The sequence below is a fragment of the Papaver somniferum genome, chromosome 2 (assembly GCF_003573695.1).
Source record: "Papaver somniferum cultivar HN1 chromosome 2, ASM357369v1, whole genome shotgun sequence".
NCBI lineage: Eukaryota > Viridiplantae > Streptophyta > Magnoliopsida > Ranunculales > Papaveraceae > Papaver > Papaver somniferum.
Window position 1 is genome coordinate 89,804,077 of NC_039359.1, and position 72,089 is coordinate 89,876,165.

Genomic DNA, 72,089 nt, shown 5'->3' on the forward strand with positions numbered 1-72,089 from the left:
CTACCATAAGCGGTAGACATGGAGTTAACATGTCTCCGATTATGGAGTTGCCCCAAAATTGATAATTGAAAAAATCTCAAGTTTTTAGAATTTAGGAACTACCATAATTGGTAGCTTATGGAGTTAACATGTCTCTCGATTATGAAGTTGCCCCAAAAATGAAATTTAAAAAAATCTTAATTTTTCGAATTTGGGAACTACCTTAATCGGTAGCTTATGAAGTTCACCTAATCTACCAATTTTAAACCCCGCGTTAACCGGTAAACAATGAGAAAATATTGTATCCGATTATAAGGGTATTTAGGTTCAGAAGAACAATAAAAATGAAATCATTATAATCGGTAGAAGTGGTTAATATTTGTACTTTCGATTGTGGACCTGTCTGACTTTTTTTTGAAGAGTCACCAGAATCGGTCACCAGAATGGGTACACATATCTCACAATTTTTTGAAAAGTTACCAGAATCGGTAGATAAGGTTGATATGTACCCTCCGATTATGGTGAAAAATTCAGCAGTTTCAGACAATCAAGTAATATACATAACTCAAAATACATTCATAACCCATAAACTTAAGAACATATAATCCAAAACAAGTATTTAAAACACCATAATCCGAAAGAAACTGTCAAAACAACATAATCCATAACATCAAACAACACATTATCACTTAGTTTTCTTCTTAGTATTGTTAGCTAAAGTTTTAGAACGCTTAACACGATCCGGACGACCCGCATTATCACCAACATCACCTTCATCTCCCTCAATATTTCCTTTAGCATGAGAGCTTGAAGAATCCTGAGATCTTTTGTTCGCCTTTGATGCTTTTTTCCTGGGAGGGTTCTTTGTCACTTTCTCCCAAACTCAGCTGCATACTCTTCATTATCAACATTATCAATCATCTCCATGTGCTTTTTTATCTTCTCAATTGGCACAAGCTGTCCATCCGTTATGTAATCAATGCACCATTTGGACAAAAAATTGAACTTATTCACCTGTTTTTTTAATTGACAAAACATCAAACGGAGTTCACATAAGAAATTGAATCGTAATATTATAGGGAAAAGTCATAAGTATATGCACCAGTTTATCATAGCCTGGGGGTTTTTCTTTGATGATACATCTGTAAATGGAAGCCGCCGAGGTCGACTTTGCTTTAAGTTCATGGATTAAACGAATATGTGAATGCTCCCGGTACCACTCCATATAGAGCATTTTCATCACCTCGGTTGACAGCTCTCCCAGCGTTCACCAAGTGGTACTGCCTCTTATCCCAATGTTCAGTAACAGATGGTGTACCAGAGTAAACTACCTTGATGTTGTCCTGGTTAGACTCGATATGCTCCACGTCCAACTTAAACTTGCCATTTATGTGATGCCATGGTACTGTTTGGAAAGAACCATATTTTCGCATCACCCTGGAGCCATTGTACATCACATAACATGTGGGGTGCCACAACGGTCCAAAATAATATGACAACTCGGAACGACCCGCTATATGTCCACTAGCTCGGTCTTCCTTGTATGGATCAAAGCATACCTCTGAGGCCTTAAGTAAGTCTAATTTCTCCCTCAAGCTAACCAACTGCTGCTCCTTTGCCCTTGAACGGTTCTTTGTGAACTTGTACTTTGTTCCTCTCGGTGTACATCTCTCCCACGTTGTGTTCACATCTTCCAATTTCAGACTGGGGTAGTGGTCATGGATCCATGTCTACATAGATATCAAACCAAGTATTATAAATTGATTCTTAAATTAGAATAAAAAAAACATAACGATGAATGGATTAATAGGGTTGAGAAAATACCTGGAATAGACTCACGTTCCCGGCAATTTGGCTAGTTCTAAGCCTCGACGCTTTTCTCAACTCTGCCATAAAGAATACAATAGTTGTCGTGCCCCAGGAGTAATCCACGACCTTATTGGGAGGATGCAATAGTTGTAAAAGTTTAGCGTCTACTCGGTTGCCACTGGTATTGGGGAATATGACACATCCTAATACAGCCAAGAGATAGGCGGTGGCCGCGACATCCACTTCGGCATCACTTAACGTTCCTTGATGTTCATTCTCGATAGTGCCTTTGAACATCTTGATCAACTGAATCATGTTAAACTGTCTAGTTTTGTAAGAGAAGCACTTATTGAACTCAATGTATGTTGTCTCTTTATCCCAACCAAAACAATTTTTACACAAATCATAAAGGTGTTCCCAACTTAATTTCTTTGTGTACTCATACTTGACAGCTACACCATGGTCATTGAGATTAAGAATCTGCTTCGCATCATCTGGAGTAATGGTCATCTCCCCAAATGGCATATTAAAGGTATCATTCTCGGGATACAAGCTCTCCACAAAAGCCGATATCGTGACCCGATCATGGTCCAACATTGAGTTCTCGGCAGCACTAGATAATCCCGAGTTATCTGTAGTTCTCTTGAACCTCTCACATTCACCGGATAAAGGCCAATCTTTCAATACTTTTGATGGTGCGGCAGTGGGTTTGAGTTGACGAATCGCATCGGAATGATACTATTAAAAACACAACACATTACAAAATTAATAGAGTATTATTACGAATAAAACGACAATACGTTAGTAAAAAAGAATACGATTATTGCCTTGGTTTCGTAGATTTCTCTGGCCCATGAGTCTTTGTAGCCAAATAACAATGCTCCTTCATCTCTAGGAAGCCCCGGGATTTCTTCTTCAAAATCCATTTTCTTCAAAGAAATGGGGAAAAGGTGTGATGAATTCTTCGCGATTGGCTTCCTTGTAACTCCTCCTTCTCCTTGTGTACCACTTGGTTGTCCTTTTTCTTGAGTGATTACTGGAACACTTTTTCCAACTTCATCTTGAGTGATTTCTGGAGCGCTTGGTTGTACTTCTTCTTGAGTTCCTTGTTGAGCGCTTGGTTCCACTTTTTTTGGATCCTTTCTCTCCGCGCACTAACGGTTAGTTTCTTACACCCTTTTTGACGAGGCCCTGTAACAGTTGTATCTTGGTCTTTCTTACCTCGCCTGTCCCTAAAAAATAAAATTGGTTTGTAAGAATCACATTACAAGCTTCGCAATCAGAGTCATAATTAAAATATAAACTTTCGATTATGCACAATCAGAAGCACGGGTAAAAGCTTTTTTTCCGATTACACACAATCGAAAGTCATATTCTAGTTTTATCTCCCATTATGCATCAATTTGGGTTCAGAAACTGATAAAGTCATGAGACATATATAATCGGAACAAAACAATATAATATATCCACCGATTGCATATACTTGAAAGGAAATAAATATCCTTTGGCTTCCGATTAAAACGTATCCCCGAAATTGGATTTTGCTAAAATCACAAAAGTTTCAAATTTTACAACTTACATTATCGGTAGTAGGTTGAATTCGTCTAACCTATGATTATACACAATCGGAAGACAAATACTATATAATATCTTCCGATTCTGGGTACCAATTGTGTGTCCCTACATGTTCTAATTCTCTGTTAAAATCGTAAGGCAACATATAACCTAGCTAGCGATTATGTCAATTTTATGGTTCAATGGCAAACAACTTTGTATAATTGGAAGTAAGATATAAAAATTAACTTCTGATTCTGGTCGATGTAACCGATAATCCTAGAAAATGGACACAATCGGGAGATAAAATTAAGACCGAACTACCATTTTGGGAAATAACTGAAAACCCTAGAACTTATTTTCATGGATTTGTCAAATTCAAGCAACATAAACACATAAAACGATAGAAACTTACCTAATTGGGGCCATAACCTGAAGAGTTTGATTATCAGAATCAGCACCACCACCTACACCAATGGTGTCATCCTCTTCATGTTTTTCGTCTTCGTCATTTGCAACAGTTACAATCACTTTGTTCTTTATTTTTTCTCAAGCTTTTGTGGGTTCATTAGTACAGTCGTCGTTTTATAGAAGAATCGACGATGTTTTTGATTCGACGATGAACGATGACGATGAATTGAAGTTTGAGGGGGAGGGGGGGGGGGGGGGGGAGGCGGAATAGTGTTTTTACTCTCCACAATTGGAAGGGAAGAAGAAGAGTTAAAAAAAAAAGAAATGAAATTCCTAGGTTTTGGGTGGTTTTAATAATCCAAAGGTTGTGTCAGCAATTATACAAGCGATAGTCAGATGATGTTCATTTTCTACTAATTATAGACGGTTGCCCCAAATTCATTTTTTTTTACAAAACCGATAAAATTGAGTTTTCTACTTTAACAATCGGTAGATATGATATGTTAGTATTCAAATGATTATGGCAATAACCCATTCTTAAACAAACTAGTAATCGGTAGACATAACTATATTCTAAACTACCGATTATAGAAGGGTATCCTCTGGAAATTTTGACATCCCATAACCGTGTTTATGGGTTCGGAATAAAAAATTCGCCCCTAATTCTTTCAGGGTCGCCCATAATGACTCGAGGAACTTAATTGTGTTGCTGGTGTATCTTGTCTCAAGTGTCTGGTACAAAAGAGACAAGAAATTGCACATTTCAGGCTTTTGGAAAAGAAAATTTCTTTTATTTTCTTTTTGGTTTCGTTTTTCACCTGTTTGGAATTTTTCCATCTTTTCATATCTAATTGATATTGAAAAGAATTTCCTTATTTGATTATTAAAAAGAGGGTTAAAATCGACAATTCTGCCTTCTTTAGGGTTGTGAGTTGTACGTATGTGAATCCTTTTAGCTGTATAAAGGTTCTGTAACCCTATATTCTTTTTTCCTTCTCTAAAAAAAACTCTTTTTATCACAAGGGTGCTTCTTGAGCTTGATTTGTGAATTTCTCTCATAATCTCATACTTGTATGGAGACTCCAAACATCATGTCTTCTGATGGAAAAGAGGTTAATATGATTGTTAAGCCATCAATCATGAAGGAAAAAGATATATCTCTGTTTCCCTCTTCCTTGAAAAGAAAAAGGAGGAATGTGAGACCAAGGGATGTCCCTTCAAATCTTCAGAAGTTTTCTGGTGTTCTTGAAGAGTGGAAGGAAAAAAGAAATGAGATACTTCAAATAAAGGCTATTGTTTTTAGGACTCTTGAAATTCAGAAGGCCCTGGTTCGGCATCAGTCAAGAAGGTTTGTTGGAATTGACTCCTATCTTCATGAAACTTATGTTCCAATGGTTGTTGACGACAAGGAGTTCAGGGACGATAATTTTTTTTCCAAAGGTTTAATATTCTAGGAAACTTCCTATGAGAATTTGAAAAGACGAGGGTACCCAAATATACCACAATCTTAAACTTTTCCACCTATAAGTCCTCTTACCGAAAGTGATTGTCTATGGACTGAGTCAAGACAATACAACGAATAGGTATTCACACTTTGTGTGATCGTCTATGGATACGAGATCGAGACAATACAACAATCAAAGAGTGATTACTTGATAATAGGTTCGGACTTAACCAAACTCTATAGGATCACTATCAAGTAATACGGAGTTAACGTTTGTGTAATTTACTGTAAATTATAATAACAATAATTATAATTACGGAAAACAAAAGTAAATGACACATCAAGATTTTGTTAACGAGCCACAAAAGCAGAAAAACCCCGGGACCTAGTCCAGAATTGAATACCCTCAGAATTAAGCCGCCATACAAAATCAAACCAACTTCGTATAGTTGAGACCAAGAAACTAAACCTATAGTTCACCTAGTTTCTTCAGTATCCTTGCGCTTCCGACATTCAATAAGTGCACGCACTGGAATAATTCCTTTGGTTCGTATTCCAAACAGTAAAGGAACAACAAATCTGTTTGGTAACAACTCTATTCAATCTCAGTGATATGAGTTAAACAAAGGCTCTTCTGTTTAATCCAATAAACTCCTTTGTCGGGTTTAGATCTATCTATCCAACAACTACCAAAGTAGAGAGTTTAGATTTTGCAATCAAATTTAGGATCTACCAAAATACTATATAGTGATGCCGATCTACGCAACTAATCAATCAAATCTATCAAGGATAAACCGATTATAGTTGGATCCAAGTCGATCAAGTTTTGTGCACAACAAAGATATGAAACCAATAAGAAACATTCTTTGTCTTCAAATCATCTTTAATCTTCAATAAACACATGCACACCACAACTTTAATCTCTTGTGATCAATCACGCACAGAACGAAGTATGTTAACAACAGATTATCACAAGACGTCTTTAGATATGCAAACAGTTCTAAAGATCCCATCGACACTTCGATCTAGTTTGAGTGAATCTTATATCAGAAGATAAGATTCTCAAGAATAAACAAACTAGGTGCAATCAAAGTTCAACAACCGTTAATCAATAAAATCAAATCGAAAACTAATAATACTGCAGTTATCTAGTTTCCCACCAACGGTACTCGTAGAGCTTCTTGATCCCACATAAATCTTTAAATGAGCGGTCGTAAGAGATTTCGCCTAGTTAGGGTACTTTCCTCTCCGAATAGACGGCTCCACCAGTGACAACAAAACAAGGTAGTTTTGCTGGCTCTTAGGATAGTTTGCTCGAAATGCAAACTTGGGTGTTTATAGACCAGGGAAGTTTGGACACCAAAGAATTTCCAAAATCGAATATTTTCAAGATATGCAATATATTTCCAAAATCGGTTTTTATAATTCCTGGAAATGCTTTGTCCAATATTATCGAAATCTCACTAGGAAATCTCCAATTAGCAAATGCATATTACCAATTTTTATTTTCCAGAGATATGCATTTAATTGCTGGTAATTAAAAGCATATAAAATTAAAAACCTTAATTAAAATATTCTCAACTTATTTCGGTCCGGGATCTCATTGAGTTATTAATGAATATCATTGAACAATAAAAGATAAGAGTTACTGAGCATGTTCAAAGTATGTCGACATCTATTTCTTTGTAAATATTTTTTCATATTTACAATATTGGAACTGATTACACCACAGTTCCAAACAAGTTAGAATTGTTTCATCTGAATTCCAAGAACTATGTGATTGATCAAATATCAATACACTAATCACGGGTTTATGGTTCTATCAAACACAAGGATCGATTCTACCTTAATATGGTTACCGGGACCGGTTACGTCAGTTACCAGGATCGGTTACGTCAATTACCAGGACCAGTTACCATATTCTCATGGTATTACTTGTGGTCGGTCACATTTGTCACTAGGATCGGTTACACCAATTACCAGGACCGGTTGCGCCAATTACAAGGATCGATTACATGACTCTTTTTGGTTTTATATATTGCAAAAATTATTATAGGATATGTGTGTTTCCGTCCGTGAACTATGATTGTTCCATATTCGTCAAAAGTTAAGCCTATTGTGTCATTATGCAAATAGTGATGGAAGATATGATGAACTTTTGATTACAAAGATTAAGTCTACTATATGTCTTTAATCAATATTATGAAAATATTAATGAAGAATAAAATGCATCTTTCGCAGTATGAATCTTTATCTTATGTTGAGCATTTCTGATTAAAAATCATGGGTTCTCTTGTAGTTAATTTAATTGAGTTTTCTGGATACAAATTCATGTTTCATGTGATTTGTTAATGTCCAAAGAAATCCTTCTTTTCTTGCAAAAGTAAGGTCGCTCTTGTTGTTCTTTCGGGGATGACAATTTATGGGGGACGGTTCTTATTTGAACTTGTGCTTAATTGCCAAATCTTTGTGGGGAGTGAGGCTGTGGAATATTGTAGGAGTTTTCTTGTATCTCTATTAACTCCTTGGTGAATGCATTTAGTTTCGACTATATGATTGCATCTAAACAAAGTTGATATGTTTTGTGTCTAGTCATGAGGAATCTCTATGAGAATTTCATTATGATCCCACTAGTTTTCGTACCTTTACCAATTTATATTGGAAAAAGGGGGGAGAATTAATGTGTAGTTCACACTAGAAATACATATGGTTTACGGATTTTTATGTAAGGGGAGTGGTTTTCATGTGAGATGAAGTATTGACTAAGTGGGAGTGATACATATCACCATAGTATTGTTGTCAAAGTTGTGATACAATTGGACTTTGATGTTGTGTAATAATATTATGACACTGTATAACAATACAAATATATTGTTATAGTTACGGATCTTTAACAACTATGATGCTGAGTTGAACACGTTCAGAATCACTGGAATACTTGGAAGTGACGAAGATTTCGAGTAATGTTGAAGAACCAAGGAAATCAAGCAGTTGGATGAGAAGCTACAAAGTCTATCTATTTTGTAATCCATATGTATTGATAGTTATGCCACTAAAATTGAAAAAGGGGGATATTGTTAGAACACTGCTTGGTCGAACTCGCAAGCGTTTCTATCTCAAGCTTGTTTGTCAAAACTATAAGTCTTGATTTCTAGTCTACTTATAGTTAAGTCTTGGATTAGGATAGTAAATGTAGTTGAGCATTAGACTTCACAACGTTCATCTATTGAAGACGAAGAACTACTAAGGGGAGCTTGTGGAACTTCATCAACAAAAGGTATGTGGAGAATTGAAATCATTTATCACTCAAAAGTCTATATACTCTATCTCCTGTATGAGAAAAAAGTCGTATAGCTATATGGACTTCGATTATACACATTTGATATTTCGAGTTGAGTTTAACTCGCTTACATATTTCTCGAAATATGTATTGGTAAGCTTTTGCTTTAACCAAGTTCATCTTATATCCTTCACGAAAGTCATAATATGATCATGTGAAAATCGGTTTGTAACATCTTACATGATTTGTGTGAGACAGTCATTTGATGTAGACTCGGAATGTTTCGTACTGATCATTCGATCACTTGAAAATTTCTTTGAAGCTAATAGTTTGTGTGAGACAGCTACTGTCGTCTTCCAAGAATGTTTCAACGATTGAAATGAGAGTTTAGAACAATTAACCATGATTGGATATATCAAAATATGCGTACTTGTATGCTAATTGTTGCAAGTTATTCCAAGTCCGGAAACCATATTAGCATACCCGTATGCGTACTGGTTGGTTAATGAAAGTACAGGAACTTATTATGCATACCGATATGTGTACTGGCGTGAGGTTCAAGTTCCAGATATTCAACTGAGTTTGGAAGGCATGCACACCCGTTCACATACTGGCGAACCCAAACTAAGTCCGGCTACTTAGGTATGCATACCCGTTTGCATACTCGAGTAGGTTGTTTTATAAATCAGTTTTTTCATGAACTAATATTTATATATTAAGGAACGCAATCTTTTGCAAACCGTGGCTATAATGTTCATGAATTGATTTGAGTGAATCAAAATGGATTTTGCTTCAATTGTGTCCTATATACTTCAATGAGAATATAAACAATTGAACAACTCTAGAACTAGTTTCAATTGAGTCATTTGAACTAGTTATGGTTAAGATGAATATGGTTGATATGAAAGTGTTCATATATCTAATTACGGTTAACTATTGTTGATCCAACAAGGTACACAGGTTTAGGTACGGTTACTCATATCTAAATGAAGTTACTTTTCATTTGTGTGTAACAAGCTAAGTTCGATCTAACGGTTGAAAGATATTAGATTGAGTCTAATCATGTTTTTATCTAACGGTGAATATTGAATGCTTTGTTACCAAGGTAACATTGATTGCAAACACTGATTTGAAGACTATATAAGGGAGAAATCTAGCAACTGGGAAACCTAATCCCCACACCTCTTGTGTGATACTAGTTGTGACTAGATTCGATTCTCCTTTAACCTTGGGTTTTTCCAAAACCCAGCAGGTTAACGACTTGAAGACTTCATTGGGATTGTGAAGCCAGACCCAACTATTTATCTGTATTTGCGTGTTCTGATCTTGCTGTTTTCTATCGTGATTGAGTAATATCTTCTCTAATATTTGCTCGAGATTTAATCTCCGATATGAAATATAAAAAGTAGTCACAAACACCTTCGTCCCATCGTTTGTGATTCCACAAATATTGTTTCGCTACCATACGATTAAGATTATTGTGAGGTGATTGATATTACTAGGCTGTACTTCGGGAATATAAGTTCGGTGTATCAATTGGTTCTTGTTCACCTTGATTTATCAAAAGAAGAAACAAAACTCATAGACATTTTTGTGGGAGACAGATTTATCTATTCAATATACTTTTCTGTGTGAGACAGATTGGTTTATCAAGTCTTCGACTTTGGGTCATAGCAACTCTTAGTTGTGGATGAGATCAGCTAAGGGAATCAAGTGCGCATAATCCGGCGTGGTTCTAGAGGTGTAAGGAATGCGATTGTACTTTGATCAGTGTAAGATTGGTTAGGGATCAACTACATTCCAGTCCAAAGTTAACTTGGAGTAGGCCAGTGTCTGTAGCGGCTTAATACAGTATGGTCTTCAAATCTGGACTAGGTCCCGGGGGTTTTCTGCATTTGCGGTTTCCTCGTTAACAAAATTTCTGGTGTCTGTGTTATTTCTTTTCCGCATTATATTTGTTTATATAACTGAAATAAGGTTGTGCTTAAGTTCAATCAATTGTGAATCCAACCTTTGGTTGTTGATTAAATTGATTGACATTTGGATATTGGTTTTTGATACCGTCCAAGTTATTTCTTATATTCAATCGGGCTCGCAAATTCCTATTTATTTGATTGCTGATTGAATTGAGAAATTGAGATATAACTCTTGGATATACTTTTCTTAAGATTGAGTCTGACTGTTTAGTTGATTCTCTTGAAAGTATATTGGAGTTTGTCCATACAAATTTCTAAGCAAAATATTGGGTGTGGTTGTTATACCCCCGTTTTTTCAGAAAGATCAATACTACGGAATATTCAAAAATTCATTATATTTTTCATCAATATTTGCATAATGATACCATAGACATAATCTTTGCAATAAAAATCTACGGGCGTAAACACACATATCCCGTAACATTATTTGCAATATATAAAACCAATAAAGATTAATACTGCAAAATCATCTTCCAAATAAACTTTAGAATTTAAATAAATGAATCTAAAAACATTGCAAGATAAAAATCGTTGGCAATAGCTATGTGTACTCATAATATATGTTATTCCAAACCCTAGTTATCCTTCTTAAAACACAATAATAAATTCTCATAAGAGGTTTCCTAGACATTGTATAGCTTTCTCAGGGCATCTACTGAGAATTCCTTCTCATTATTGAAGAACTCATTGATTATATGATCATTTAATTCCTCCAGATCTTCAAAAATATCAGTTAACTCACTAAGTTCTCTTTTCAGTTCACACAAGGTGTTCTTTGTCAGAGATAACATTTGTTCATAGTTTGATATCCTTTACAAAGAGAACATGATTTGAGATTTTAAATCATTTCTTTTACTGGTGAAATCCTTCACCATAGCCCTAAAGTTATTATCATCTAGACAAATAGACAAAAAACAGTTAGAGGAAGAACCTTTTTCATCATTTGTATATTTTTCCTTTTTCTTCCTTGAGGATTTAATTCCTTCACAAAGATACACATTAAACTGCTTCTACTACATCTCTTTTTGTGGTACCTCTAGTTACAGGAGCCATGAAACTGTATCTTTCAAAGAGATAGGAGTGAAGGGCATTTTGATCACAAATGAATATAAATATAGTACTGGATACTAAACTCTAAACAAAAACTTTGAAAAAGTCTTCACGGTTCACGATCCATTATCTATTTTTGATAAGAAAATATTCAATTGCAAGTCTTAACTTAAAAAATCTTAAACTGCCAAGGATAAGAAATTAACAACTATACAAGAATTGAGCAACCTTGATGCAATCCTCATATTCTCAAGTTAATAATGAGAATGCAAACATCACTATAATTAAAAAGTGATGGAGTGAGCAGAATGCTCACATCTTGTGTCACATGGTGACTTATCAAGGTTTGCTGCATAAACAGATTCTTACCTCGTCTGACTCTAGTTTACTTAGAATTCTTCTTGTCTTTAGGAGTTCCCTATTAATTACTCAAAACCAGATTCATCCTTTGCATGTCATTCTGAAGTTTGGCAATTCGTTTATTGTTCCTCTTGAATTTCCAACACTTACTTTGAACATGATTTGCATTTCCACAAAACATACACTTCAGAGATGAATTTGCGTTTTGCAGATTTGACTCATGTTTATCACAACTTTGAATATCCATAGTTCTAGAAGCGTCCGAGACAAAGGAATTATTTGTTCTCACAGTCTTGCTTTTGAACCCTAAACCATTTGTATTTCCAAAATATTTCTGACCGAATAACATTGCTGAAATATTGTCAGAGCTTCCAGAGAACCTTTGCAGGTCACACTTAAGAGTATTGATCTCTTTTTCTTTTAAAGATAGTGTTCTGGTGAATTCATCATTAAGACAGTCAATCTCAAGATTTTTCACCTGAAGTGATAATTCAAGTTTCTTCAACTTCATTTTAAATTGAAGATTTTCTTGGTGAAATTCTTCATTTTTATCCAAGAATTAAAAAATCTCTGTGTCAGATTCGCATTCTGAATCAGAATTTGAGATAGTAGAAGTTTTTGCGGTGAACACTGAACTTTCTATGCAAACTTCGAAAGTACACGGATTGAGCAAATGAATTGATTTCCTTTGTATTGAATCATCTGAAGCATCAGAGAGAGAGAGAGAGAGACATTCCTCATATCTTTTGCTTCTTCTCACAATATCTTTGATCTTTTATAAAATCAATGACCTGTCAGGATCAATATGCTTTGAACAACATCCATCAGCCCAAGACAAGTAAGGAAGAGTACTTGTGTTGGCCACAAGATTGAATGCGGATGTTCTGGCTGTGTTTTGATCATGATCAAGAACTCTGAACTTTCCAATGAGTGAGTTTTTGGAAAGAGAATCAAGGTTATTTCTTTAAATGATGGCATGTTTCTTAGAATCGTATTTGGCTGGCAATGATCTAAGAATTTTCATCACAATGTCCTTTTCAGGAATAGTCTTACCCAATGCAAGAAATGTATTAACAATTCCGGACACTTTGTGATTAAACTCATCAAATGAATCTTTACCAGCCATACAAAGGTTTTTCCCAATCAGAATTTAGGTTTTGAAGCCTAGCTTCTTTCTCACAGGAAATTCCTTCGATACAGTTTCTAAAATATCTCAGGCTTCTTTAGACTTAGTGCACGCAGACACATGGTGCTGAAGATCTAGGTTAATGGCATGTATGATAGAATTTAAGTCGTCAGAATTTTGCTTCACAACAAGAATCTCGTCAGGCTCATACCTACCAATATCCTCTGAAACAATTACATCGCCTTCTGTTACAACCGGAGAATCATAACCATTAACAACACGAAACCACGATTGAAAATCACGTGCTTGTACAAAGTCACGCATAAAAACTTTCCACCACAAGTAATTCGAGTCATCGAAGACTGGTGGTACTTTTATTGAGATAACGCTTCTGTCCATAGAGTCATATTGCTACAAACACAACCTTAAAAGGTCTTAAACGTGTTTGCCTGCTCTGATACCAATTGAAAAAGCGGGGGTCTAACAACCACACCCAATATTTCGTTTAAGAAATCTGTATGGACTAACTCCAATATAATTCCAATAGAATCAACTAGACAATCAGACGCAATCAAAGAAAATATATCCAAGAGTTATATCCCAATTTTTCAAAAATCAATCTGCAATCGAACAGATAGAAATTTTTGAGACGGATTAATAAGAGAAATAAATTGGATGGTACCAAAGACCAATATCCAAGTGTCAATCAATTTCAATCAACAACCAAAGGTTGGATTCACCAATTGATTGAACTATGCACAACCTGTGATATTAAAATTATATAACAAATATAATGCGAAAAAGAATAACACAAACACCAGAAATTTTGTGTAAGAGGAAACCGCAAATGCAAAATAACCTCGGTACCTAGTCCAAATTTGAATACCACACTTTATTAAGCCGCTACAGACTCTAGCCTACTACAAATTAACTTCGGACTGGAATGTAGTTGAGCCCTAACCAATCTCATACTGATTAAGGTACAGCCGTGTTCCTTACGCCTCTGCATCCCAGCAGGACTCTATGCACTTGATTCCCTTAGATGATATCACCCACAACTAAGAGTTGCTACGACCCAAAGTCGAAGACTTGATAAACAAATATGTCTCACACAGAAAAGTCTATTGAATAGATAAATCTGTCTCCCACAGAAATACCTACGAGTTTTTGTTCTGTCTTTTGGTAAATCAAGGTGAACATGAACCAATTGATACACTAGACTTATATTCCCGAAGAACAGCCTAGTAATATCAATCACCTCACAATAATCTTAATCGTATGGTAGCGAAACAATATATTGTGGAATCACAAAGAATGAGACGAAGAGCTTTGTGATTATTTTTTATCTTACCTATCGGAGATTAAATCTCGAGCAAATCTTAGAGAACATAGCACGAAATACGATAGAACAAAGCAAAATCAGAACACACAACTACAAAGAAAATTGTTGGGTATGGCTTCAGAATCCTAATGAAGTATTTAAGTCGTTAATGTATAATGGTTTTAGGAAAAACCTAGGTTAAAGGAGAATCGACTTTAGTCAAAACTAGTATCACACAAAAGGTGTGGGGATTAGGTTTCCCAGTTGCTAGAGTTCTCCCTTGTATAGTCTTCAAATCAGGGTTTTCAATCAAGGCTACCTTGCTAACAAAGCATTCAATATTCACCGTTAGATGAAAACCTGATTAGAGTCAAGCTAATATCTTTCAACCGTTAGATTGACTTAGCTTGTTATATACAAATGAAATGTGGCTTCATTTAGATATGGGTAACCGTACCTGTACACTTGGTTAGGTCAACAAAAGTTAACCGAATTTATCCATATGAACACTTTCATATCAACCTTGTTCATCTTAAACACAACTAGTTCAAATGACTCAAATGAAACTAGTTATAGGGTTGTTCAATTGTTTATATTCTCATAGAAGTATACAAGACACAATTGAAGCAAAATCGATTTTGATTCACTTGAATCGATTCATGAACACTATATCCACGGTTTGCAAAGATTATATTTCTTATTATATAAATGTATTTGTTCATGAGCATGTAAACATACAAAACCGATTTTAGAACTTAGCCCACTCGAGTATGCAAAAGGGTACACATACCTAAGTTCCCGGACATGGTCTTGTTCGCCAGTATGCAAACGTGTACGCATACTGTCATTCATGACCGAACTCAGTTGAAATTAGTACGTGTACGGGTATGCATAATATAGTCCCCGGACTTCAACTGTTGAATCAGTACGCATACATGGATGCATACTAAATTCCCGGACTTGGAAATACACTTGCAACATTTAGCATACAAGTACGCATACTGTGATATATCCAATCAAAGGTTAATTGTTCTAAACTCTCATTTCAATCATTGAAACATTCTTGGAAGATGAGAATAGCTGTCTCACACAAACTATTAGCTTCAAAGTAATTTTCAAGTGATCAATACGAAACATTCTGAGTCTACATCAAATGACCGTCTCACACAAATCACCAGGCAATTTTCACATGATCATCTTTTGACTTTCATCAAGAATAAAAGATGAACTTGCAGTTAAAGCGAAATCTTACTAACACATATTTCGAGAAATATGTAAGCGAGTTAAACTCAACTCGAAATATCAAATGTGTATAATGTAAAGTTTATATAGCTACACGACTTTTGTCTCAATAGGAGATAGAATAGAAATAGACTTCTGAGTGATAAATGAGTTCAAGTATCCACATACCTTTTGTTGATGGAGTTCCACAATCTCCCCTTAGTAGTTCTTCGTCTTCAGTCGATGAACGTCGTGAAGTCTAAAGCTCAACTACACATTTTATCCTAATCCGAGAGATAACTATAAGTAGACTAGAAATCAAGACTTATAGTTTTGACAACTAAACTTGACAAACAAGATTGAGATAACAATGCTTGCGAGTTCGACCGAGCAGTGCTCTAACAAGTTCTTCCAAGGGAAGTAATTGGAGTAAGTTTTATGGGTATACCTCTTGTAAACCCTCACGAGACTATAACTCGTCCACTAGGGACACCTAGGGGTTTAAAGGCATGTTGCATTAGCTAAGTGTAACCGTATTCTCAACGAAAGGAAGTTGTTGTATAGTTTTATTTGATTTGCTCGAGGACTAGAAAAAGGTAACTGTGTGGGAATTTGATAAGTACATAATTCATATGATTTTAGTGATCGTTCCATACTTGTTTAAGCTATTATTCTTGCATATTTTCATATTATCACTCTTGTTTCCTCTTACTTGTCTCTATTAGGTGAATCATCCAAAAAGGAGCTAAAAGTTCTAAAAAGAGCTAAAAAGATAAGTATTGCAAGTATCCAAGCCGAAGAGAAGTGGAAGAAATGAGACGAAAAGGAGCAAAACGCTCAAAACAACGAGACGGTTCAAAGACAAAGCTTAACTCATCCAAATTCATTTTTTCTCATCACAATCTTAAAGAGAATTCAATTACAAAAATAATTCAAAAAGAATGAGGTCATTCCGATATCGAACGAAGAAGTTACGGCCAAAACGAGTTTTATCAAATACCGAAGACAAGTTTGTTCACAAACTGAGTTTGCAAACACAAGCAACTGGAATTTCTTTCTCCAACTGAGTTCGCAAACTAAATTCCCTAGATTTTATAAAAGTATTTCGTTCGCAAACCATGAAGGGCAAAAATCCCGAACCGGTTTTAAGTCTTTCTTTACTACTTTGTAGGTCGGTTTCCTGAACCGACTAGGATACTTGGAGGCCAAGCATTGTAAACCTATATAAATAGGTATTAGGCCTTTCTAAGAAGCTAACATCTCGTATCACAAGCTAGGGTTTATTCTACATCAAAAACCTATGGTTTACCCCTTTAGGGGGAAAACCGCCATTATTCATCTTCTTTGTTATATGAGTAGCTAAATCCTTTGTTGATTAAGGATAAATTCAACGTTCTAAGCGTGAAGTTTTATTAGTAATACACATCTATTTGATGTTTTAATCATCATCGTTTGTTTTCACTATATTTAGGGTTTATGATTGATTCTTAGATTGGTTTGGGTGCAACTAGATTAGTTTATTGATCATTCTATTGCTAGTAGAGATTTGAGCGATCCGTAATTGTCGTGCATCTCCTACACAAGTAGAAACACATGAGACCTTGCAGAGGGATTCTGTAAAGCAATCGTGTGTGGAAACAACACCAGTAAGTGAACCGAGCGTATTGAGTCTAACTGCTGGGATCAAACCTAAATTCACAAACCCTAAAGCGTTGGATTGAGTTACTCCTTGTAAGCGTACCTCAAGGCGGCTCAGTTTGATAGAATCCGGTGACTAAGCGTACCTGTTATCCGGTGATACAAGGAGTTTTGGGGATAGCTAAGCGTACCTGTTATCATACGGTTGGTGATGAATGGTTCTAACGGAAGATAGATAACTATTATAATCCTATTAACGCTTGGTAACGACGAAGGATTCCTTGATTATCTCTTTCTTCTATTATTATCTTTTTATTTATTTTAATCAAACAACCCCCTTTGTCTTTTACTTTATTTTATTGATTTAAATAACCTATCAATTACGCAGCTCTCTGCTAGAACAATCTCTTAGTACCGCTATATTACTAGCTAATTAGTGAGAAATATCTTTATTAATTTGTTGAGCCTACGCCATCCCATACAAATGTTACCTTTCAATTACACAGCTCTCTGCTGGAACAATCTCTTACTACCGCTATATTACTAGTTAATTAGTGAGAAATATCTTTATTAATTTGTTGAGCCTACGACATCCCATACAAATGTTACCTTTCAATTACACAACTCTCTGCTGGAACAATTTCTTACTACCGCTATATTACTAGTTAATTAGTGTGAAATATCTTTATTAATTTGTTGAGCCTACGACATCCCATACAAATGTTACCTTTTTCATATGATGGTTGTTCAAATTCCATTGAAAATATCTATAAATGTTAGACTACAAAAACAAGGAAAATTGATTTAATGGAAGTTGCAGCAGTTAAGTGTTGATTCATTTGGAAGGAAACTGCACCAAAACAAAACCAGTACAACTCTACAAACTTCATTGCCTATTTAATGGTATTTGAATTATTCGTATATAACAGTAATTGTAGGAAAGTTCAGTTTGAGGAATCTAACGACGCTACGAATAACACCAGAAAACTACGAATAACAATGCACATAAATGAACTTAAACTTAATTATGATGCTGCTTGGTCTTTCTCTACTGATTATGGGTTTTGACTAATAGTAGGGAATTTTATGGGTATAAGTCTTGGATCTTTAATGCAACACCGTGAAAAGCAGAAGCTCTAGCAATGTTCCATGAAGCAAAATGGGAAAAATAACTGAATTGAGTAAATTTTGGGTTGAGGGACTGTAGAAGAGTTGTTGATTTTATAAATGAGGAAGAAAGTTTGATGAAATGACGGAATTAAATGATGGTTACAGATGCAATGTTAATCCCAAGGGGATGCGATCACTTTTCAATCTCAAATTCATCTCCAAATTAAAAATCAAGTCGTAGACAAGCTGGCCAAAGATGCAGAACCACCATCTTTACATCACATATGGCTTTCAAGAATGCAAATTTGTTGTTACCTTTTTTAGATTTAAATATATATATCTGTTTGAATAACAACAAACTTTGATCTTCAAATGTAATATCCGTTTCAAGTTCAATTAAAGAAGCCTTCTTGTTGGAAAAACTAATATCCACACAATTTGTGCCTAGACAAAGATTTACAACTTATCAGATTTCTATCGTTGTTCCCATTTATGTCTTTTCTTTCTTTGAGCAATATAATTTTAATTTCCAAAAAAAGAAAAAAAAAAGATAAAGTTGATCTCATATTAAAATAAGAGATGCCAGGCTTAGCGAGAAATTTAAAACAAATATGTCGAAGAATTCCCTAATTGGGATCCAACGGTATGGCTGGTTACAAAAATGCTTTATATCCCCGCTCCATTGACGGACCTATAGCTGGGCTAACCCGGGTTTTAGCCCAGACAGTCATCACAGCCCAACAACCTAAAAATTGAAATGCTATACTGGACCAAGACTATTAGCCCAGGCTGAGAAAAAAATTAAACCTTCTTGGGTCCGTCGCTGCCCGGCTCACTTCCGTTCCTTTCCACCGCCTATATATCCTGTATGTATTCGTGAAATCCAATAATAGTGGGACCTCATGCTTTCTTACGGGATCAAAATTTAGGATCTAGATGATGTAACCTAGCAGTGGAAGGGAGTAGTGGAAATAGTTGAGCAACAATTTCGGGATAATTAATGGACAAAGTAGCACTGCTATTTTTTCTAGTCATGTTTTCGACGAAACAATCTCTCGGTAAAAATAGCATTTGCAAAATAAAACATATGGAACTGAAACTGTGGAAGTTAACAAGATTGGAGTCCAAATTTGTTCACACTCCTCTAACGAGTGTATATTTCATATATTCTTCTGATTGGTTGATTATTTAACTGATGAACCCGTTATCCTTCATATTTAGAATCACGACCCTCATTACAAAACTCCCGAAAATAAATCAATGGTATAAATTGAAATATGAAATATACACTCGTTAATAAGTGTGCACGAACCGGCACTCTACAAGATTGGAAGGAAAGAATTGGCTCACCGGAGAGTCAGCCTCAGAGATTACAGTGGGGTAATATTAAAAGGACTTAACTCGGTAAAAGATAATGGTCAAAGATACACGCGTCTATCATATAATGGTTAAACACGTGGCCACTAGTTTACCGACGCCTGGTGCATCTCATTTCGGTATAAATAAAAGACAGAGAATCCAACCCAACCCTTGGGTCATTTCCTTTGTTTTTCGTTTCTAGTTTTCTCCAAACAAAAGCATCTCTTTGTAGATCTTGAACGAAGCATCGGCTTCATGCTCTCCCTCTATGTTTGGTTCTTGATCTCCTTGTCGAATTCTTAGCTTCTCGTTATTAAATCGGATGCAAAAAAAGGTTCTCCATGTAGATCTAGAACAAACACTTAGCTTCTTTTGAAACAAAAATAGGGTTCCTTTTTCTTATCAAATCAAGTTAGAAATAAGCAATCTTATACTGCAAGTCCTGAAATCAAAATGGGTTTCTTTTGTTGTTTGAAGAGAGAGTTAGAACAAGGTTTTTGGTTTAATATCTTCCACACCTGAACTGTGGAGACTCATTCATTATTTATACTTGAAGATGTTACAGAGATAGAGTTTAAAAACCGATAAAATAGATAACAAAGAGTGGAACGAGTTACATGCATTCAACGAGACTTGGTAGCTAGTCTTGAGGAAGACTGAACTGAACTGATAGCTGACGCTTAGGAAGACTGAGCCATTTGCTTAACACCTCCCCTCAAGTTGTACGTGAGTTGACGAATGTGCAACTTGGCTCGCAAAAGATTAAAACTTGGCGCAGAAAGGCCCTTGGTGAAAATATCTGCCAACTGATCCTTTGAGCTGATGAACCTAACTAGAAACTACTTGCTAGCAACTCTTTCACGGACAAAATGGTAATCAATCTCAATGTGTTTGGTACGGGCATGGAAAACTGGATTTGCTGCAAGATATGTTGCCCCTAGGTTATCACACCAGAGCAATGGTGGTGCAATGTTGAAGCCAAGTTCCTGAAGCAAAGATTGGATCCAGATAACTTCTGAAGTGGCAATAGCCATGCCTCGATATTCTGCCTCTGTACTAGACTTAGAGACCGTTTTCTGCTTCCTTTCACTCCATGAGATAAGATTTCCACCAAAATAAACACAATAACCACTCGTCGAACGTCGATCATCTAGACTGCAAGCCCAGTCTGCATCAGAATACGCATGGAGAGAGTAATCACGAGAACCACCAAGATGAAGGCCATAGTCTATGGTGGTTTTCAAATATCTGAGAATCCGTTTGACAATATCCCAATGCTCAATATACGGGTCATGCATATACTGACACACCTTGTTGACAGCAACAGAAATGTCAGGTCTGGTAAGATGTAGGTATTGCAGCGCACCTACTACACTACGGTACAGAGTAGGATCCTTGAATCTCTCACTACCTCCTTTCTGAATCTTTTCATTTGCATCTAGAGGAGTGGACACAGGCTTCACACCATCCATTTTCGTACGTCTCAAAAGATCAGTTACATACTTTCTCTGAGTAAGTATCAGTGAATTGGAACTCCTGATGACCTCAACACCCAAGAAGAATGATAAATCCCCCATATAAAGATTTATGCAGCTTACAGACATGATTTGGATAGTTTGGATCAACCTACCCAGCAGGCTGCTTCATGTAAACCTCCTCCTCCAAATTCCCATGTAGGAATGCATTTTCGACATCCAATTGCTTTAGTGGCCAACCGTGCATCACAGCAATAGATAAGACAAGACGTATAGTACATGGTTTTATCACGGGACTGAAAGTTTCACCATAATCAATCCCGGATTGTTGATTGAACCCTTTGGCAACCAGACGAGCTTTATGCTGACTGATACTGCCATATGGATTTTGTTTTACACGAAAGACCCACTTCGAACCTACAACATTCATACCATCTTTTAAAGGCACCAATGAGAATGTACCATTTTTAATCAGGGCATTAATCTGGACGTCCATAGCTTTTCTCCACTTAGGATGTTTGCAGGCCATAGAGTAGCAAGTCGGCTCCATGAAGTCCTCTTCCAATAGCGGATGTTTCGTGGCGGTCAAACATAGCTTCTGAATGGGTTTCGTAATACCAGATTTAGCTCGAGTCGTCATAGGGTGGGCCACAACTGTCGGTTCCGCAGAAATATCCTTGATGAAGCTGCACTAGTGTTAGATAACTCTGAATCAGAAGCTGAAATCTGTTCAGATGCAGCCTGTGATTTTGCAGGAGAATTATCCAGAGCAGGTGAATTTGGAGCATATGATGCAGTTGGTGATGGAGCAAGGACCATTGGAGATAATGTAGCAGCCTCCTGATGTACTAGTGAGTTACATTGATTAAAAGGAGGAGAAAGTAAAACACTAGTGCTTGAGGGCTCATTACCTGAACAAGACAATGGAGTGTGGCGCTGCCGAGAAGACTTGAATGGAAATGCCGTTTCTTCAAACCTAACATGACGAGATATGTAAAGCCTGTTTTTTTTCCAATTCAAACACAAATAACCTTTGTGTGCACTGCTATATCCTATGAAGACACATGGAAGTGACCTTGGTTCAAGTTTATTTGCATTATAAGGCCTAAGGCAGGGGTAAGCTAGACAACCAAAAACTCGTAAGGAAGAGTAGTCTGGAGACTTTTTAAAAAGAAGTTCTAAAGGAGTTATAGACTCTGAGTTGGACTTTGGGAGCCTGTTGATCAAAAAAAAGGCTGTGGTAAAGGCATCAGCCAGAAGGAACGAGGCATGTGTGCATGAAACAAAAGTGCCAAACCAGATTCAGTCACATGACGAATTCTACGTTCTGCCAGGCCATTTTGAGGTAACGTGTGAGGACACGAAAATCTATGTTGAATGCCTGATTCATTGAGATAAGAAGTGAACTTCTTAAACTCTAAAGCATTATCTGACTGAAATATTTTGATTTTGTGGTCAGTTAGATTTTCAACCTGTTTGTGAAAAATTATGAAAGTTTCAAGAGCATCAGACCTTTGCACAAGTGGGAAAACCCAGGTAAAATGAGAATAGACATCCATTATCAATAGGAAATAACGAAAACCAGATCTTGACAAGTGCAGAGAGACCCAAATATCAGAAACAACCAAGCTCAAGGGCTTGTTATAAACAGTTGAACTAAGAGAGAAAGACAATTTCTTGCTCTTACTGATATGGAAAGAGTGACAAAAATCAAAGTTTTTATTAGCAATAGGAAGAGAAAATTGTTGGCATATTCTGGAGACTGTGCGCAACATGGGATGACCTAGTCTTTGGTGCCATAATGGTAAACTAGAAGCAACATGTGCCTGCGGTTTTATTGAAAAATTCAGCGAACTGACTCCATCTAGAACATACAGACCATTCCTTTCAAGTCCCCTCAGCAGTGGAAGCCCCGTGTGCTTGTCCTTCACAACAAAAAAAGAAGTGTGAAATTCAAAGAAGACTGCATTGTCTTTACAGAATTTAGATACTGACAGTAAATTACACTTGATTTCAGGCACATGAAAAACATTATTCAAATAAAAATATCTTGAATTTTTTGTAAAAGAACTGTTACCAACGTGAAAAATACTCAATGAATTACCATTACCCACTTGCACTTGTTCAGTGCCATCATACTCATGAGGAATAGTCAGATTTCTCATGTCTGCTGTCAGATGATTTGTAGCTCCTGTGTCTGTAACCCATTGTGTGTCATGGTGGCCACCAGGTAAAGCTATGTAAGCAGCTGGTTGACGCTGCTGATTGGTATTAGGTTTCTCATAACGAAACCAACATCTGTCTGCAAGATGATTTCTTTTCTTGCAGATTTGGCACTTTAGTCCTGTGCCGGCATCATTCTGCTGCTGGTTATTGCGCTGTGCATTATTGTTGTTGTTGTTCCTCCTGAATGACAAATTTGGATTGTGCTGATACTGAGATGTTGGACCTGCATATCTCCTTTGGTCCTGCCTATTGCCAGATGTGGCTGAGGTAGACACTGCAACATTGGCTATTGGTGACTGCAGCAAGGCTAGCTGTCCTCATATCATAAGTTAAAAGATGGGAGTAAAAGAGATCAATGTCCATACCCTCTATTGTAGTGAGAGAAGTGACAATCAGATCATAGTTTTGGTTTAAGCCATTGCAGATGACTGGCTTCTTTTCATCACTAGATACTGTATAACCTGATTCTGCTAACTGAGCAAACAGAGTTTTAGCTTCAGATAAATAAGATTTCAGAGTCTTATTAACTTTTGAGAGGTTGTGAAGCTGCTTCTTGAGATTCATTTGATGAACAAAGGTTTTGGGTGCATATTCTGATTCTAGCTTGTCCCATATTTCTTTAGCAGTGTCTAGTCTTGCTACCGTGCTCAAGACTTCAGGAGTCAAGGTTGAATTCAGCCATCCGACTATCAGTGAGTCTTGAGATTCCTATGCAACAAAACTAGGATTTATGGTTTCACCATCTGGAAGTGTTTTTGTTGGTTTTGGTTTAATTCCATGAATGAAACCTGTGAGATCATGACCCTTAAGAATAGGTTTGAATTGAGCCTTCCACAGCAGATGATTTGTTTCGGTGTGTTTCAAGGTAACTAGATGGTGAATTTGTACTTGTCTAAGGGAGGTTGTAGTATCTGCCATTGTTGATGGTGCAGAACTGATTTTTTTTTTTGTTTGTGTTTTTTTTGTTTGATAAGCGGAAGGTGGCTCGGATCAAAAGCTGATACCAAGTTAGAACAAGGTTTTTGGTTTAATATCTTCCACACCTGAACTGTGGAGACTCATTCATTATTTATACTTGAAGATGTTACAGAGATAGATTTTAACAACCGATAAAATAGCTAACAAAGAGTGGAACGAGTTACATGCATTCAACGAGACTTGGTAGCTAGTCTTGAGGAAGACTGAACTGAACTGAACTGATAGCTGACGCTTAGGAAGACTGAGCCATTTGCTTAACAGAGAGTTATTTTTGCTGTTGGATTTTTTTTTTCCGTCTCATCCTTTGATCAGGATCCAGCAGAAAATGGTCTACGGAGAAGCTCACGTATTTTTCTCGTTTACCTATACGTACGCTCTGGTAACACTCTACTACTTCCGTTAACATTGTTTTACTTTTTTTATTACACCCGGTGCTCGTTCATTGGATTATCAATACTGGCTTTTTTTGTTTTTTTTGATCAGAATTATCAATACTGGCTGCTATTAGTCTACTGGGTATAAAAAAGGTGTTTGAGCGGTGGCGAGAGTGTGAGAGAGAATTTTGGCTCTCATTTATTCGTCTGTTTTTTTTTCTTGCCACCGAAGGTATTCCATTAATGGAGTTTCTCATTTTTTCTTCTTGATTTCATAGTTTCTCTTGAGTATTTGTTGTTTTTCTCATGTTATTATACTTTAAAAATCTGCAGTCTAGGTCTCAAATCCATTAATTCTTTTCTCATGTTACTACATTTGAATGATCTGTAATTTAGGTCTCAATTCAATTAATTCATCTCGATCTGAGTTTCACATTTGCATTAACGGTGTTTTTATGAACTTAATCTATTATTTGGCAGATATCTCTCTTTAATTTACAGTTTATCTTTGTCTTAATCTTGTTCATAATCTCTTTTCTGACTTGATATCTTCTTAGGTCGATTTCAATTTCTATCAGAATCTGCAAGCTGTCATCATAATGACGTATAACACAAGATCACAGAAACATGTACTCTTATCAGTTCTAATTGTCACTCTTGTGAAAAGTTATTAGTAATTCTCTAGTTTTTGAATGTGAATTAAAGAATCCATGTGTTTTCTTTGTTTGATTTAGCATATCCTTCTTTTAGTTTTTGAAAGCAATCCTGATGATACATATTTTAATATTTTAATTGTATAATATGATGGTTAAATTATGTTAGGTTACATTGACATGATACTCTCTTATTATAAATATTCATAGCTCTCTTTAATTTTTTATAGTTTGATATCAACATGTTTTTATGGTTTAGCATCTGTTTCTTTAGGTTTTAACAACCATCATTTGTATGGTCAATTGATTGTTGGTTAACATCTGCTGGTGGTATGCTAATCTATGCTTGACTATCAACATGTTTAAGCTGTTCTGTATGTCATTTAGCATCTCCTTCTTTTCTATTTTGACATCAATCTATGTACTGTAGTGGTCAAGTGATGGTTAGCCAACATCTGTATGCCAATATAGGATTATGTAATGTAATGTTAGGTTCTGATTGTTGTGTGCTTAACTAATTTTTTGCTATGAAATAGTTGAGCTCTGTGCCTGTAACTTTTCATTCTGACCTTATCTCCCAGGTACAAAACAGTCGGTCTCAAAGAAATTCCAAGTATGACAGCGGGTCCAAGGGCAAAAATTCTGCAAATTCTGAATTATCTGTTAGTATTCTAACCTCCGAGTTTTCTAGTTTAATTTGTTGGAATTTAACCGAGCTGTTTATTTTTGTAGAAGCATCAGGAATGGTCCTCCTCGAAGGATTCTGACAAGCAATCTGAAGAAGTTGTGTCAGATTACGAAGATGAGTTGACTCAGGTAATTGCAACTTATATTCATGGATTAGTTTTCAAGCTGTTTCTCTCATTAATTTAACTCAAGTTAAATGTTCCGTTGCTTTTCCAGGAGGAATCAGAGGATTCCGTGGATGTAAACTTAGCTTCTGAGCGCACTTCTAGTCAGCTGAGGTGCACTTCTAGGCAATTGAGGCCAATCAGGAATCGGTCACGCACCACTGTAATTTTTTTTTATCTTGTCTTATATATTTGCATCTGTTTAAGCATTTTGAGAAGTAACTCTGGTTTGTATTCGCAGTTATATTGCATGCCTTTTCACTATCATTATGTTTGTTCAGTAGTTTCTCTCTGTAATTTTCAAGTAACTGTTCTATTGCTTTTCCAGGAGCAATCCGAGGATTCTGGCAGTGAAAATTTAGCCGCTCAGCTCACTTCTAGGAAGTTGTCGCCCGTCAGGAACCAGTCACACACCACTGTAAGCATTTTCAAAAGTAAATCTGGTTTGTATTTACAGTTACTAGCTATTTTGGGTGCCTGAACTATTCAGAAATGCTATTTTACTATAAATGATACTTGTAAGATCTTGATGTCTTGCTTGTTGCCTTTATTTTGATGCTAGGAACTCGAGGACTCTGCAGAAAGTTGTCATATTCAGCGGCACATTCCTGTTCAAGATGTGTCTGTCCAGCCACTACAGATGGAGGTGTGTTTCCTGATTTTGTAAACTGGCATGAATGCTCTTTGTTCTATATTTTTTTATGCTTATGGATTGGTGAATAAGATTATATTATATATGCAGAGAACCAAAACTGTAAACCTTGAGGATAGTTCTGCTCGTCAATCTGAAAATGCAAAGGTCCGCCAAAGAAGCACATCCTAAGACAATCAAAGGTTTGTATTTTACCTGATTTTTTTGCTTTCATTTGTTTTTAACTATTATATATATATATAAATTGGTGTTTGATTCTTAATTAAATATTTTGCAGGTAACCATGACTGAAGAGGATTATTCAGCGTACCTGCGAGATGTGTCTAATTCATCTCTTCATGCTGATGGGAGGAAACAGATCAGCTTATTTAACAAAGAGTCGGAGACTAAGAAAACAACAATGAGTTCAAATGAACACTTGTGAGAAGGAAGAATAGACACCAAGCAGGGCAGCAGGCAAAAGTAAATTCAAATGAACCAGGAGAAGATACATGAACGAAAAGAATTAACAACCTCAAACCTGATCAACAAAAGAAAACGCAATTTCAAAGAAAGTTGACAAAACTCTGACATAACTATGCATAAAAGGCCTTCATTTAGCAAAATACCATAATTAACCTGACAATTCCTCAGATGGTAATAGCCTGAATCACTGATTTGAAGACATGCCTAGCATAACTGGTGGGCATCGACCGACATCTCCGATGCAAATGGCTTACGGGCAGCATAACTGATTCCTGTACAAACTCCAGATGCTTGGACATCTAGTTCCTTAAAAGGGACCCAATCATTGGGAACTGTATTCCCACCTCCAGCACCATAACACTGTACAAGTTGAAAAACGATGGTAAATGTTTCAGGTTCATCTTTGAGGGTAGAGTTTTCTACTTCTAAGTCGGAAGTCTTTTATCCATAGCTTGTTTTTCTTCCTTGTTACGTCTGGGCCTGGCTTCATCTTGAAGAGAGGAGATTTTTGCTTCTATAACCACAATCTTTTTCAGCTTGTTAGTAAGCCAACAGTTCTGTAACCGATTCATGTTTCGTATACCAGATAGATTAAAAACTAAGGGAAGCATTCATATGTCAGAAAAACCACACACAACCTTTGCAATCGACGTGTCTGAAAACATAGCGAGAATTTAATACAAACAGTCTTCTTAATGATTATAAATTTATAATAACATCACGACATGGTTCGATTATCTGTAAGCACATTCAATTAACTCGGAATTAGTAAACGTTGATCATTTTGAAAGCAATCTCAAAACAAGGTAGGCAGCTATCTGGATACAAAGACTAAGGCAGATGTGGACGCCACTATACAAAGAAGAATCCTTCACATCCTAATTTGGAACAACTAAAAAAACGTCCTCAGTTAACGCATGCTCCAGACAAGTATTCCGTTGGTTTAGTTTTTTCTACGAAAAGAGCAGTACTGGATGTACAGATTAGCAAGAAGAGAACAAAATGTACGAAAACAACAATTTCACAAATAAGTTAACAAATACTGGAGTATTTAATCAGGCCAACTGAAATCCAAAGACAAACGAATTAACTAACAGTTCGATTACTACATTACTGAAGTCAAATGATAGGACAAAGCTAGCTAAAAGGAAATATAGTATGGTTCTAATTCTCTTCCTTCATTGATCAGACCTGCAGACATTTTCCCCCTTTCCCATAGACAATGTAACTAGAAAATGTACTAGTAGTTTTTAATCCTTTGGGAATGAGTTTTTTCAGAGAATTGATGTTCTCTACTTGTGCGATCAGCTGATAATCCATGTATGGGAAAAACTTATTATCGTCTTGGCCAACATGATCGTCCGAGCGGGATTCACCTTTTATCTTAGCATCAAAAATATCTTGTATGTGTTCATCATAGGAGTTGAAGCATCTTACCACCTTAGGATGTTCCATTTGCAAACTGTAGATTATAAGATACAGGCCGTCGAACCAATAAGTTAAGAGCTGATCAGAATAACTCAACATACGTGTAGGGGGGGGTGACAGAAAAGTAATTACAAAAAGGATCTGGAAGTAACCCATCCTTGACTGGAAAACTGAAAGTCTTCCCCTTGGTCCATAGTTGCTTGACCTTGTCGTTCATTATATACAGATGCACCTTAAAACCACAACAGCAAATTTTTTCCTGGCCTTTACAATGATGATTGCGGTGTTGGAGATGACAATCACTACTATTGCTTCTCATCTCCGTACGTGCAACACATATGCCTCCTTGAAACTCCAGAAGATGATGATCAACTACTAAACATTGGTGCTCATCAATAGTCGTAGTCGTCGTCGTGTGGGTCAGACAGCATTCAGGTGGGAGCCGAATGAACCGAAATTTCTCATTATGGATGTTGAACGAGAGCAACATATCGCTTTTATCATTATTATCACTAGTGTAGGTTATCCTCCAAAACATGTCGCCCCCACAAAGGGCGGCTGATCTACGAGTACTCCTTGAAGGTCTTGTTACCATTCGACTAGGAAGAGGAGAAAAACCCGGTGGCGATGAGATTTTCGCAGTACTAGTAACTATCTCTCTCCATGAATTTTCTCCACCCAATGTAATGACCATGCAAACTAACTTCTCCTCTTTCTCTTCATTCATAGTAGTAGTATAAACAAATACAACCTTATATTCTTGCAATGATGAATCAAAACCAAAACCATGACACAAGTACATGCATCCCATGGTTCCAGGAAAGGAATTGGAAAAAACAAGTCTTTCACCCCTGGTCGGGTTAATGACAGCGATTTCAGTTACTAAGTTAAGACAAACTAAACCATTACAGTAACCAACTACATCACTTGTATCTCCAAAGCTTATGTCTGCTAACACTTTATGATAATAAAAATCAGTATTCTTACTTATTTTTTCTTCTATACTTAAAAAGTAAGCCTTTTCCAAACCGTTTTCGAATACATTAAGGAGGTTGAAGACTAGTTTCAATTTGTTTTTGTTCTCAACAAAATGAGAGGAGGTAAACTTTGGATCGTGAAAAATAGAGTTGTACCATAACTTACTGACGCAGCTGCATATGGCTAGAGTCCGAGCTGGTAATCTAATGAGAATGTCATTGATAATTAACTCCTCAGGAAGATATGGTCTTACTCTTTGCTTCTTCCTCGTCTTGTTCTGCTCTTTACTGCAGATGGTTAATCTTTTCCCACTTCTCAAAATCATCACGGCTAAGTAAAAATAATAAGTGAAATATCACTGCGTAAGACAATCTTAGGATAGGAAGGAGATTGGTACTTCGTAGAGGTCATCACACAGGCTATAATGGTCATGGTATATATGGTGTTTGCAACCTTAAAACAGCAAGGAATAAGGATTCTCCTGGGATTACTAATTCTCAAGGTTCTTATTAATTTCTTTTCCTTGCATCGTTCCAATCCGGCAATCCTATCACATGTCCCCAAATAAGCGCATTCCTTTTTCAATTGAGTTTCAAGTTTCCTAATGTAAAAAACGCGACCGCCACGCGATAGGCTCGTGTGGCTATGACGTGCTGGAAAAATTTCTTAGAAAATATATACAATTCATTATTTAGGCCTAGCAAGCGAGACCTTCCTAGAACTGATGCATTAAGTTTTCCCAGGTGATTGAACTGTATGGCCGAAGTTTCTACCATGGTGAGTGTTTCGGAACGGGCAATTAACTTCGGTGTTCAAAAATTGAAACTGGCTTATGATTCATGCAGTGCATTACACATAATGGCAATGTTTAGAGATTGCAGATTTTGTAGTCCATGAATATATGTAAGACTAGTTAAAACAAAAGAAACTTGATTGATTTTGAAATGGTTGTCCGTAGTAGTGCTTTGCAGATCTTCATAGTGACTAAGGTTGAATCTTCTTTTGATTGCTTGATTATAAAGAAACTGGAACCTTAAGAGAATTTCTTTGAATTCAGCTTGAACTTTGATATTCATGTGCCGCCTCTCTTTTGCCCAGTTGAAAGCTAGGTCAGCGCCTCATGTTGCTCCCCATTTCCCCAAGTGGCCTGAGTTTCCTCTGCTATCAATGTTGTTTCCTGCAGCATCCAAGATAGTTAGAGCAGAGAAATATTTTAGATTTACAGGGTCCTGTATAGTACAAATTTTGATGATATATCCAAATTCCTGTGGAGCACATTGGTTCAAATCATAAGGCACTGTATTATTTTCCTGATTTTCATGCTCTTCAGTAATCAGAGAAATTTTATTAAGAGCATGATTGGGTAACTTGTGAATTCTGTTATAGTCACATAAGTGTTGCTTTATGCTGCTAGCTTTGGCATTAGGCTTTATGTGATTGAAAACTAGATCACATCTAGCCTTCTAAATGAACCAACAGATAGTGGCATAGGTATTGTGGTGTTCAGAAGGACTTCCAGGGGTAAACCAAGAATTGAACCAAACCATGAAATTTGTGGTACTGTCAAATTTTCCGTGGGCAACCCCAAGAGTTTCTAGCCAAACCTCAGTGGCAACTGGGCAGTTGAGAAACATGTGTGTCATAGTTTCCTCTCAACTTTTGCAAATTTGGCATATTGGATCAATGTAGTGTAATATGCTTGCAGTCTTTGCATTAGTGGGGAGGATTTCATGAGCATATTTCCAGATGAAAATCTTTATAAATGGGGAAATATCCATTTTCCAGAAGGCCTTCCAGTTTCTTGTGATGGTTTCATTCCTATATAAGTGGTTAATCTTTGACTTGTAAATTACTTTGACAGAGAACTTCCCAGTCTCATCTAAATTCCACTGAATTGTGTCCTCATTCCCTAGGTGAGTGCTGAGAGAAAGTATTTCTTGAGCAGTAGTGGGGCTGAAGATATGATGGATAAGGGTAGTATTCCAGTCCCAGTGGGTATCATCAGATGAGTCGGTAACTCAATATGATTAGGACAATGGGTGGGTTTGATGAGATTAATAGTGGAGTTTGGGATCCAGATGACTTCCCATATTCTGATTTTATTTTCATTTCCAATTTCCAAGAACGATGTTGTTGAATGTTCTGTATTCCTTCCAGGATACCTTTCCATATCCAAGAGTCACCATCTTTAGCTTTGGTATCCATGTTTAGCACATTTCTTCCCAACATGTACTTTGCATCCATAAGTTGATACCATAAAGAATCTTTATCTTGTTCCAGTCTCCATCCAATTTTTGTGATCATAGAACTGTTGAATAGCTCCATATTCATAAAGCCCAAGCCTCCTAGCTCCTTTGGTTTGCAAATAGCTGTCCAAGCTTTTGGGTAATATCCCTTGGGGTATTCCAGATTTTTGTCCCAAAATAAATCTCTTTGAAGCTTGTTAAGGTCTTGGAAAGTTTGTTTATGGATTCTAAAACAGTTCATTTGGTAGATACTGGATGTGGAGGTGACAATTTTGATGAGAATTTCCTTACCAGCAGGATTGAGAGGGGTATTCTTCCAACTAGATAGCCTCATCTTCAGTTTGTCAACTCCAGGCTTAAAGGATTTAATTTTGCTTCTGTGAGTAAATAAGGGAGAGCCTAAGTACTTGTCATCTAGTTGCAGCACCTGGACTCCTATAATGTTGCTGATTATAGGGATGAGGGATGGATCAGTGTTTCTGCTGAAAAAGACTCCAGACTTGTTGAAGTTGATAAGTTGGCCAGATATACTTCCAAACATGTTGAGAATATCCATTAGATTTTGAGCTTCCACTTTGTTAGTTTTGCAGAACACCATGCAATCATCACCAAACAGGAGATGATTGATAGAGGGAGCATCTTTACAGATTTTTATTCCAGTTAATGATGCCTAGATTTTCAGCATGAATAAGAGTTCTAGAAAGAGCTTCCATGCAAAAGAGAAACAGATAAGGAGATAATGGGTCTCCCTGTCTGAGGCTTCTAGAGGTGGAGAAGAAAGTATCAGGGGAGCCATTGATTAGAACAACAGAGGATGTGGTGGAGATACATTGCATTATTTTTTGGCACGATTGATCATTGAAGCCCATCTTGTTCATAATAGTAATGAGAAAGCCCCAGTCAACTCCGTCAAAAGCCTTAGCCATGTCTATCTTTATCCCCATGCTTCATTTTTTACCTTTGACACCTCTTTTAGATCTCATAGAATGTATGAGCTCATGAGAAATAACAATATTATCAGAAATTTGTCTTCCAGGAATGAAGGCAGATTGATAAGGTGATATGATTTTGCTGAGAAGAGGTTTCATCCTTTGGGCTAGCAGTTTGGATATAATTTTGTAGGTAGTATTGCAAAGACTTATAGGTCTAAAATGAGATGGAGAGGTTGGGTTGTCTATCTTAGGTATAAGAGAGATAATAGTGGAGTTCATTTCTTTGAGCATATGACCAGAGGTGAAAAAATGTTGTACCGTTTTGACAATGTCTTCTCCTATCAACTCCCAGTTGGCTTGAAAGAAATTTGGTGGAAATCCATCAGGTCCAGGAGATTTATCTTTTTCCATACTAAACAAGATGGCTTTAACTTCAGTATAGGTTGAGGTTTGATTAAGGATAGAATTTCCTGTGGTGGTAATGATAGATGGTATAAGGTTAATGATTTCTGGGTTAATGATGGGTGTTTCACCAGTGGACATCTTATAGAAATGTTGTGTGAAACAATTCTTTAATTCTTGATAATCAGAAATCCAATTACCATGCTATCATGGATAGTATCTATCTTGTTTCTTCTAGTTCTGGATTTTGAAGCTCTATGAAAGTAGCTGGTATTTTGATCCCCCGGTTTGATAAATTGGTCCTTATTTTTTGTCTTCCAAAAAATTTCTTCAATATCATGCCAATCTCGAAGGGTTTTTCTTGCCAAGCTAATAACTTCACTTCTATCAGCTCTGAAGTAGTTGTTATGAAGCCAAGAAAGGTGATGCTTACATTCATCAGTGTTTGTTTTGATATTACCATAGACTTCCTTATTCCAAACTCTTAGCTGTATTTTGATATCTTTCAGCTTTCTTACTATAAGATAAGCACTGGAGCCAGTGAGGTCTCTTATCCAGCACTCAACAATGATATCCCTGCAATCCTTGTGGTCCAGCCAAGGGCCAAAGAATTTAAAGGTAATTTTACCAGATTTCCAAGAGGGATTGGAGTTAAGAAAGATAGGGTGATGATCTGAGCCAATGGCTAGCATATTAGATATGGTAGTGTTTGGATATAAGAGGATCCAGCTTTCAGTAGCTATCCCTCTGTCCAATCTTTTTTCAGTGAGAGCATCGCCCCTTGTTTTGTTTGACCAAGTGAAGGGACAACCAGTGGTGCCCAAATCAACTAAATCCAGATCAAGAATTTTATTGCTAAAGATATTAGCCTCATTAACTCAATTGGCTGAGTGCTAAACTTTTCAGTATCATGTATAATGATATTAAAGTCTCAAATAATTAACCATGGAAAAGCATTGTTTAAAGCAGTACTTTCCAAGTTTTTCCAAGAGTTCAGTTTACTAATGGTGTCATAGGGGCTACCATAATAACCAGTAAAAAACCAGGGAGTGCTACTGACAGGCTTGACAGTAGCATTAATATGATTTATGGAGCAATCTATTATCTCAAGATCAAGATTACTTTTCCATATCAAAGCTACGTCTCCAGCAGTGCCACTAGCCCCTCCTGGATTGACAAACCAGTAATTCTGAAGATTGATATCTTTCATAGTTTTTTTGAGCTGTTCTTGTTTTTGTTTAGTTCCAGAGATGAAAAGGATATCTGGGTTGAGTTTGTTTAACATGTCATTGAGATACTTTTTAGCATCCTTTGTACCCAATCCTTGGCAATTCCATGCCAGAGTTGTAAAGAATTGCCAGAAATAAGATACATTAGGATACTTAGAGATGAGACTTCTAGAAATATGATCATAAAATAAGGGTAGACTAAAGTGACAATATAATCTCAATGTTAGAAAGAGAGTATAGGATTGTACCAGGGCATTGGAAGAGGAGCTTCCTGAGTCACCATTAGTCATCAAGGGAGAGGTTGAACCCAGATGTTCAGCAGAGAGATCAGCATGGTCTTTGAATCTTTTTTGGCCATCAGAATCAATGGATATGAAGTCCATGTTTTCCTCTATAGGTAAAGGCTTCTTCCTTTTAGCTTCCAAGATAATGGTCAAAGCAAGAGGAGTATCAGCTTGCTCAAACATGTGAACTTTCTTTTTTGCCTTCCAGACTTCCTTATTCTTCTTAGCTATTTCAGATTCCATTATTTCCTTGATCTGAGCAAGGGTTGGGAGGGTATTGAATGGGAAGGGTTTTGGAGGGGGGGATGCAGGGAAAATGCCATCAGGATTCACAACTGGAGTGAGATCAGTAGTTGAAGTACCAGCATGTTTGGCTCTTGCAACAACTTTCATTTTTGGTAGATGTTTCTTATAATTTCCAACAATTCTCTTGGAGTTCTCTAGTCTCCTGTTTTTATTTGACAAGTTGTGACATCAGGGTGGGGGGATTCAGTTTCCACAGAGTTTGATAGATGTGCTCCAAAAGTGATAGGATCCTGAGAGGAGGAAGCAATGTTGGCAATTGCTTTTTCTAGTTCTCTTTTTTTTGCAACCTTCATTTTGATTTCAAATTCAGCTGCAACATCAGCATCAGAGTACTTCATGTGTATAATATTTCTTCCTGCTTGAATAATTTTTTGTTGATGGGTTTTAGGAGGGGGGTTTGGTTGAGGTGTGGGAAGGTTGTTGTAGTGGGATTGAGATGGATTTGGTGGTGCATGGAAAAGAAGGATAGGATGATCCAGGATTCTGCATACCTTACAGAATTTTATTCCATTCAGCGCATAAGCAAATTCCAGCCAGTGAGAAATTGTTGGAGTTTCAAAGGCTTCTATGCCAAACTTTAGAGATCTTGTAACATCAATAGTGAGTTTTAGTTCCAGGTTTTTTTCGAATCTATCTCTTCCATAAGCTTTCTTTGTAGTTTGGTATACACCAATGGGTCTGAGGATGTTTTGAATGTCAGGGATGATGCGGGCTGGAATTCTTTTGATGAGCAACCAGATCATCACCTTTGAGAATTGTTCTTCATGAATCAAGTTGGGACCTCCTACAGGGACTCCTACTACACCCATCATCTTGTCAAAGACTCTTCTTGTGCCTCCATTTCTCAGGGTTGAGTAATCTTCCTCATGAGTGAGTCTAAGAATATAGAAATTTCTTCTCCTGTTCCAAATATCCAATTCAACTCTACTTTGGAGTTCCAGAAGTTATTGATGAAGTTACTCACTCTAGAAGTTTGGAAGCAGACATTACTGTAGAGTTTACCAATAAAACACCATTTCCAGTCTATAGGCTGTTTAGTTATAACATTTTCAGGATTTATGAATACTTTAGAAAAAGATCCTCAAGGATCGTTAAGGCTGTGTTCATCTTGGTGACTAGATTATCAATGCTTGGGGTGGTTGGGTTTGAAGATGAAGCCATAATAGTGTAATGCTCAATTTTGCAGGTATATGGAATTGGGGAGGTGAGGTTCACTAGGGAAATGAAGGTGATGAAGAAAATTGTGCAATTGGTGGGAAGAAAGCCAGGCTTTAATTTGAAACAGGGTCACGAGTTTGTAAGGTTGTTTGTTGTTGTTTTCCACATATTGATGGTTTGGGAGTACTGTGGAGTCTGTAAGATGAAGTTGTTGTGTAAGAATCACTAGGTTGAGTTGGCCAGTACGCTTGGTTGCTGCTCCTTGTTGATCTTTCACTTTCATCTGTGTACGGTTAGTCAAATGTTGTGGCCGAGGTTTGATGACTAATGGGACTTGGCTTTTAACCCTGTGAAAAGGCAAACAAATATGACTAAACGACATGTTATGTTTTTTACCTTGAGACGGAAGATATTTAGCATATCGGTGTATGCGACTTTCGATGACCAAAGTGTTCCAGCCATAATTGGCCCTTCCCCGAATCCTCGGATGAGAGAAATGAACTATACCCGAGTCCATCTCAGGATATGGTTCTGGGCGAGGGTAGTGAACCATACCCGAATTCACGTCCGAAACAATGCGAATTTTGCGAGTGCCAAGTGTTTTGAATCGCACCGCATGTACCAATGGTGTTGGGGCATAGGTGCAATTCCTAACCGTAGGACTAATATACTTGACTAGACTCAGTTGCGTCTGATCATAACTATTAGTGTCGCTTAATTTCATAATTAAGATAAAAACTAAGGCGATCAACGGTTGTGATGAGGAGTATGTTTCTCTTCCCAACCATATTATAAGAAGAAGAAAAATAAAGGAGGAGCTTTTCAGTTTCTTATTCAATTTTCATAGGTTCAGAGAAGCAGGGAATTTCAGTCTCAATTCTCAGAGAGATTCTCAAAATATGCCGCTAGTATTGTATGTGATGAAGATATTATGGAGGAGACACCAGAGATTTTGATGGAAAGAACTCTGGATTGGTATGATCCCCGTATACCAATTTCTAATCTGCCATATGGGATTGCTTCCCCAAATGGCCGAGAAGCAGAGAACTACACCCGTAATTTTAACTGGCATTGGGCTAATCTGTGCCATAATCGGAGAGTAAAGATGAAACATATGTATGATCAAACCCCTCCTGGACTTGGACAAATTGTGAAGAGGCCAAGATTTAATCTTCCCTCTTCGAATCAGGTAAGAAAATTTAGCATGCAAAAATTGTGGAAGATTTATCTTCTTGCATCACCAAAATTGACCATGAACTTTGTGTTTAGACAAAGCACAGTTCCTGATAGTGAAATTGCTATTCCACCAAATTTTCAGGAAGTTGTTGGAGATGGTGATGGTGCTGCTTCTGAGGGGGAAGGGAGAAGGCATGAGTTTCAAGACAGTGTGACTGAAGTTGGGAGTGGTAGCGGTGGTGGCAAGGATGACAATGGTGGCAATAATGGAGGTAACATGCCTAGTGACGAGGGAGCAGCAACCCGTGTTGGTGAGGAACAAAGAGACCAAGAAGCTCCGCCTGACCCTTTTGGAGATAGGGTGTCGGGAGTTAGAGATGGTTGGGTGGTGTTTGCAACTCATCCACATCGCGGTCGGTTTGTGATCAACGAAGGTGTGGTGTTGGTGGGTGATCGGTATATGGTATGCGGTGGATTTCGTCAGGGCTTCTATGCCGTCACCATGCCGGCTCCTGTCAAAGCAGCTATCCGAGAAAATGCCCCCTTCCCGTTCCTCCTTATTCTGTAACTTTCCCTCAGTTGGATATGCTGACCCCTGTGATTGGCCAAATGGCTGCTGATATAACAATCGTTGCAAATGTTGGGCATGGAGAAGTCAATCCACCCCAAGGTGGTCCAAATCCAGCGCCCGAGGCAGAGCCAATCCATCCCCATCCAGAGATGGAGCAAGTAGTTGATCCAGTTGGTCAAGAACCAGCAGGTGGAGCTATAGTGCCATCTGGAAATGTTGCAGGAGGAGTTACAGGGCCATCTGGAAATGTTGCAGGTGAAGCTAGAGGGCCATCTGGAGATGCTGCCAACTAGAGAGGTAATGTTCACAGAGAAACTCCGAGAGAAGTGAGGATTAGGCAACAGGCAAAAGAACACATAATCTCCATGATATTTTTTGTTAGACCGGATACTTTCATGTTTTTTGTGACTATGGATAGAATGTTTGTTATTTTTTTGGTACTTAACTTCAGTTGAAGTCAAACAAGCTTTAATTATGATTAAGTAATTTGTTGTTAGTGTTATTTTGAGCCTAGTATAACTAATTTTACTGCATAATGTGAATAAATTAAACCCGAATTTATGTAAGCAGTTGTAGGAATGACTAGTATTGGCTAGAAAGTCCAATTTTGAGTAATTAGAGGTAGAGGGATGCATGATATAAGAATTACAGGTGGTGAGGGATAGAGAATCACTTAGAATGGTAAGTAATGGGATCTCAGAGAGGCAAAGGATAATATGATTAGACAACAAATAAAGAGAGCATACCTGAGCAAACCTTATTTTGATCTTCCATAGAGGGAAGAAGGCATAGAAGGATTTGTAGGAATACATGTACCCAAGAATAGAGAAGATATAAATGAAATTCATCAAGTAGATTAGCCTGATTTTCTTTTGTTGATCGAGAACTCTGCTCAGATACATCTTAATTAGGAGAAGGTGTGGTAATTTGTAGTCTTCAGGCTGGAGATTCTCTAATACAGTTGAATCGTAGTTGGTGATGGAATTGCTTTGGTCTATTGGTAATGAGCTGTAAAGTTGATGCATCTTCCTGTAGCTTCGGTGCTGATTGTTCTTCATGGAAGGGGAAAATCCAGCTTCCAAAATTGTGTAGATAGTTATTTGTTTCTCTGTTATCCCATTGTCAGAAATTGTAATTTGAGTGAATTGTGTGATGTGTGTGACATTCTTCATTTTGTCTCCTGTGATGTCACCTGTGATTGTTTTGAGGCTACCGTGATTGATGCAACTACAACAACACGAATGATAATGATTTGAGATAGTCATTCGAGCTCAGAAAGGAAGGAAATCTAACATTAGGTGATTATCAAGCAAACAGTCCGATAAAGAAAAGACCATTAAGAGAGCCGTTGGGGGAAAAAACACAAAAAAAAACGGCTAAAAATGACCGTCCGTGTGAGGAATCAGGTGAACATTGGGAGAGAGAGGGAGTCGTACATTTACAGGGTATTGATGTTCCTAATGACCGTCCGTGAAAGAACTATGAAAGCAGTCTTGACACAAGCTCTGCTACTACTTTGTTTGCGTCCTACGCTTGCGTAAGTTTTTCTATAAAAAAAAAAGAAATTCATGCAGTGCAACTAAAAGTGAAAAATATTTGGGTTATTTAAAAGTGACCACTATCCCCATAGCGTCTTGAAAGTGTCCAATGTCAAACACTTTGCGTGGTCAGATTAAGGTGAAAGAAAATAAGCCAGCAGCATATAGTTGACATTTGAGTAAAATAACACATACCTTTATGTTGCTTGTCGAATTTATAAATCTTTCTTGATCGATCATATTTCATCTCTCATATCCTCAGCTCTTTCTTTCAAAAAACAGCTAAATTCATTTTCTTGTTGAACCCATCATAGAATAACTATGTCGTGGTATAGAGATCCTGAGTTGTTTATCGGTTACCTCCTCGGTGTGTACGGGACTGTCAGGATTGTGAAAAAATATGACGTCCCTCTTCGCCATGGAGATATCGACTTATCCGATCCAGGGAAATTCTATTTCCCTGAACATCTTTATTTGGGCAATAACATAGAGAGCGATTATGATGCTCTCAAATTCAACTTAGCTACCGTTGTTGCTGAGGATATTGCTAAGTTTGTGAATTACCAAGGTTTGGTGGTCCTCTGGAACTATATGGAAGGTTCAGGTACTTGGACACGAGAAAAGGAACTAACCTCCATTGTCAGTGGTCTACCTAGTGTACCTCAACCTGAAACAATATTGGCTGCGAAATATTTTCTAGAGAGAAAGTGTACGATGATCGAAGAAAAATATTCCAAGTTGAAGGATGATGTAACATGTCTAAAAGAGCAGATGAACCAGGAGAAGAATGACAAGAAAGCTCTTGAACAAGAAGTTCTCAGTTTGACAACGAAACTGAAAGTGTTTCGTGGCGGTGGTGACGGATACGTGGAACCATGGATGAGTGGTTGTAAGGTTGCTAGTAATTGGGTACCTTTCGACGAACTTGATGTGAAAAACATTCCAAGGGACACTCCTCTAACGATCACTGGTATACCGAAATTTGGTGAAGATACTACAACTAATGTTCAAGCCAACCGTTTCTGTCAAGGGATCTGTCCTATGGTGGTTGTAAACGTTGCAGAAATGATTCCAAACGAAGGAAAGGCGAGATTTGACCCAGATATTTGGTGTTCTCTGAACAATGCCGGAAATTGTTATGCTGCCCGAAAGCCGTCAGACTCAGAAATGTCATTTTCTCCACAGATGAGATTTTAATTGGTCAGCGGAAACCATTTGACGAATTCACAAGTTCGTCATTTCGTTTTGTTAAATAAAACCCTTGTGTGATTGGTTGTCCAAGTCTTTATCGTATTTCTATCAAACTTTGTTTTCTCTATGTTGCGTTTGGTATGGTCATAGAGGTCGTAAAGCCTATTCCGACTTGTATCAGCTCTTGGTTGATTGTCATATGAAAGTGAAATTAAATTTATTTTTCCGAAATAAAAAAACCAAATTCAGCACACAATATTGAAACAAATACAAGCAAATGCAAATACAAATCAATCCAAAGCAAATTACAGTAATAAACATCGATCCCATATGATTAACCATACACATGGAAGGCCTTGTTCAGTAAATAAAACGTTGATAATCGTGAAGTCCCCCATGCATGGCTTTGATCCATAATGTCTTATGGATTCCTGGCTGCATAAGTAGTTCCAGCATTGTTAAACAAACTCCAAACATATGGATCGAATTTCGCCTTTTCTCCATTGGGAATCAACTCTGTAACATTTACGACCACTATAGGATATACCACACGATCATTCACCATCCCTCGGTAGAAATAACTTGCTTTGACGTTGGTTGTATAATCCTCGTCCAAGGCCTGCATGTCATCTCTTTTCACTATAGCCAGAGGTCGACTTTTCCTAGTAACCCCTGGAACAAGATCCTCAAAAGAAACCCAGTTACAAGGAGTTGCATAACCACTCAACCGTGGTTCTTCTTCTTCATCTGTTGAGTTATCTCCACAGCATTCTTCAAGTTTTGTTTTAAGTTCCAGAACGATTTTTTCAAGAGCTCGTTTATCCCTCTTTTCACGGTCCAGTTGCTTGTACGCATCTGCTACTTCACGTGCCCATATCTCGAGATCTCCGGTCAACTCCTTTTGCTTGGCATTAAGCCTAGCATAGTCGGCTTCCGAAACGGCAAGTTTATCCTCCAGGTCATTCTTGTCATCCTCGAGTGTGGATTTTTCTGCTTCTGAGATGGATAGTCTTTTCTCCAAATCTTGTCTATCCGCTTTCTCTCGGCCCAGCTCATCGATAAGAGCACTCTTTTGGTCGTTCTCCTTTGCCAATTCATTGTCGAGGCTAACATTTTGTTTGTTTGCAGCTGACTCGGCGTCTGGGTCTGAGTCAATTCCTGACTCACGCCGAGTCAGCAGTCAGACTGTTTGGTTTGAATAATTAGTAACTCCTGACTCGGCATCTGAGTCAGAAGTAACTCCTGACACGGGTCCTATTGAGTCAGTCATGGATTAGCCCCTGAGCCGATGGCTCAAACCCCTGAATCGCTAGAATCGACCAAAATGCCCTCAACGCTTTATATCAAAAATTTTCTTTTTCATTTCCTTCGTTTGTTCCGTCGAGAGCAGAAATGGGAGACGAGGAACCAAAACCTAGATTTCTTCTCAACTGATTTCTCTCAACAAATCCACTAATTTCTATCTTCATCGTCACTCTCAACTTATCTCTCCATCTCTTTTAAATCACCTAATGTTCTTTTAGAAGAATCATCATCTTCAGGTATGATTTGCAAATCTACTAATTCTTCATCCATGTATTTTCTTTCATTTTCTTATGGATTTTGTGTGATTTGGAACATGGGTTTTTATTTATGTTCTAATTTGAGTTCTTAATTGGCTTCAAGGGGGAAGGAAATAAGTAAGAGAGAAGAAGATTAAAAATTCGTGAAGGTATAACAATTTCATCCCATGTTGTTTTCATTTAGAGCCAGGGGTTTCCTATGCTCATACTCTACTTGATTATTTTTTTCTTCTTGGATGGTTGGCTTTGCTGGTTGAGTATTTGATGGATGTTATTTTTAGCTTTTAGATGGTGTTTGTGAAAATGCCAAGAAGAGAAGTATATTTGATCAGATTTTTGTGTCATGTTATGTGAATGTTGCTAAGTTATTTAGTCAGTATACCTAAGATGTCTCCAAATAGTATTCCAATGTCATTTTTCTTTCTATAAAGAGAACAAAAAAACATTATTGTTGTGCCCTGGTCTTTCTCTCCGTTCCTTTTTTTGATTAAACCATGGCCTGGCTACATATGTATCTTTCCTGTTGTGTGTACTGGTTACATTTCTTGTGCTAACTAAGAAAGGTTCTATTGTCTGCTCCCAGATTATAAACCCGCCAAACCATAATAAACCCAAGCCGTAACAATAAGGGGAAATTGGACCACCTCTCTCACTCACCTGACTGTTTCCAGTTGCCTTCTCATGTATCTTTATTGCTCCATCTACGTTTAGTGAAATGACAAATGTTTGATTATGAAGAGAAACAGTTGTGCTTGTTATATGTAAGGTAAACAAATTATGTAGTATATGTTAGGTAAGCATAGTTTAAACCATATAATTTTGATGTTCTGTGAATCTCATTACCATAACATATGCAGTTATTGAGAACCCCGATATGAGCTATTACAATCACTTGTTTTGTCTAACATTTTATAGCTAAACATTTCAAATTCTGGGTATTCATGGTGTTGTTTTGTCAATTTTTCATAAAATGATACAAGCGAGGACCGCATGCATAATATATTTCATATTATCTATAAAATGGTTTCTCTAACATCCTGTTAATTTGTGCGTACTTGACTGGAGGCATATGCTTAGTGATAATTTATTTTGTTAGTTCGCAAATGTATAAAATCTGTACGCACGATCTCCGTTCAAATTACCCACGTCTCGTATTTGTTTTCTTGTGGTTACCGTTAGATATACACTATCAATATAGTTACATATATAAATGATTAAGATTATAGCATTATCCCAAGTTTTCGTTTCATTTGATGGGCTTTTTAATTGTGCCAGGGTTTGCTTTGGATTCTATTTCCCAACAAATATCTAACATTGGGATGGAGGAAGAAACCCCAGCAACTCTTCGGATATTTTATAGTGAGCATGTCAGTGAGTAGGGATTTATTGGCCCTGGTTCGTCTTCCCTGATTCGTCTGCTGGTCCTCAAGTTTGTTTTGAGCATGTATGCATGGATGTCTTGGCCCTGGCCTCTCTCAAAGTTGACCTGTCAGGCATTGAACCCGACTCTACTGTGACTGTCAAGTGGCATGGGAAAACATATTTCATCAAACGCCGCATGAGGATGATATAAAACTTGCCAACACTGCCGACCAGGGCACCCTACGTGATCCAAAGGACAATGCAGTTTTGAATTGTCCATGTCATGCATGGTTCTCACTACGACATTTCAGGCAGGAATCGGAAGTGCTCAGCACCAAAGAACCTGGAGTACCTACTTACAACTTTTTGGAGGATAACAAGTTTTTTTTTATGCTTTTAGGATTTTTAACTTGAAATGTTCTTTTGGAATTTATTATTTTATGATGTCTGATATGTTTGATTACGTGAAAAAGAAAGATGGTTGAGAGTCTATTGAACAAGTTGGTAGTGGTAAATGCTTATGGCCTAAAATGTGTACAAGGGTATTTTCTGTCCCATAAATTTCAGTCAGCTGAGTCAGGTCTGACTCACAAAACAAACACATTTTCTGAGTCGGACCTTACTGGGTCAGATCCAGATCAGTCAGGTGATTTCACTCAGAGCCAGATGACTCAGATCCAGACGACTCAGATGAGTCAGCTGTAAACAAACAAGGTGTAAGAATCTGGGCTTCTAAGTCGCGAATTGTTTTCTCCAGATATACTTTCTCATCCTTGGTAAGACCCGTCTTACGAGCTGCCTTCTCCTTTTCGACCTCGTCTTTTAGAGCGGCAATGGTAGCTTGTAGTTCAGAAACTTTTTTCTCCAGGGCTAGTTGTTTCTCAGATGACTCCAATTCTGCTTCCGATTGTTTTCTAGTAAGACCAGGTAGACTCCAAAATGGTGAGTTTGGTTCCACGCGAAACCAGATCTTTTTTTTGCTCCCAGGAGCCAGTGCGTCCCAGTGGACCACCCAACCTTCGCAGTTCACTAACAGGTCACGGTGGTTAGGGAAGCTAGAATTGAAAACATCTACAATATCGACCTTAGTAACCAAATTGGAGAAATATTTAGAGTAATCCTGTACTGATCCTACTGATTCCTGAAACTTAAAATCATACTTGTCGACAGTGCTACCAATTTCTTTCAGACAACGTTGTACTTCAACGTATTGAGAGCCGGTAACAGATTTTTCTATAAACAACTGAGGATCTGTATACCACGACATGACTACTCCCTTATGCTAACTGACAAAGAGAGAAAGAGATAAAAAAGAAAGATTTTAGCAAGGAGGAACCTAGCTTAGGCTAGCTTGTGAAAGAATAGGTTAGGATATGAAATTTGCTTATTTTCTAAAGATCAAAACACTATGATATATATAGAGATTATATAAGCAAATGCTACATACAGCAAAATATAAAGTATTCCAAGGATATCATCAAAGCTGACCATGTGGCTTATGGGGCTATGAAGAAGTATAATAGAAAAATTGTATATCAACGTGGAGTGTTGTTCCCATGATCGAGCAACTTCATAAACATTATGAAGATACTAATTATTAATGGAGATTTCAATGTCTAGATAAAGATTTTGAGGATATTAATGAGGATATGGAGATGAAGATCAATCAGTCAGGACAGATGGGATTCTTTATGGTGGAGTACTTACTAAATTTTAGTTTACTTATGCGGCAACTTAATTAATTTCTTTATGTTGTAATCTTGGTGGTGAGGTATTTGATGCAGAGATCTCATCCGGCTGATCGTGATTTTCCCCCAAGAAATCAACATTTTTCTTCTTTCACTCACTGGTGGAGGGCTTGGGTTTGCTTTTGGTTTTATCTTGCATTTCTCAATCGATTAAACGTGCCTAATCGTGAAGCTTCGTGATTAGCATAGTGTTCATATTTCAATGTTTAAACCAAGTCCATATCTCCTTATCAAGATCAAACACCGTGGTCCGTGATATATTGAGATATGCATATACTTAATTAAGGAGTTTTAGGATGTGCATCTTAGTGCTGAAGTATTTGAGGTAAGAAAAAACATGAACATGCTTGGTCATGATCCTGCTGTGAACATTCTAATTTTGTAACAGGCCTTTGTAACAGGCGTACATGTGAATAATCTATTACTATATTATATTATATATATAAAGGGAACTCCCCTTGCTACAATGTTTTTGAAGCTGCAAATTCTATCTGACCATTTTACCCCTATTTCTTACATGATCAATAAATACTCTATAAATAAAATGAGGGTGTAATGGTAATTTAAATTGTTGGCAAGCAAAACTTTCTATTTAGAAATTTGAACGGACCCCAGTTCACGTATCGGTAATTTAGGAAGGACCCAGTCTTTTTGCACGTGCGTAGGCACGTGCGGACTTCTAATTACGAGAAAATGGACACGTCTTAGTGCCTCAGTGGGGTCATAAGTGGATACAATAGGAAGCAATTTGGGGATCTTAATCAAATGCCCTCAAAACCGTATTTAAAGGAACTAGGTGGTGCGCCCGTATGGGCTTAGATTGTTTAAAAATTATACATTATTAAGATCTTATAATTAGGATTTACGGAAACCACTATAACGTAAAATACCAAGTGGGGAATAGAAAATTACATTAAGGAAAATGATTACATAAACAAAATCCATTGGCATATTTACATAGTGACATTTAATAAAAATTGGTCAACAAACTGTAAAAGACTATAAGAGGTTAATACTTATTGATTCAGAAGTACAACATTTTAAACAAAACAAAAACAAAATAAAATCTTCTAAATTCTCAGTTTAATTACTAAAACAATATGAAGGTATGGAGAATTCTTGGAACAAGGGTTTCCTTATACGATGCCTTCACATGCCCTTGATGGATTCAACTTCACATCTTACATATCAGGTAAAGCTTGTTTTGAAATAAAGTAATACTAGAACATGGCAAAGCTGTTCCAATCATCATGATGGGGAAAAGTGCGAATCTTCACCGTCATAACGAATTACATTTGTTTGCTAGATATAAGAACTCAAAGTTTAATAAGATGTTTGACTATTAAAAGTGCAATCAAGTGAAAAGAAAAGCGGAGAGCCTGACAAAATTTATGTCACACAGCCACAAATTTGAATGAAGTATTAAAATTCAGATTTTTTGCCACCCATATAGTCTCACCCTAAATTACAATACCATATGTACCGATCATAAGAATATCACCAATTAACTACAATTAGAAATGCTTATCCACAATTTTACTTGATAAATGGGGAGATACTACAGTTTATGCTCTGTTCTAGTTCATCTACTCGATTACCTATATCATCAAGTGCAGGGAAGTTTAGGAAATGAAAGATTTTAGCTTTAAGTCAACCAAAAACATACCAAACGTTCTCGACAAAGCTCTCATGCTAGGATTGTTGGGTACTTAATTTAGTGTTCCATACAAATAATATTCCTTGTTATTCCATAACATTTTGGTTTGTTGCAAGCTACACCTGCACTCCAAGAACGATTGATTTTGTCTTGCTATGAACAATTACATTACAATGAGATAAATAAAAAATGATAAACTAAACCGATGAACTAAAAATACCTGGTACTGTTTTAAAAAGTCACCTGTTTCAAACAGGATGACTCTCATCTGGAAAATAAGAACACAGCCAGCAAAAAGTACAACGAAAAGAGCAAACCCCGATTTCGACTCCAAGACTTCAAACTGGTTGAAAAAGCATTTTTACGGTGAATGGATATGGCGTAAACATCTCCTGTTCTTTCTTCATAAATACCCCCTCTTTATAATTTCCTCTTTGCTGAAATGACAACAAACCCAACCAGTAAGTTGTACTCCCTAGAAATATAGATTGGAATCAAGGGATGACTGCGGAGCAATAATAGATCATGTGGTGATGCTCCACCACTGAGGCAATTCGAACATTAGATTATCAATATGACAGTCGAAGATTTAGGTCCCAAGTTAATATAATTCGAACATTAATGCAATATAGTCAGGATTCCATCATCTACTTGATTAATTAGGAAATGCTTAAAACCACATATGTACGAATCGTTTATACAGGAAGAGAGAGCGTACCCAATATTTATCACAGGGGATCATCTTCAGAGCATTCATAAGCTAAACCATTTACCCAAGGTTCTTAGTGTCATCCACTCACTGTCACATCCTTATATTCAAATATTTCTTGATCTTCACAATTTCTCGCACTTCCATTATCAATTTGTGCAGCAACATCAATTGTCTTGGAGGCAGCATATAATATAGAAATCCGTATGGCTAATTAAATAGAATTTTTCGAGAATTTTTTCCACTTCCAATATCCATAAGACCTACTTACTCTCTTAATTGATCATGAATTTCATCAGGCATGTTAAGATGGAAGTACACCTTTGTAGTATGTTAAGAGGAGAACTTCCTTGCAAAGTAGTTGGTAGGAAATTATTATGTGTTTGTTGGGAACTCCGTTCATCTTTGAAATAAAAATAAGCAATCATTAATGGTACTGAAAATAGATTTATGCAGAAACTGCAATCCGAACCTGCCATAAAACAAAGAAATATATGACCCACCGACTTTACCAATGAAAATTGGTGATACAAAATACAATACCTATTGTATGCCATCGATAGTAAGATCCGAAGGTTCCATCAATTGGTTTTACTTTTACCATCTTTGATTAAATTTAAACTACAGTGGTTAATGTGTGAAGGATGTACAGCAGGGTAACATTAGTAATACTTGCTTAAGTTGAAAATTGAAATAGAGTTTTTGTAGATTATGCTCAAAGAAATTGGGTTCCAGGGAATCGATCACCTTTACAGTCTCCATGATTATTCCTTTCACTCGCTCATTCCTTCATCTTCAGCAAGTATTATACTTGTAAAATTATTTGAAACCTACAAAAGAAGAAAAAAAAAAGGAAAAAAAAAAACTCATGAGTGGAACCGTAAGATGACAATTAAAATCCGTAGAAGAGAATTAGCAAACTATTCATATCCAAATTACAATCGAAGCATATCAATTTTTTAGCTTGAGTAGTGTATTGTACTGACGTAAACACAACTTACACAATCTCTCAGAAACATTGACGAAGAGGAAAAAGAAACCTAGGAATCAAGTTCTCACCTGTAATCGCGAGAGAACCCAATCTATTGTAGTGAGAACAAAAATCAGGAGAACATTTTTAAGATAGAAATCCGAGAGAGAATGAGATTATTGAAGAATAAACTTCAATAAACTCTAAAAAAAACAAAAACAAATTGGAGTTGAGTTTATTTACCTGGATCATGTAAACTTAAGTGATTGATCCTGTTATCAAAGTATACCCAAAACAAACTGATATTCAATAGACGAAAAGGTCTCACCCGTAACAGGAAACAGGAAAAAGAAGGATTCTCTCGGTCATGTAGGGTTTCAGTAGAGAAAAAAGTAGAGAGAATGGGGAGAGGAAATGTGCGAGTGAAGATTAGATTAGGCTTCTGTATGATTTCTCGGATTGGTGATTAGGGTTTAGTTGTAGTGGGAAAATAAACTCCGATGATCGTACATAGTAAAATAGACTCGGTGGTGTTTAGTTATTGGGTGAAATATACTCCGGTGGGGCCAGAAGTTCCAGGAAGAGAGCTTTGTTCAGCTTTTGACCACAACAGGGAAAATTCACCAGAAATCATATTATTAATGTGGTTGTTTTTTTCAACTTATATAAAAGTAAAAAATACTATAACCCCCTACTATATGGGTTCTGTTGCAGTGGAAATGTAAGAAAAGAAAAGAGGCAGAGAGAGTTTTCACATATCAAGATAATAGGGTTACATGGAACAATGTCCTTTATATACATGTAGAAGGGAAACCCTAGATATCTAGCTGGTTCGCACATCTATGGGCCGTAGGCCCTACAACACTCCCCCTTGTGCGGTCCAATAGAACTTCATATGCAGTGCTTCACATTTAGTGCTTTGAATGTGTTCTTCAAATGTCTTCCTCTCCTTGATGACTTATGCCGAAATCAATTGCCTCATTAAAACTTTGACAAGGAAAAACCCAGTGGGATAAAACCTTGGTACAACTCTTCACATGTAGTACTTCACATGTTGTCTCGTACTTTACATGTAGTTCATCACATGCAATACGATCTTCAAAGATCGACGAGTCTAGTTAATTGCCTCGTTAAAACTTCGTCAAGAAAAACCCAGAGGGACAAAACCTGAACAAAAGAAAAAGAGTACGATATTAATTAAACTTAGAGCATAGTTGGATGCGTATACGTTCCTCATTAAAACCTTGACAAGGAAACCCCAGTGGGATAAAACCTTGACGAAGGGAAAAGAGTACAAAGTGACAGATGCAAGTAAATGTGATCTGTTGCAGATGATCACTTTGCTTCGTTGAAGTTGACTAGTTGCTTCACAACTCCTAAGGAAGAAAATCCTCATGGGAATGACAATAGCCTTAGCTGGGAAATTACATTCCCAGTGTTTGTTGTTGTATCATTAAAAACCTTATCGAGTAACAAAACCCTGTGGGAAAAAGTGACCCCGGTGAAGGAAAATAATTCAATACACCATTGGTAGTGACTTCGAAATAGTCTACCATATCTCCCCTGATTACTTTCGTTGGAGAAAAAAATTACTGTTCTTTCATAATCAACAAATTTTGGATTGCACTTTCATTATCATTCCTTTTAATGTCTTTGCAGGGATACAACAAATTTATATCAATGGTTACTTTTAAGTACATGCTTACATTCACTATACCATTCCAATGACGTTGCGTTGGCGTTGAGATATATCTAGCTAACAAGTTCCCTGAGGATGCAAAATTTTATCGAGTACATTATTATACTAAGTACAACAATGCGTCTATTGTACTTAGATATGTGAATTTCATATCCTAACACATCTTTGTCATCCTCCTTTAGACGAAATGGTCACGTAGTTACATTCGAACCTCGACTAATCATTGGAGTGCTACTAAGATGCATGTCTTTGTTAAATTGCCTGAAAACTTTAGACATATGCAAACTGGTGGAATAAACCACAAGCTCAGTATTCGGTCGAGCTTTCCCTAGATTTTTCATCTCAAATTCGGATTTCAAATAGTTTTTAGGTCTCTTATTACATCAAGAGTGCCCATCATGTCTGTATCATCGACATAGATAGCTACAATTCCAAATCAGGAACTTTCTTGTGAATACGCAATGAAAATAACTTACTTTTCTATCCTCTCCAAATCAAATAGTCACTTAGACGGGTATACCACATCCGCCTGATTGATTCAATCTAAAAGTGAGCGTTATGTCTAAATGTAAACGCACTATGTGGTTTAGAGTCACTTTATTTGGGAAACAAAAGTCTATCAAGTACTTTTGTAAATATCTTCTATCTCTTTATTCTTTCAGAGATATGTTACAACCACGTATATGTGCTGCATTTCAAGTCCCTTTGAAATTACCAAGCTAAATAAGTAGCGGAACGCTATAACGTTCATTACCAGAGAACAATTCCAGGCTTTCTGAGAAACCTCGCGCTACAAGGCGAGTCTTTATACATTAAGGCTGCTTTCATCTCATTAAGCTTCATGACAAATTAATCTTGTATGTCCAATAGGCTTTACACTTGGTTGGTTAGCACTACCACACCAAATACCTGTATATTTGTCAAAGAACCAAGTTCTACCTGGATTGTATAGGCCAAATATGCTCTTCGTTGATATTAAGCAACAAGGAGCTTCGTTCGATCTCATCTTGCTCTATTTCCTTAAGCAAGCGTATATAAAATTAATCATCAATATGCTCGCATGATATTTCTATTGACTCGTGCACATTCTCATAATCCCGTTGGGATGTTATTGTTCTCTGGAATCATTAAATTTCGAACCGTCCTCCAGTTTTGATTCATGGACATAGTCAGAGACAATCAAATGAGATGATTTCATTAATGATTAAAATTATAGGTTGTGCCTTTCTCATCTACGTCCTTTATAGGTGAGCATTGATCGAACCTGGTGGTGTCTTCATCTTCCTATAAGGAGCCACGGCCTCAACCACAATTCCACTAAGTATAGTTGCAATACCTTAGTCTATGGTGTATATCCCTTATTGAGGATTCGTAACCTTGCAGGTAGGTTTGTAGCTGGTATGTGTGATCTCATCACTTTGGTGTACATTCTGAAAATCGATTATTCTTTGTCACTTCAGATTTACATTTGTGGAGTACAAGAATCAATATGAGACATAGTAGGAACACACCACGACAATTCTTGTCGTTCCCTTAGAAAATACTTTTTCTTATCTCCCCCTAACGACGGGAAGACTGTTTCATTAAAGTGATAACCGCAAATCTAGCGGTAAGAGATCTCCTGCCAAAAGTTTTAAAATGCGGATAATTTTTGAGAACTCATTTCCAACATAACTACTTAACATTTTTTCAAGACCCATCATAGTACGATGTGGAGTCGTAATGGCACATGTATAGTGCAACCAAAAATGCGTAAGAACACGAATGTCATGCTTAAATACAGTAACCAACTGGTACGCAAAAAAAGGCTGACTAATATTGGGTTCTAAAATGAATTAAGTAAAGATGCGCTAATATTGCAATTTCCCCAAGCAGTTAAAGGTAGGTTTGTACGCACAACCATGCCTTAGGCATCATCTGTAACCTTTGATGATCACTTTTGCGAGACCATGGGGTATATGATGCTATGCATTGATCTTATCAAACAGACAATAACCATCAAGTCCTTTTGATGTACATCGCTAGCATTTACAAGGGGTGGTGAGCCCTTACATGTAAAATATGTGCTAGTAGTTTTCCAAACGCAAATTTCTTGGGAACTGTAACTAGTCCAAAATGTAAAAATATTCACCATTGCCATAAGTCACGTTAATGGTCCACATTCGACATGAATATTTTTCTAAATTTCACCTCATTTCTTTGTAATATAGAATTTTTACCATTTGCATCTTAGGATGGTCTCGATCCTGTTTTACTGAAGACTTTATAAAATGAGTGATATGCTTTCTCACCTAAAGGCATAATGGGAAGGGGGGTTGTGCATCTAGTACTTTAGAAAACACTTATTGAGAGATATGTCGTCAATTCACATTTTGTCAATCTTTTTCCCATTGTCTCGTCCATTCAAACATAGTGATGTACATATGATTCCTTTCAAAACGAAACATCATCTCACAACCAAAGTTATGTCAAAGCCTGTATGAGTCAATTCCCAACATTTCATCATCGGAGTCAATATGGATTCAATAATCCAAATACTATAGTGATTTACATTTCACTAGATTGACTCATTAGTTTCTCTAAGATATATTTCCTTCCAAATATATTAGAGACTATAAAAGATGCAATCAATTACATTCTCATCACTGTGAGTTTCCATTTGGTATCCACTTGCATGGGTATCTTTGGAATTTAACAAGGGGATTAGCTCTCGGTACATATGGAACTTTTTGTGACTTTTAATCTTTGTTCCATCTTGGAAACAAAATTTGAGCATTGCTTCGATGGATGATCCAACCATCGTAGTCACATTATAAAGAATTAGTTCAAAAAATAGTGTATATTCCTTAAATTAGTGGGAGAAAAACCACTATCAGTTATACATTGATTCTTGAGAGATTTAATAAGTGGAGTGGCCTTATTGCGTAACAAAGAAAATCTATCTCATTTATTTTAGAGTGTTAGTATTCATGAAGATGATATACTTTTCATCATATTGTACGAATAATCCATGTAACTCAATTACTTTTGAGTATATCTCAAGTTCTTTATAGTATTTCAATCTCAGACAAATGATATACTATTCATTCCATAAGAGCATACAATGGATATAATTCTTCGCAAAAAAAATTTCTTTATTTTAGCTAATATAATATCGGTCAAATATCATGTAGACAATAGTTTAGGATCAAATCATGCAAAATATATAATCTAACCATGAAAATTCAATTGAATAAAGATAGACAATAAAAAAAAGTTGGCAAAGTTCTTGTTGCCATTAATGTTGACGTCTAACTATGATATGACCTTCTCCAAGAATATAGTGAGTTCGTTTTCCTTTAAACTCCCTATATCTCTTATAGTTGACTACTAATACATGATACTTGCATTTCGACGCTTGTACCATTCTCCGTAAAATGCTTATACCAAGATTTTCAACTCTCATTGATATGAGTCAGAATTACATCTATGTCCCATTATAGGTAGATACATTTACTTTGTATCATTACTACTAGAGCCAGAATTACATCTCTGACTCGTGGAAACTTTTTTGAGTGTTTTTTTCACAAAAAGTGAGGTGTGTATTTAATTACAACATATCATTGTCGAAGTTATTGAACCACTATAGTTTAACAAGTGGATTACATCCCACTGAACATTCAAGTTTGGGAGAAAAATGAATGTTTCGACAAACTTCCTTCAAATCATTACATCGTCTGAAGTCAATATGTCGCCTTAGAAATTTTGAAGGTATGGCTTCCTCTTTGAACGACGTATCTTCATAAGTTGAAGATTTTTATGACGAAAGTATTTTACTTGTGCACACATACTTCCACATCATAGACTCTTTAATGGTGCTCAAGTACTTCTGAGTCCAAAAAGTCAAATTAGAGTCGAATTGGTTTAGTCAAAGTCTGGTCAACTATTTGGTGAAGACCCGGTCCATTGGGTTCACAAGGTCATGGATAATGAATATAAACATATATGGTCCATTATATATGAAGTATTTAGGCCCATTGATAATAATTTTGAAATTATTAGCATATGAGCCCAAAACATATCGCCAACCCTGAAAATTGAAAAATTCTTCCTTCAGCTGTTCTGATCGACAGACAAATGCATCATAGTCCGATCATGATGAAATTTTTATGGTTGATTCATAACAATGTTCCGCCAAACTTAATAACATTTCAATGAAAGCCAACGGCCAGATAAAAATATATTCATGATGCCGTATGACTGTTCCATTAACGTTTATGTGAACATAGCTGGAGATATCACGTGCTTTGGAGTATTTAACATGGTTGGATGTTTACGAAATTTTTACAGTGATTCACGGAGAACAATATGTACCACATAACAAAATTACAGCATAATCTAACGGAAGGAATTCTTAAAACTTGGTTTTTGGACGCTGTTATAAATTAGGGTTTTCCTGAACGTACATAGATTCATTAAAATCTAGTTTTCGAGATTGCATCATATTTTGATTGGATTGAAATTTTAACTGAGTAATTCATACCTAACTGGGTTAAACATACTAAAATTTCAGGAACATCTAACGGTGACATCTCTATGTTTGATAATCATACATTCGTGGAACCCTAATATATACTACGAAAACGAAATTTCTTTGTTCAAAAGAAATACCTGGTAACACATCCATAGTAAAAATTAATCTTGATCAGAACCACGCTAATATCTTCGTGAAGGAATCCATGATTGGTATTGAAGGAAGAAAAAAAATTGCACTAGCTGGTAGAGTCGTGCTTGATAACGTGTTGCAGTGGAAATGTAAGGACAGAAAAGAGGGAGAGAGTAATTTTCACATATCAAGATAATAGGGTTACATGGAACAATGTCCTTTATATACATGTAGAAGGGAAACCCTAGATATCTAGCTGGGCTGCACATCTATGGGCCGTAGGCCCTACAACAGGTTCAATATATAGAAGTCTCATAAAATGGATCTTTCATGGTCAACTCCATACTTTAGGAAAATGATATTGTTAGGCCCAAAATATCAAATTCTCCTCAGATCTGACTCATAATTTTATATAATGTATTTTGATATTGACAAAACTACCCTTTTCTATAAATACAAGAGGAATATCAGTAGATATTTTCATTTTCCAATTTTCTTCTCTCTCATATTATCTATCTCGGTTGCAGAGAAATTTTTTTTTAGGGTTCTTATGAGATTCATTTTCATCTTCTCATTTTAGATCTTCTACTGCAACAAAGATGAAGAATTTTTAGGGTTTTCTTTCACAGTTTTTCATCTTCTCCATCGATTCCTATGTAGTCTCAGTTGTTACGAAGATCAATGGCATCTGATAGAGAGAGATCATATGGAAGATGGAGAAGATCAACTGCACCTGAAGATTCATCTACAGAATCAAATCGACCTGCAGATAAGTTTCATTTGTTTTTACGAATTTTATACTTTGATTTTTGAAGTGATTCAAGCAAATATTCTATTCTTGGAAGTTTGATTTTCGGAGTAATCTGTTATAATCTCACCTTAATCATACTTTTGAGAGAAAATCACTAAAAAATTCCAATAAAAATTATAAGAATTTTTTTAGGGTTCTTGAACAAAGTTCGATCTATATTGTAATCTCTTATCTCGATCGAATTTTTGTTTTTAGATTCAAAATTAGTGAATCATTATCTCTTTTACCCATATATTGATACGAATTTTATTTACTTTGATTTTAGAACTAATTTGAGCTCATGTCTAGCGTTATCTGTTATTGACTGATTGTTTTAAGTTCGATCCAGATTTGTTTTAGTTGTTCAAAGTTAAACAACAAGATGAAATACGATTTCAAGACTTAGATTATATATCTAATCAAATTTTTTATCTTAAATTTGTCATCAGCTAACATCTGCTATAGAAACTGATACATACTGCTCATTTTAGAATGAAACTTATTAATTCTTTGGTTAATAGGGTGAAGGAGGAGCAGATGTTGATGAAGCTAGGTTTCGCAGTTGCAAGTGAAAACAACTCTGATTTAGAGAAATAATTGAATTTCAATGATTTTAACTCTGATACGGAGATAAAGGTAAGTGTACAACTTCCTAAATACGTTTGTGTTATGAAAATTGTATAATATTATCATATTTGTGCTTAGGCTAGTTCAACTTGATTTCAGTGCCTAATGTTGTTAGTATGTGATACAGTGGACTTTTCTTCTTGAAGCTGTAGCAAAACTAGGACCTTCTTTGGTGACTTACCCTCTTCTAGTTTTGAAGGTAATTATTCATACTAACATGCGAATACATTGTGTGGAATGATGATAAAATCTTGTCTCTGCGGAAAAACTTGGTTGTTCTTTATTTGACTTAGTAGTAAGTACCCATTGTCATCATTGATACAAGAGTTACTTGTCGTGTTGGCTTAAGAAGGATTTGATAATACTTTTCAAATGCCAACCTTTTTTCAAGTATGCTTTTGCACTTATGTTTCTGTTTTATTATACATTAGGTAATCACGATAGGTAAAACAATCTCTTATTCTGATAAAAAAAAAAGCTCTTAAATCAAGATATTACAGGTGTGGCTTCATAGTATACTGAAATATACATAATTCAGGTTCCAAGTTTACAGTTATGTATGGTAATTATATCTTTGAAAAGAAGAGGCGATAATTTGATCGGTGTTTTTTGATTTATATTTATTATATAGAGTTTGATGTTAAACCTTAAAATGCTTAGTTGTTTTGCTCTGTCTGTGGTGTTGCTGATCTGGGGTTGTGTGTGATTTCTATGCTCCAGGAACTATGAAGGGTTTCGTATTAAGTTTATTCAGAGGATTGTTGAGGCTCATACAGATGGTATGAAAGTTACAACTCAGAATTTCTGTTTTTATAAATGTATTTCAATAATTATATGGTTGTGTAACTAGTAATTACACAATCTATATGGATTTGTAACCACTAGTTACACATGCTGGTAAAACCACAGATATTACCCAAGAAAACTTGCAAGATGGAGTTTTTGATTCTTCTGTAAACGGCAATGGAACAACTAATCACGAGAGGCTGTTAAGCGAGCAACCGTTGGAGGCTGATTCTGGTAGGTTTCTCACTTTAAGCGAACAACCGTTGAACAACTAATTGCTATATGTAGCTACTAGTTACACATGCCAATTGCATATGTAACTGTGATTTACACATGCCAATTGGATGTGTAACTGCGAATTACATATGCTAATTATATGTGTAAAAGTTTGAGTAAACCTGAAATGATATGTAATTCAGTTTATTAGTTGCATATATGCCTGAACTAGTTACATATGCTAATTATATGGTTTTGGAACTGAAATTGTAGGTTTATTTTTGAATTAAATTGTTGGAGCTAAAACAAGAAGGTGTGTTGTTGATGGAAATCGCAGAAGAAAAGAGTAGAAATGTGTTGGTGACTGAGATGTAAATGCAGGATAGCATTGGATGTGAATGGCTATGTTTGTGTGAGTTATAGATGGAGATGTGGTGGTGATATTATGGATTGGAAGCAATATTGCAGGTAAAGAGAAGAAAGCTGCAGCTGAGTTTTTTAATTAATGATTGCAGTTAATAGGTAAAGAGGAGAAAGCTTTCAGGTATTGATCTCTCTTACAATTTGTCTTCATCATCGTGTTTGTTTGATGAGTTTCACAGTGAGTGTTCCTTGCAATTTCTTGTTTAGATTCTTAATTTTCACTAAAAGTAGAAAAATACTTTAATTTGATTCATAGAGGTTGACATCAGTGATGTTGCTCTAATGGATCATACATTTAGGAAACTACCAGATCATCTAATGGATAATTGCTTAGTGAATATATTGAAATATCCTTATGTAATGTTCCTTAGAGGCACTAGCTATGTTCAATGTATGATTGGTCGATCAATTGTCTACGACACAAGTTTTGTAGTGCTACTGTTGCTTACGAGTTAGGTGCAATACATTAGATTCTTATACATTCTTTGCATTATTGCATCCGCACATTAGTTTATATATATCAGAACATACAAACTTTGAATTATAAACATTGAGGTCTTTGAACCATGTTAGTTTGATGCTCTGATGGATTTTTTTTGCTAGAGATACACAAGTAGACCTAGTAACTGCTGAGTACACCGGTCATATGTATGTGTAACTCCTAGTTACACATTCTATATGCATGTGTAACTTCTCCTTACACTAGACAGATGCATGTGTAACTTCTATTTACACAAGTTAAATGCTTGTGTAACTCCTTGTTACACATGATAGGTATCTAACTCATATGCATGTGTAACTGTCAATTAAAATAGACAGATACATATGTAATTCCTAGTTACACTAGGCAGATGCATGTGTAACTCCTAATCACACATGCTAAGATTAGTTATCATGTGCCTTTTATGTGTTCTTTGTTCTATAATTTTTCTTGTAATGGTTCAGACATTTTGTTTCTTTATTTTTGTCCATCCAACCTAATCCCATGGATGTGTATTTTTGTTTACAGATGTGCAAGTATATTGGAATCGAGAAAGACAAAAGGAAAGAAACATTTATATTATATGATATATTGGATTATTTCTAGGATTTTGCTTTGCATATCTTGTGTTTTAATTCGCTTATTTATTTCAATAACAACCAATTATTGTAATTGATAAATGGAAGAATTACTGTAAATGAAAATTAAAGTAATACATGTAGTTTCCGTATGTGTAGTTTTGATGTATAACTGATGAGTAACTTGTAGATACACATACATATATCATGTGTAATAAAAAGTTACACATGCATATAGATGTGTAACTTGTAGATACACATGCCATACACATGTATAACTTCTTGATACACATGTGTAACCGTTCCTTGCCATACGCATGTGTGAGTCTACACATATATATACAAGTGTAACTTTGCATTACACATGTCATAAGGATGTGTAACTTCTGGATACACATGCCATATGCATGTGTAACTTCTGTTTACATTAGGGGTGTGCAACGAACGGACGGATGCGGATTAGGCGTCACCCGCGTCCAATCCGTCAAAGTTACGGATTTGGAAAATCCAACCGTGTCCGGCCCAATCACCCGCGGATTGGACATCTACGGATCCGCGGGGTGATACGGATGCGGATTAACCGCGGATTTAGTCCAAAAAGAAAAAGAAAAAAGGTAAACCATCAAATGCAACAAGTCCTATGGTTGAAGTGAAACATAGATAATACATCCAAACTTGAGAACAAAGCCACACAGGCGGAATATATGGTTACTACTAATAAGGCTGCATATTGGGGTGTTCCTGTTTTCGTATGTTTTTTTTTTTTGATGCAAACTAACATATATTTATACGAAGCAAACTACAGATATCCTAGGCTGGCTTTACTTTTGTCACTCCTGATTTCTTCCATGATGATGTCAGGACTGTTACAATGATAATCAAAAGATGATCTGCCAGTTCTAGATTTGTTAGCAATTACATGCGCCACATTGTTTTCCTGTCTTTTAACATATTTAACATCAGACCAAGAAAAACAAGATAGAAGTTTCCTAATTTCATATACAATATTTTCATTCGTCCAATGGACTGAAGATTTGGCTTGCTTCACAGAGTTGATCATATTTGTACAGTCACCTTCAAACACCACCTTTGTCAGATTTTTCCCTCTAGCCCAGTTGATAGCTTCTTTAAAGGCTAGACACTCTGCCTGCTCCGGATCTATTCCTCCATCAATGATCCTCCCTCTGATGCCTTCACAATTTCCTGCAGAATTGCGCAAGATTAAACCTAATGTAAGAGTTATTACTATCAAATGATGCATCCATATTGATTTTAAGAATATCATCTGTCGGTGGGGACCAGTAAACAATAGTCTGCTCCTTATTGTGGTGTTTCTCAGCTGCACATTGATTAACCATATGCTTAATAGAATAAACCGTAGAGTGCATATTTGGTGTTTTATTTTCAAACTCCTTGAGACATCTATTTTTCCAAATGAACCAGGCAGTTATCATAACTGTGGATATCCAAACAGAAGCATTGTCATCTGTTTTAGAGAACCAAGAAATTAACTAATTTCTAACCTGAGTTTGATTCTGTTGCAAGGAAGAAACATTTATATTCATACTCAGCCACACTGATCTTGAGTAATCACAATCAATTAGAAGATGCTTTAAAGTTTCCTCATATTGCGAACATCTTGAACACATTGGATTTATATTTTGGTTTACCTTGTACAGTTTTTCTTTTGTCGGAACAATATTTCTAAAGCACTTCCAAATGAATAACTTTACCTTGTGTGGAACATTCACTTTCCACGGACTTTTTTATATTGAACAAGGGATTTCAGAATTTGTTTGAGTATTAAAAGCTCGTGATTGCTTTAGTAATTCTTTATAGATTGACTTGATGGTGAATTCGCATGTTCTATTCTCCTGTTTTCGTAAGCATTAACGCAAACCAAGGTGGGATCACATGATATCGAGCAATATGTATGGTATAACGTGTTTTCCCTAACCCACCTACAGCATTCCCTTTAGAGCACCAGGTGCAATTAAATAATTTGCCCATTTCATACCCACACTTTGAAATGCAACTGAATAAGCTGCCATTGTTGCGACCATATTAAATCCTGTGTATGCTCAAACAGAACTGGGAGTTATTATAAGGGCTTCCTTACACGCAACCAGTTATTACTATAAAAAAAATGCAACACTAATAAGAGATGAAATCGAGTTCAGTTTTGAAGGTCCTCTTGTCCCGACCATCACAATAGGAAGTTTGGATGTACTAATTTTTCCCAAAGTATTAATTCTCCCTACTTCCCTACGGTGTGGGTGAATCCCCGAATTTCAAAATCCAACCGTAACCAAACCGTTAAAGTGCGGATTTAAAAATCCCATCCGTGTCCGTCCCATAAATCTTGTGGATTGGGTTTCACCCGTAATTTTACAAACGGATATGGATGAAATCCGCGGTTGCGGATATTTTTCTCACTCCTAGTTTACACATTCGCACCATACTTTAATAATTTTGGGCCTAGATTTAATAATTTTGTGCCTAGATTCAAATTTTATTTAATTATGGGCTTGACAGTATGCATAAGGGTATCAAGGTCTTTCTATAATTTGGACCTAGATTTAAAATTCTTTTAATTAAGAGCCTCATATTATGGGTAACCCATGGGTGGGGCCTTATCCTAATTTTCCCTTAATTTAACTTTTTCCGACCTGTTTCTCTTAAACATGGCTAACAACCTTTAGTGTCTAGGCGGCAGTAATTTAGTCTTGGTAAAAGACTGTTAAGCCTTTAAATCGTCTGACTTTGGTCTAATTGAATCGGAACTCAGTACCGAGTTCAATGGGAAAAACCAAAAAAATATTATATCTTCTTACCCAATTCCATGAAACAATATTTCCATCAATAATGCTTGAAGAACAAATTTATAATGCTTGGTTGATCTTGTTTACCCACATTTCAAACGACAAAATAAACAATTTGTCAAACAAACTGATATATGAAATTCAATCAATCCACCATAATCAATAACTGATCATTTCTTCTTCAAACAACAAATAGGTAACAACTAGAAGAATTATATCGCTACCGTTTCAATGAACAAATTAACCACCCGCTACCGTTTCAATGAACAAATTAACCACCCCAAACTCGAAAACAGGTAAACCCGAATCACAAGAAAAAGTATCACTTCTTACAAACTTTCCAGGAATTCCACCACTTCAGCAAACAAGCTCAAATTTCTTGCCCAAATTTACTAAGTAGTCTACTCAATACAGCTTCTTCATTTAAAGATAGATTTACATTACGCCCATCAATAACATCGTCATTGACAGTGTCGATCTCTTCATCTTGGTTAATCTCCATCAATAATCACATCTATGGACAAAATTAAATCAAAAATCATTACCTGTAATACTATTTTCTTTTAAAAAAAAAATCCCCAATCTCAACAAAACAAAATCCTTCTAATACTGCTTGATTTCGCTCCATCATGGCCACTGTTGAACCCACCAAGTGTTGGTATATCAAGGTTGGTTGTCATATTTTAGTATCAAAACTCATGTAGATTCGCTTGATTAGGTACTAGAGTCAACTTCGTTTAGGTTAGACTAGAAAGTCTAGAAATGTTGAGACATACAAGTATTACTCCGAAGACTTGAAAAAAGTGAAGAAGTAACAACTGCAACGACGATATCATCCTTCCTCTTGAGATTAGTAATATTGACTTGATCTTGTTTCCATTCCTAACGTATCTTTCAAGTCTCTTTAGATTGAAAACATAACATGCGAATATATATACATATGAAACTTTAGTGTTAGACTTGGTCATAATAGTATGATCACATTATTTAGGAATTATATTACGAAGTGTAACGCTTATCTTTTGAACTTCGTAAATATAACACCAACATAATCTATTGTATATAATTACTTGATTATGTGTGCATTATATAAGTGTGATTTCATCATATTAAACTATGTATTATTACATTAGTTTAAGGAAGTAGATGTATGAACTTGTTTCATAATCGAAAGGGAAATCATGATGTGTTGATCCAGTTCTTCATTGAATATTTTGATTGATCAATACAAGATGACTAGGTAGAACCAATATTAACTTTGGTTGATAGTTGTGGTATAACCATTCATAGCCTGTAACATATATCTAGTTGTAACCGGTCACAAGTTACTTTGGAAATCATGGTGTAACCGATCAAAATCTATATTAGAATGCAAGTTGTAACCGGTCACAAGTTACTTTGGGATCTAAGGTATAACCGGTCATAAGATGAATTGGGAAGTTAGTTGTAGTCGGTCACAAGCTACCTTTGGGAAGAAAGGTGTAACCTGTCACAAGCTACTTCGAGAAGCAAGGTGTAACCGGTCACAAGCTACTTTGTGGATCAAGGTGTAACCGATTACAACCTATATTGGGAATCATGTTATATCTGGTCACAACATATTTTGGAGTGATGGTATAATCGGTTCCATGAGAAAAACTAAGTTTTCCATGGTTCATATATTTCTTCATGATGTGTGTGAAGTAGGGTTTTGGGCTTGCTAAGATGAGAAGCTTCTAGATGTCGACATTATTTGAACATGTACATAACTCTTATCATTAATTGTTCAACGACATTCCTTGATAGTCAAGGTAATCCCATACTAAAAAAATGAAAAGCATTTAATTATGATTTTCATCATATATGATTTAATTACCATCAATTAAAGTATATGTTTCTGGAAAATATTATTAGTTAAGGTGCTAGACTAATAATACAAGTTTTGTATGAAAGTTTTCGGAAATATAGTTTGACATTTTAGTGGAAATAGGAAAACCGAAATTAGGTACTTTAATGCGAATATCTTGAGAATATTTTCGGTTTTGGAATTTTCTTGTTATCCAAACAACCTTGGTCTATAAACAGTTGAGTTTGCATTTCTTGCAAACTATCCTAAGAGCCAGTAAAAATTAAATCGTGTAGTTTCTGGTGGAGCCGTCTATTCAGAGAGGAAAGTACCCTAATTAGGATAAATCTCTTACGACAGCTCGTTTAAATACTTCTCTCGGATCAAGAAGCTCTACGAGTACCGTTGGTGGGAAACTAGATAATTGCATTGTTACTTTAGTTTTCGATTATAAATTTGATTGACTAACGATTGTTGAAACTTTGGTTGTACGTAGTTTGTTTATTCTTGGGAACCTTCTCTTCTTATATAAGGCTCACTCAAACTAGATCAAACTATCGATGAGATCTTTAGAACCATTTTCGGATCTAAAGACATCTTGTGATAATCCATTATTAACAGACTTCGTTATGTGCGTGATTTATCACAAGAAGATTCAAGTTGTGTTGTGCAGGTATTAAAGGTAATAAAAGATTTGAAGACGAAGAAGAATTATTATTAGTTTTCGTATCTAGTGAATTTAGTGCAGAAACCTTGATCGTCTGGGATCCAACTAGAATCGTGTTTATCTTTGATAGACTTGATTGATTAGTTGCGTGAGATCGGAATCACCTCATAGTTTCTCTTTGAGATCTATGTTGATTGGTTGAAAATTTGGAGTTTGATTATTTCGGTAATCAAAGTTTAGATTCATCTAACTAGACAAAGGAGTTTATTAGTTTAAACGGAAGAGCCTTTGTCAACAACTCACATATCTTTACAACAAAGATTGATTAGAGTGGTTACCAAACAGATTCTTCCTTTGTTGTTTGGAATGCGATCCAAAGGACTTGCTATTCACGTGCGTGCACTCTTGAAGTCGAAGGCGCGGGGATACTGAGGAAACTAAGTAGCTAGGGGTAGTTTACTTGGTCTCAACTATATGAAGTTGGTATTAAATTTTGTATAGCCGCTTAATTATGAGAGTATTCAAAACTGGACTAGGTCCCAAGGTTTTTCTACATTTACAGTTTCCTCGTTAACAAAATCTTGTTGAGTCTTTTACTTTGTTTTCTGCATTATAATTTTATTATAATTAAGTAAATTACACACGTACGTTAATCTGTAACACTTGATATTGATCCTATAGAGTTTCGGTTTAATACCATACCTATTATCAAGTGAACACTTTAATGTCGTATCGTCTCAATCTTTAATCCATAGTCAATCACACAAGTGATCTTGTTGTTGTATTGTCTCGATCTTGTATCCATAGATGATCACACGAAGTGTGTACCGAAGTTGTTGTATTGTCTCGGCTCTGTCCATAGACGATCACACTTGGTAAAGGACTTATAGGTTGAAAAATAAAAGATTATGGTGTATTTGGGTACCTTCGTCTTTTGAACCACCATCATAATCAAAACAATTTTCTTTCTTGTTTATGATTCACAGTCAAAACAATTAGAACCCCTAATTAACTAAAGTTCAAAGTTTAACATATGAAACTGAAAAAATGAAAATCAAGTTAAACCTTATTCTTAAAACAACCTCAATCCTACGAATTTTACCTAATTTTGACAAACCTCAACAATTTTCCTCGATTTCCGAAATAAGTAAATCATGGTTAACAAGAATCACTTGATTGAAAAGAATAACTGAAGAAAGATGTTTAGTGGTGGTGGTGGTACTGATGCAAGAGAAGAAGAAGAAGCAGTTGTATGTACGTTGATTTGATCGAAGAAGAAGAAAGTTGAAGCTCTTCTCTGTTTGTACAGTTTCGATTCAAATAGAAGAGGAAAGAGGTGATAATTTAGTACCAGAATTTTGAGGATATTTGAGTAATTTACTCAGTAAAAACTCTTCTCATTTAGAAAAATTCATCAAGTCAACGAGAAATAAAGAATCATGTGGGCCTTGACGGAATTGATAACGCTAGTGGCATTTATTAAATTCTGGAGAGAAAAAACTGTGAAACTTTTTTATATTAGAAAAATAAAGTGTGGCACTTTCTTAAAATCCCCAAGTAATTTTGGGCCCATCCAAAGAACTTGTACGGATGTTTACATGTTGTCGAGTTCCTTTGAATCTTCGATAATCAGTTGGCCTTGGCCATGTCGACTGAAGTCGTGAACATTTATGATGTTTACATGTCGCCGAGTTACTTTGAATCTTTTGATAATCTGTTGTCCTTGGCCATGTCGACTGAAGTCGTGAACATTTAGTCGAGGGATGTTTCCTATATATACATAGAGAGAGAGTTGAAACGTTGAAGATTTTATTATAAAGAAACTTCATGATTGTTGTTGGGTTCCATATTTTTGATCCCAACAGTATGTTTCCCTGGTAAAACCATTTTCCAAGGATCTTAAGCACTATATTTACATCTCATTGATCGCTCCAAAACCTCACACTTAGCTACACCGTTAATTATTGGGTGTAAATCTTGCAAATATGTTCTTGATGGCTTATTTTTGTTTGTTGGCCGTCTGTATGGGCTCCCCCCATACACATTTCAACGGCTAGTTAGTTGACTCCCGTTGGTCGCCGTGTACATGTCCTACAAATATGCAGCAAGTAACATATACCTAGTTGTTAGATTGAGCTAGGTTGGCCAAGGTGCGATGAAAAGAAAATGAAAATTTTACCCAAATCCTGTGAGTTCCTCAAATAATGAAACCTGTTTTGAGGAATGTACTTCTTTTTTTTTAGGCATACCTAATGGTGCTAAAATAGGGTCATTAGGTAAAATCTCATCACTCCTTATTCATCTTTTTTGATAATGACATTACTACCCTTATATAATCAGTGTTAATGATTATGATTAGTATTAATGATTATGATTAATTAGTAATGTCAATATGATTGACTAAGTTAAGTTGTTAGTGTTATATTAGTTGAAAAATCAGATTTTTGTGAGAGAGTTGTAGTTTTTGATAGAGGAAGAAGAAGTGAAAAAAAATAGATTTTTGAGATTTAGATGATTTTCGTGATTCAACTGATCCGGGAGAATCTTCATCTTGTAAAGACTAAAATACACATCAAATGCAACAATGACCCGGATTTTGCTTACGTTTTGGATTATGAGAATGATTTTACTCAACCTAAAACTCAAGATGATGGTTTTTATGAGCCAAATCCAGAGGATGAATACATTAATGAAGAACCTTCTGCTAATAATACACAGGTATACTCGTATATGATGTTTAACCTCCTTTTTTATCTTCAATTCTCCAAAAAATTGAACTTTTACAAACACAAAAAAAATTGGAACTCAGTTTTGGGTTTGGTTGTTATATTAGAACCAAAATTTGCGCGGGAAGAACGGTTCAGACGTTAAATCCGAACCCAAGTATTCTGAAAATGCCCTAATGGTTCGGCTTATCCGAACTCTTTCAGTGGATAGCCGAACTTGTTGTTTATTTTGTGTTATTCTTGTTTGACTTTCAATGTAATGTTCAGCTAACATGTTTTCAGCTGAACTTTGTGGTGTAACTTCAATAAAACCTAAGTTAAAATTTCGGCTGTAAATATACATTCCCAATATTATTCGAACTCCAAAAGGCTAAAGATTTGGCTTATAACGTGCATTCCATATGAGTCGAACCTAACTTTACTCTGAGATTTTCCAAGGTTCGACTCTGGTTCCAAATTTTCGAATTAGCTAAACCTTTAGTTATTTATTTTTTGAGTTATATAACAACGCCATATTCTTGTAGATCGTAAATATTGAACCTCTACTAATGCGCGATCAACCTTTGGATGTTAACACCATTTACGAAGATAATAGAGATCACTTCCAAAGTGACTTAGTGGGTAGAAAATAGAGTGATGTCATACTCTATATGTTAAAAACATACGTTTCAAAAGTTTAATAAGTATATATGTGATATTTTATTCATATAGGTATGGGAAGTAGACTGGAAGCACATGATTAGTCTTATGCACATGGATTGAAAATAAATTGTGTCCTAGTGATCGTGCAACAAAGTCGATGGAACCGATTTAAAATGGTTTGTGAGAGAAGTGGAAAAGACTTTGACATGCATAAAAAGGGTTGTGTGTACATTGGGAAGACTGAGAGAAAGAATAAGACCAATACGAAGAAAAGAGAGTGCCCCTTCAAGATCGTTTTTAACTATAACTGAGATGAACATCATTGGACTATGAATAAAAATATGGATTATCGTTATAACCACCCACGTGCGCTTGATCTTCATAGACATTCAAGAGTCGCAAGAATCAAAGACCCAGAATACTTGGAAATACATAAGATGTATCGAGCAATATGTCACCGATTAAAATCCTTAGCAAGTTGAAGCCAGATGACCCTAATAACAATTATACGAAATGTCTACAACACAAAAAGTATTTTGAGGAGGAAAGATTTTCAAGATGGGTAGTGATGCAACAATTGATGTGGTTGGTGGGGAAGTACAACTACATGGTCCAAAAGGAATTGGATGAGTTCGGACAAGTCATACACATATTTCTTGCTCACCCAGATTGCGTTAAATTTTCTCTATGTTTCCCACAAATTCTTATAATGGATTGCACGTACTATTTTCCAGAAATTCTTATAATGGATTGCATGTACAAGACTAGTAAATATGAGATGTCGTTGTTGAACATAGTTGGGCATACGTCAATCAAGGAACCATTCACCGTGGCCATTTTTTTTCAAGAGACAAGTTGAAAAAAAAGTTATGTTTGGGTGTTTGAGAAATGTAAGTTAATATTCCGGGAGGATTCTCTTCCTTAGGTGATTGTAAATGACCAAGAATCCTCTTTGATGTATGTTATTTGTAAGGCATTTCCGGACGCCCACAATTTTCTTTGTACGTTTCATAAATGAAAAACCGTTAGGAAAAAATATGAACCCGTATTTCAACCGCTTAAGTTGAAATACCTAGAGAATATTAATTCACTGCTGGATGGAGAAAAAAAATAGAACAATGGGGAATTCATGAAGGAGTATGATGAGAATGAAAGGTTGTGGGCTTGCTTCTCCCCCGAATGAGAGGCTTTGACGTGGTCAATCACCAAAGACGCATATCGTGAAAAACTTGAGAAACTTATTGCGCATTGGGGCATTGAGTATCCAAGTGTGATTTCCTATTTGCTTAAAGAATATTTGGATCCCCACAAAGAAAGGTTTGTGGCATGTTATACAAACCAATACAAACACTTCGACAACCAACCTAGAAGTATGGTCCAGTTGGCTCATTTTCTATTGAAGAAGAACTTTTTTGGGCGAGTTGACTCGGTCGTGACGGTGTTTGACTCAATGGAAGAGTATTTCAAAATGGATATCGTAAGAATTAAAACGTCATATGAATATTTTTCATTGTTCAAGCATAAAAACTATGGGGATGATTCTTGGATAAGGGGATTAATTTACTTGGTATCCAATTTGTGTATCGACAAATTGATGGTTGAAGTAAAATTGATGAAAGCTTAGGACACTAATCAACCTCATGAAATGTGTGTTTGTAAAATGAATGAATCTGTGGGACTTCCGTGTCGCCACCAAATAGCTCGGTGTGTGGATGATATTATACCTTTTGAGCGTATTGATAGTTTTTGGAAACAATTGAGTCTTGAACCTCTCCCGCTGAAAATCCCGACGATGTAGATATTTGGGAAACAAATTACGGGAGAAAATTAGCTCAGATGTACCGGAATGCATTCCGAGGTCAAAATAAAATCATTTACCACAACTCAAGAACAGTCATCTGTCCTTTCACCGAGGAGGATCTTTTGAAACTGGAAATGGTGAGATGAAAGGTAAGAAAAGTACCAAAACGACACGAACACAGGAAAGACAAAAAGCCAAGCAGTTGGCTACCCAAAGAGATCTATCGGAAGTTGAGAATCATGATGCAAAGTACAAAGAGGAAAAAAATAAAGTTGACAAAGGAGAAGTTAATGTTTCAAGGAAATATGGTCGACCAAGTGAAAAAGCGGGGGTCTAACAACACCACACAATATTTTGCTTAGCAATTTGTATGGACAAACTCGAATATACTTTTAAGAGAATGAACAAGACTGAATCAATTAAAAGTACATCAACGAGTTTATATCTCTCTCTTGATTTGATTTCCTCAAACTGAAACTACGAGTACTAATCAAATACAAGGAATAACTTGGATGGTACCAAAGACCAATATCTAAGTGTCAATCAATATCAATCAACAACCGTTAGGTTGGATTATCCAATTGATTGAACTAACGCACAACCTGTATTATTTCAATTATAACAAATATAATGCGGAAATAGAAATATCCCAGACACCAGAATTTTGTTAGCGAGGAAACTGCAAATGCAGAAAAACCCCGGGACGTAGTCCAGATTGAACACACACTGTATTAAGCCGCTACAGACACTAGCCTACTCCAAGCTAACTTCGGACTGGACTGTAGTTGAACCCCAATCAGTCTCCCACTGATCCAAGGTACAGTTATACTCCCTACGCCTCTGATCCCAGCAGGATACTGTGCACTTGATTCCCATAGCTGATCTCACCCACAACTAAGAGTTGCTACGACCCAAAATCGCAGGCTTTGATAATAAAAAAATATGTCTCACACAAATAAGTCTATCAAAGGATCAATCTGTCTCCCATATAAAAACCCTAAAGTTTTTGTTCCGTCTTTTGATAATAATCAAGGTGAACAGGAACCAATTGATAATCCGGTCTTATATTCCCGAAGAACATCCTAGATAAATCAATCACCTCACAACAATCTTAATCGTATGGTAGAGAAACAAGATGTTGCGGAATCACAAATAATGAGACGAAGATGTTTGTAACTACTTTTTATATCTTGCCTATCGAAGATATTAATCTCAATCCAATCAATCTGATTGTACTCGTACGATAGAAGATGCAAGATCAGATCACACAACTACGATAAAAGTAGTATCGGTCTGGCTTCACAATCCCAATGAAGTCTTTTAAGTCGTTAACCTGGTTTAAGAAGAAGAAAACCAAAGGTTAAAGGAGAAACGAATCTAGCACGCAAACTAGTATCACACGTGAAGTGTGGGGATTAGTTTTGCAGAGTTGCTAGATGTCCCCTTATATAGTCTTTCGAATCAGGGTTTCGCCTTGGTCACAAAGCAAACAATATCCACCGTTAGATGAAAACCTGATTTAGATTCAAGCTAATATTTCTCAACTATTAGATCGAAAACTTAGCTTGTTATACACAAATGCACGCTTCTAGGTTTGTTAACCGTACTCAAACGTGTACTTTGTTGGTTCAACAATAGTTAACCAAAAGGTTAGCCATATGATAATTTCATACTAACCATATTCTTCTTCACCATAACTAGTTCAAATGACTCAATTGAACTAGTTAGAGAGTTGTTCAATTGCAAGTAAATCGTATGTACTACACAAGACATAATTGAAGCAAAGATGATTTGATTCACTCGAATCGGTTCATGAACTTTATAGCCACGGTTTGAAAATTGCATTCCTTAGTCTTTATAAGTTTAAGTTCAGAAATCATCTTCAGATATATAACCTTCTTAAGTTCGCACACTAGGTTCGTGGACTTAAGCAACCGGGCAGAGTTTACAAACTCCGGAAGAAAATATCGGCAAAGACTTTTCGCCGGTTCGCGGACGCAACTAGTTTATTAACTCCAGCAGAATTTCTCGGGATGAGAATTTCGGTAGTTCGCGGACTGATTTCCCGGACTTGGCAGCAAGCCATTCTTCCGGTTTCTCTTGATCAACAAAGTTCGCAAACTTTGGTTCATGGGATATGACTTATGCACATATGTGTTTCCACAATAATACTTATGTCCATCATTGGTTATGTAATCTAAACCCTCATTCCAACCATTGAAACGGTTGAAACAGTTCTTCAAGCTATAGATTAAGTTCCATTTATTTCAATCCTTAAATATATATACGTTCATAATTGAATGTGAAACTAATCTATGGTAGTCGTTTGGAAGATTTATCCTCGCAATTAATCATTACTGAATCACTTTCTTTTTATTTTTGTAGTTATATGTTTCTCTAAAGTGATTTGGTGGGATCCTGATACTGCCATGGATGTTGTGGAAAGGTAATCATTGGTTGAGTTATTTAAAATCCCCATAAGACAATTGTTTTACACTCATAGAGAGTGAGCCTGAAAATATATATATATATATACAAGCATACTACCCGGTGCATACGCCCCAGGAGTGTGTAAATGATTTGTCAGACCAAGTTTTCGACA

General features: G+C 36.3%; 5 protein-coding genes and 1 long non-coding RNA gene across 10 annotated transcripts; 2 read left to right on the forward strand and 4 right to left on the reverse strand.

Moving 5' to 3' along the window:
• Positions 1–846: 846 nt before the first annotated feature.
• Positions 847–2,714, reverse strand: LOC113351591 (protein MAIN-LIKE 1-like). The gene is made up of 4 exons (XM_026595544.1): positions 2,616–2,714; positions 1,804–2,526; positions 1,197–1,709; positions 847–993 (listed from the first exon to the last, which is right to left on the reverse strand). Exons 1-4 carry the CDS (start codon positions 2,712–2,714, stop codon positions 847–849), a joined length of 1,482 nt encoding a protein of 493 aa, XP_026451329.1.
• A 22,332-nt stretch (positions 2,715–25,046) lies between these two features.
• LOC113353695 lies at positions 25,047–27,873 on the forward strand. The gene is made up of 8 exons (XM_026597216.1): positions 25,047–25,320; positions 25,926–26,006; positions 26,077–26,160; positions 26,248–26,358; positions 26,524–26,613; positions 26,758–26,841; positions 26,938–27,029; positions 27,125–27,873. Exons 1-7 carry the CDS (start codon positions 25,291–25,293, stop codon positions 27,016–27,018), a joined length of 561 nt encoding a protein of 186 aa, XP_026453001.1. The 5' UTR covers positions 25,047–25,290; the 3' UTR covers positions 27,019–27,029; positions 27,125–27,873.
• A 949-nt stretch (positions 27,874–28,822) lies between these two features.
• Positions 28,823–30,043, reverse strand: LOC113351592 (putative F-box protein At3g52320). The gene has a single exon (XM_026595545.1). It carries the CDS (start codon positions 30,041–30,043, stop codon positions 28,823–28,825), a length of 1,221 nt encoding a protein of 406 aa, XP_026451330.1.
• Positions 30,044–30,794: 751 nt separating this feature from the next.
• Positions 30,795–39,871, reverse strand: LOC113353697. Its single transcript, XM_026597218.1, has 3 exons — positions 39,756–39,871; positions 38,769–39,249; positions 30,795–30,895 (listed from the first exon to the last, which is right to left on the reverse strand). The coding sequence occupies exons 2-3, from the start codon at positions 39,192–39,194 to the stop codon at positions 30,824–30,826; spliced, it is 498 nt and encodes a 165-aa protein (XP_026453003.1). The 5' UTR covers positions 39,195–39,249; positions 39,756–39,871; the 3' UTR covers positions 30,795–30,823.
• LOC113353696 lies at positions 37,129–38,391 on the forward strand. The gene is made up of 2 exons (XM_026597217.1): positions 37,129–37,464; positions 37,594–38,391. Exons 1-2 carry the CDS (start codon positions 37,207–37,209, stop codon positions 38,017–38,019), a joined length of 684 nt encoding a protein of 227 aa, XP_026453002.1. The 5' UTR covers positions 37,129–37,206; the 3' UTR covers positions 38,020–38,391.
• A 6,504-nt stretch (positions 39,872–46,375) lies between the features above and the next one.
• On the reverse strand, positions 46,376–49,254 carry LOC113348355. 5 transcript variants are annotated; one of them, XR_003359595.1, is made up of 5 exons: positions 49,003–49,254; positions 48,537–48,619; positions 47,799–48,261; positions 47,301–47,517; positions 46,376–47,202 (listed from the first exon to the last, which is right to left on the reverse strand). It is a non-coding gene; the product is annotated as an uncharacterized LOC113348355 (long non-coding RNA). The 5 variants fall into 5 exon arrangements; XR_003359593.1 differs by adding an exon at positions 48,791–48,848 and having other exon boundaries at positions 47,137–47,517; XR_003359592.1 differs by adding an exon at positions 48,849–48,871 and having other exon boundaries at positions 47,137–47,517.
• Between the last annotated feature and the right edge of the window lie 22,835 nt (positions 49,255–72,089).

What these genes read in the sequence shown, in the direction of transcription:
- LOC113351591 (XM_026595544.1), bottom strand. Translation starts at nt 2,714, where the DNA reads ATGGATTTTGAAGAAGAAATCCCGGGGCTTCCTAGAGATGAAGGAGCA. An exon ending in GAGAAATCTACGAAACCAAG is followed by an intron (nt 2,527 to 2,615) that starts GCAATAATCGTA and finishes TGTTTTTAATAG; the next exon opens with TATCATTCCGATGCGATTCG. An exon ending in GGAACGTGAGTCTATTCCAG is followed by an intron (nt 1,710 to 1,803) that starts GTATTTTCTCAA and finishes ATATCTATGTAG; the next exon opens with ACATGGATCCATGACCACTA.
- LOC113353695 (XM_026597216.1), top strand. Translation starts at nt 25,291, where the DNA reads ATGACGTATAACACAAGATCACAGAAACAT. An exon ending in ACACAAGATCACAGAAACAT is followed by an intron (nt 25,321 to 25,925) that starts GTACTCTTATCA and finishes CTTATCTCCCAG; the next exon opens with GTACAAAACAGTCGGTCTCA. An exon ending in GGAACCAGTCACACACCACT is followed by an intron (nt 26,614 to 26,757) that starts GTAAGCATTTTC and finishes TTTTGATGCTAG; the next exon opens with GAACTCGAGGACTCTGCAGA.
- LOC113351592 (XM_026595545.1), bottom strand. Translation starts at nt 30,043, where the DNA reads ATGATTTTGAGAAGTGGGAAAAGATTAACCATCTGCAGTAAAGAGCAG.
- LOC113353696 (XM_026597217.1), top strand. Translation starts at nt 37,207, where the DNA reads ATGGAGGAGACACCAGAGATTTTGATGGAAAGAACTCTGGATTGGTAT. An exon ending in ATCTTCCCTCTTCGAATCAG is followed by an intron (nt 37,465 to 37,593) that starts GTAAGAAAATTT and finishes CCAAATTTTCAG; the next exon opens with GAAGTTGTTGGAGATGGTGA.
- LOC113353697 (XM_026597218.1), bottom strand. Translation starts at nt 39,194, where the DNA reads ATGAAGAATGTCACACACATCACACAATTCACTCAAATTACAATTTCT. An exon ending in TCAAAATAAGGTTTGCTCAG is followed by an intron (nt 30,896 to 38,768) that starts GTATGCTCTCTT and finishes TGGATGCTGCAG; the next exon opens with GAAACAACATTGATAGCAGA.